At 45.1% G+C, this 70,782-nt stretch overlaps 5 protein-coding genes across 14 annotated transcripts in view; 2 read left to right on the top strand and 3 right to left on the bottom strand.

Annotated features, from left to right (window-relative positions):
- The window catches only part of heatr1 (HEAT repeat containing 1), a 37,526-nt gene extending 28,702 nt beyond the window's left edge, over positions 1-8,824 (top strand). Inside the window, exons 38-44 of the mRNA XM_075457664.1 lie at positions 1,849-1,983; positions 2,792-2,896; positions 2,983-3,139; positions 3,497-3,651; positions 4,030-4,188; positions 5,223-5,331; positions 8,613-8,824. Coding sequence (XP_075313779.1) covers positions 1,849-1,983; positions 2,792-2,896; positions 2,983-3,139; positions 3,497-3,651; positions 4,030-4,188; positions 5,223-5,331; positions 8,613-8,701 — 909 coding nt within the window. The 3' untranslated portion in view covers positions 8,702-8,824. The remainder of the gene's footprint in view (positions 1-1,848; positions 1,984-2,791; positions 2,897-2,982; positions 3,140-3,496; positions 3,652-4,029; positions 4,189-5,222; positions 5,332-8,612) is intronic.
- A 1,639-nt stretch (positions 8,825-10,463) lies between these two features.
- On the top strand, positions 10,464-24,238 carry arg1 (arginase 1). Its single transcript, XM_075457129.1, has 8 exons — positions 10,464-10,669; positions 10,768-10,840; positions 12,121-12,295; positions 15,115-15,274; positions 15,353-15,447; positions 17,829-17,933; positions 18,030-18,166; positions 23,760-24,238. The coding sequence occupies exons 1-8, from the start codon at positions 10,556-10,558 to the stop codon at positions 23,921-23,923; spliced, it is 1,023 nt and encodes a 340-aa protein (XP_075313244.1). The 5' UTR covers positions 10,464-10,555; the 3' UTR covers positions 23,924-24,238.
- A 6,737-nt stretch (positions 24,239-30,975) lies between these two features.
- On the bottom strand, positions 30,976-46,030 carry LOC142374200 (prolyl 4-hydroxylase subunit alpha-1-like). Of its 4 annotated transcripts, none has more exons than XM_075457742.1 (17): positions 45,947-46,030; positions 45,702-45,831; positions 45,019-45,093; positions 42,629-42,746; positions 42,397-42,493; positions 42,155-42,306; positions 40,898-41,035; positions 40,019-40,264; positions 38,858-39,036; positions 38,615-38,791; positions 36,374-36,444; positions 34,564-34,663; positions 34,062-34,115; positions 33,843-33,908; positions 33,689-33,757; positions 32,705-32,801; positions 30,976-32,620 (listed from the first exon to the last, which is right to left on the bottom strand). In XM_075457742.1, exons 3-17 carry the CDS (start codon positions 45,037-45,039, stop codon positions 32,550-32,552), a joined length of 1,656 nt encoding a protein of 551 aa, XP_075313857.1. In that variant the 5' UTR covers positions 45,040-45,093; positions 45,702-45,831; positions 45,947-46,030; the 3' UTR covers positions 30,976-32,549. The 4 variants fall into 4 exon arrangements, with proteins under 4 accessions (XP_075313857.1, XP_075313858.1, XP_075313859.1 ...); XM_075457743.1 differs by having other exon boundaries at positions 45,943-46,000; XM_075457744.1 differs by lacking the exon at positions 45,019-45,093 and having other exon boundaries at positions 42,629-42,744.
- Positions 46,031-48,623: 2,593 nt separating this feature from the next.
- LOC142374156 (microfibril-associated glycoprotein 4-like) lies at positions 48,624-53,961 on the bottom strand. Of its 4 annotated transcripts, none has more exons than XM_075457689.1 (7): positions 53,867-53,961; positions 53,708-53,771; positions 52,160-52,315; positions 51,375-51,413; positions 51,167-51,263; positions 50,524-50,694; positions 48,624-49,026 (listed from the first exon to the last, which is right to left on the bottom strand). In XM_075457689.1, the coding sequence occupies exons 2-7, from the start codon at positions 53,714-53,716 to the stop codon at positions 48,773-48,775; spliced, it is 726 nt and encodes a 241-aa protein (XP_075313804.1). In that variant the 5' UTR covers positions 53,717-53,771; positions 53,867-53,961; the 3' UTR covers positions 48,624-48,772. The 4 variants fall into 4 exon arrangements, with proteins under 4 accessions (XP_075313804.1, XP_075313805.1, XP_075313806.1 ...); XM_075457690.1 differs by having other exon boundaries at positions 53,708-53,768; positions 53,867-53,940; XM_075457691.1 differs by having other exon boundaries at positions 53,853-53,895.
- Positions 53,962-63,253: 9,292 nt separating this feature from the next.
- Positions 63,254-68,996, bottom strand: cox11 (cytochrome c oxidase assembly homolog 11 (yeast)). 4 transcript variants are annotated; one of them, XM_075457037.1, is made up of 5 exons: positions 68,903-68,996; positions 66,899-67,220; positions 66,066-66,221; positions 65,857-65,982; positions 63,254-63,969 (listed from the first exon to the last, which is right to left on the bottom strand). In XM_075457037.1, exons 2-5 carry the CDS (start codon positions 67,166-67,168, stop codon positions 63,781-63,783), a joined length of 741 nt encoding a protein of 246 aa, XP_075313152.1. In that variant the 5' UTR covers positions 67,169-67,220; positions 68,903-68,996; the 3' UTR covers positions 63,254-63,780. The 4 variants fall into 4 exon arrangements, with proteins under 4 accessions (XP_075313152.1, XP_075313153.1, XP_075313155.1 ...); XM_075457038.1 differs by having other exon boundaries at positions 66,899-67,254; positions 68,903-68,984; XM_075457040.1 differs by having other exon boundaries at positions 66,899-67,194; positions 68,903-68,978.
- Between the last annotated feature and the right edge of the window lie 1,786 nt (positions 68,997-70,782).

Genomic DNA, 70,782 nt, shown 5'->3' with positions numbered 1-70,782 from the left:
AAAACATGTTTACATTAAGGACTCCGTTACCCATAATGCAGTTCAACAGCTTCCTTCAGCGATCTTATGTATGAATCCAGTAACCAGGATTCAGTTTCTACCTCTTCAAAGAATTCAATTACAGACAAAAATACTTTGTAGAGCATTTAAAGCTGCAGTCTGCAAGATTTGTTGTTGTCATACGTAAAGTCCTAATTTTTGGCATTTTAAGAGTTTACATGATCTATCAGAACGCTTGAAGTTGAAAACGGTGACCTCCGTAGTCGCAAAATGCAAGAAATGCTTATTTTTTAACCGAAAAATAAAAAGTTATTCAACTTCCTGTCCCGCCCCTTCAAAACACATGAGAACTCGTGCACGCCAGATGCGCCTACACGACTCCTCATTCATCAACTCACCTGTCATTTGCGATCATGGAAGACACAGTAAGTAGACCAGCCCGTAATGAATTTCAATAGTCCAGATAAATAAGCGTGGGGACGAGCCTACCTTGTATCGCGCGTGCACAATCGGTGATTGACAGGCAGCAGAGCCCAGCTCGTAAACCTGATTGGTTACCTTTTACCGGTCCGGTCTGCAATTTTGTAAACAAACCTGCTGGCTTTGGAGGGACCTAGCGGGATATATAGGGGACCTAGAGAACTCTTTTTTTTTTTTGTATTGGGGTATTTAATGTACTACTTTCAGAATCCCCGGACAGTTCCAGGCATTATGCTTGAAAAAGAGTTGCAGACTGCAGCTTTAAAGCTTCCATATTCAGTAAAACTCCTTCTTCCTGTTCCTGGGAGCATATATCAGGGTGTCTGAGGTGTAAAACTCCTTCTTCCTGTTCTTGGGAGCATATATCAGGGCGTCTGAGGTGTAAAACTCCTTCTTCCTGTTCCTGGGAGCATATATCAGGGCGTCTGAGGTGTAAAACTCCTTCTTCCTGTTCCTGGGAGCATATATCAGGGCGTCTGAAGTGTAAAACTCCTTCTTCCTGTTCCTGGGAGCATATATCAGGGCGTCTGAAGTGTAAAACTCCTTCTTCCTGTTCCTAGGAGCATATATCAGGGCGTCTGAGGTGTAAAACTCCTTCTTCCTGTTCCTAGGAGCATATATCAGGGCGTCTGAGGTGTAAAACTCCTTCTTCCTGTTCCTAGGAGCATATATCAGGGCGTCTGAGGTGTAAAACTCCTTCTTCCTGTTCCTGGGAGCATATATCAGGGCGTCTGAAGTGTAAAACTCCTTCTTCCTGTTCCTAGGAGCATATATCAGGGCGTCTGAGGTGTAAAACTCCTTCTTCCTGTTCCTAGGAGCATATATCAGGGCGTCTGAAGTGTAAAACTCCTTCTTCCTGTTCCTGGGAGCATATATCAGGGCGTCTGAGGTGTAAAACTCCTTCTTCCTGTTCCTGGGAGCATATATCAGGGCGTCTGAAGTGTAAAACTCCTTCTTCCTGTTCCTAGGAGCATATATCAGGGCGTCTGAAGTGTAAAACTCCTTCTTCCTGTTCCTGGGAGCATATATCAGGGCGTCTGAAGTCTGGTATTTATTTAGTTCCCCTTTGTCTGAAAGTTCCTCATCTAACGAGCCGTTCTGATTTTCATTTCTAAAGTACGTCACTCCTTAAGTTGACTCCGCCTCCTCTGGTAAGCCCCGCCCACTCACAGCCTACCAACAGGTATTTGGACCAAAGCCCGTCTCATGCATCTCAACAGGACCTCAGAAAATTGTGTTTTTAGTGTTTCCAGCCTTAAAACATGAAATAAACCCAGAAACAATCTGAATTGTTCTGTTTAACCTTTAACCTTTTTGTAACTCGGTTCTGATCCGCAGTTTGCTCAGATTCTGCTTGTTCCCTTGCAGGACCAGCTGGGGGCGCTGATGAGCATCCTGAAGGAGCACATCAGCCACATGGACCGAGACCAGCTCAGCTTCCACCAATCAGAGCTCACCTCCTTCTTCCTCTCTGCTCTGGACTTCCGGGCCAAACACTGCCAGGTGTGTTGTTGTTTACAGACAAACAAACAAACAACAGTTATTTATGGTTGTTTTTGCCTCTCTGACTGGGTCCGGTTGGTCCCGGTCCAGTCGTTCCGGTTGGTCCCGATCCAGTTGGTTTGTCCCGGTCCGGTTTGGTCCCGTTGGTCCAGTTGGTCTGGTTGGTCCCGATCCGGTTTTGGTCCCGGTCCAGTTGGTCCCGGTCTGGTTTGTGTCCCGGTCCCGTTGGTCCCGGTCCGGTTGGTTGGTCCTGTTGGTCCAGTTGGTCCGGTTGGTCCCGATCCAATTGGTCCCGGTCCAATTGGTCCGGTTGGTCCCGATCCGGTTTGGTCCCGGTCCAGTTGGTTGGTCCCGGTCCGGTTGGTTTGTCCCGGTCCGGTTTGGTCCCGTTGGTCCAGTTGGTCTGGTTGGTCCCGATCCGGTTTTGGTCCCGGTCCAGTTGGTCCCGGTCCAGTTGGTCCCGGTCTGGTTTGTTTCCCGGTCCCGTTGGTCCCGGTCCGGTTGGTTGGTCCTGTTGGTCCAGTTGGTTCCGGTCCAATTGGTCCGGTTGGTCCCGATCCGGTTTGGTCCTGGTCCAGTTGGTTCCGGTCCAATTGGTCCAGTTTTGGTCCCGTTGGTCCAATTGGTCCGGTTGGTCCCGGCCCGGTTTGGTCCCGGCCCGGTTTGGTCCGGTTGGTTCCGGTCCAGTTGGTCCGGTTTTGGTCCGGTTGGTCCGGTTGGTCCCGTTGGTCCCGGCCCGGTTTGGTCTGGTTGGTTCCGTTGGGCTGCCGCTGACTCTCTCTATCTCTTTCTCTCTCTCTCGTCTCAGGGCGACCTGCAGAGGACGTCGCAGGTGGAGGGCGCCGTGATCGACTGTCTGATCGCCATGGTGATGCAGCTGTCCGAGGTCACCTTCAGGCCGCTCTTCTTCAAGGTGACATCACTGCAGTGACATCACTGCCCCCGGCGTGCGTTCCCTCCCTCGGACGGTACCTGAACCTCTTTGTTTGTGTGCGGCAGCTCTTGGACTGGAGTAAGTCCGGCGGCGACGGCGAGCGGCTGCTGACCTTCTACCGGCTGTGCGACCGCGTGGCCGAGCGGCTCAAAGGGCTCTTCGTGCTGTTCACCGCCAACCTGGTGAAGCCGGTGGCCGACCTGCTGAGACGGACCGGCACAGGTCTGTCTTCTTCTTCATCGTCCTCATCGTCGGGGATGATGTCATGTGACTAAATCAACTCTTCTTCACTTAATGAAACCTTTTCTTCTTCTTAAATTCAACATGTTTTACTTTCATTATTTATCAGATTTCACACGTTATCGGTTTAACTTGATAAAATTTTGTTTATATCTGAAATGTTTTTGTGAATTTGACTTTTTAAAAGAATTTAAAGATATTTTCTGAGTTTATTTAAAGGGAATTATGAAGATTTTTTTATATAGATTTAATATTAAACACATTTATTTATTATATTTGACTTGATTCTGAGAGTAAATGGAGTTTGACATTAACCGCGTGATGTCATCACCACCACAGACGAGCCGCTCTTTGCCTCGGGCCGGGCCGTGGAGAAGAACTGCCTGCTGCTCCAGTACGTCCTGGACTGCCTCAGCAAGATCTTCCTCTACGACACGCAGCGCTTCCTGAGCCGGGAGCGGGCCGACGCCCTGCTGCGCCCGCTGGTGGACCAGGTGGGCAGAGCGCCGTCAGAGCGCCGCCGGGCAGAGTTCTGCTGCTGGCTCTGACCCAACACTTATTAAATTATTTTTAATGGGTTTTTAAATTTTTTTACATTTTTATTATTATTATTTTATTTTATTTTTATTTTATTTCTTTTTAATGTAAATTAATAAATTTATTATTATTTTTAATGGGTTTTTTAATTTTTTTATTATTTTTTTTGTGGGTTTTTTTTATGTAAATTAATTAATTAATGATTATTTTTAATGTTTTTTTTATTATTTTTTTTTTTTTTTTAAATAACCACAGTTATTTAAATAAGCAGAGCGCCGCCCGCAGGGTTCTGCTGCTGGCTCTGACCCAACACTGACCCTGTATTGTTTCTGAAGGTGGAGAACCGTCTGGGCGGGGAGCAGCTCTACCAGCAGAGGGTGACCCAGCACCTGGTGCCCTGTGTGGGTCAGTTCTCGGTGGCGCTGGCCGACGACTCTCAGTGGAAGACCCTGAACTACCAGATCCTGCTGAAGACCAGACACAGCGAGGCCAAGGTGAGCTCACCTGTTTAACCCCGTCTGTCACACTGGTCCCTCCAGGCTCCGGTACCAGGGATGGACCAGCTGTTCCAGCTGTTCCAGCTGTTTTTAGGGAGGGAAGGATCATGTTGACTCTCTGTGAGGTAAAATGTTTGGACTGATCTCAAAGATCTGGACGACCTTTCCTCACGCAGTGCTGGTTCAGACTGGATCAGACTGGATCAGACTGGTTCAGGCTGGTTGAGACTGATTCGGACTGGTTCAGGCTGGATCAGGCTGATTCGGACTGGTTCAGACTGTATCGGACTGGTTCAGACCAGTTCAGAATGGTTCAGACTGATTCGGACCGGTTCAGACTGGATCAGACTGTGGTTCAGACCGGTTCAGACTGGATCAGACTGGATCAGACTGGTTCAGGCCGGTTGAGACTGATTCGGACTGGTTCAGGCTGGTTGAGACTGATTCGGACTGGTTCAGGCTGGATCAGGCGGATTCGGACTGGTTCAGACTGTATCGGACTGGTTCAGACCAGTTCAGAATGGTTCAGGCCGGTTCAGACTGATTCGGACTGGTTGAGACTGGCGCAGACTGTGGTTCAGACTGGATCGGACCGGCTCAGGCTGGTTCAGGCTGGTTCAGGCTGGTTCAGGCTGTGGTTCAGGCTGTGGTTCAGACTGGTTCAGACTGGTTCAGACTGGTTTGGTTCTCAGATCCAGTCTGACGGAGCCTTCACATGTTCTGTGTTCTGAATATGAAACTCGGTGTTTCCTCCACTGAGTCTCTGGGAGTCTCAGTCTCAGTCCTCTCCATCAGCGAGGCTCTCAGGTGTTCCAGCTACAGGAAAAGGTTCATCAGACTGTAACCATCAACAGGCTGAGAGCTCAGAACTCACTGACATCCAGGAAAGATTCAGAGTCCAGAGCAGCTGAACCTTTGATTTCATGTGTTCATTATTAAAGGCTCCAATCAACTGATCAGTGAATAAAGGAACTACTTCTGTTTGCTCTGCTCCTCCTCTTCCTCATCCTCTTCTTCCTCCTCCCCCCCAGGTGCGCTTCTCCGCCCTGCTGCTGCTGACGGAGCTGGCCTCCAAACTGAAGGAGAACTACATGGTTCTGCTGCCGGAGACCATCCCCTTCCTGGCTGAACTCATGGAGGGTGAGAGCACACACAGTCGGCCGTTGTTGCTGCACCAGGTGCATGATGGGAAATAATCTCAGAACTCGGGGATGTGGTCTTTAAATGCGAGGACGTTTCAGGGGTTAAAACCTGTTTAAGATGTTTTAAAGCTGAATTACTGCGGTCCATAGAATGAGCTCCTGCTGCCTTTTCTTTGACCTCGATGGAAAACATCATCTGAGGAAAGAAAGAAGGCCCGAGACTCAGCTGGGATGTGGCTCTGAAACTCCAGGGCTGTGTTCGAAACCGCATACTGCATACTACATACTACATACTGCATACTACATACTACATACTACATACTGCATACTACATACTGCATACTACATACTGCATACTACATACTGCATACTGCATACTACATACTGCATACTACATACTACATACTACATACTGCATACTGCATACTACATACTACATACTACATACTGCATACTACATACTGCATACTATATACTACATACTATATACTACATACTACATACTGCATATTACATACTGCATACTGCATACTGCATACTATATACTACATACTATATACTACATACTACATACTGCATACTGCATACTGCATACTATATACTACATACTATATACTACATACTACATACTGCATATTACATACTGCATACTGCATACTGCATACTACATACTATATACTACATACCGCATACTACTTACTGCATACTGCATACTACATACTATATACTACATACCGCATACTACTTACTGCATACTGCATACTATATACTACATACTATATACTACATATTACATACTGCATACTGCATACTGCATACTATATACTACATACTACATACTGCATATTACATACTGCATACTGCATACTATATACTACATACTGCATACTATATACTGCATACTACATACTGCATACTACATACTACATACTACATACCGCATGCTACTTACTGCATACTACATACTACTTACTGCATACTACATACTGCATACTACTTACTGCATACTACATACTGCATACTACTTACTGCATACTACATACTGCATACTACATACTACATACTGCATACTGCATACTGCATACTATATACTGCATACTATATACTACATACTGCATACTACATACTACATACTGCATACTGCATACTGTATACTATATACTACATACTACATACTGCATACTACATACTACATACTGAATACTGCATACTATATACTGCATACTATATACTACATACTACATACTGCATATTACATACTGCATACTGCATACTACATACTATATACTACATACCGCATACTACTTACTGCATACTGCATACTATATACTACATACTATATACTACATATTACATACTGCATACTGCATACTGCATACTATATACTACATACTACATACTGCATATTACATACTGCATACTGCATACTATATACTACATACTGCATACTACATACTACATACCGCATGCTACTTACTGCATACTACATACTACTTACTGCATACTACATACTGCATACTACATACCGCATGCTACTTACTGCATACTACATACTACTTACTGCATACTACATACTGCAAACTACATACTGCATACTACATACTGCATACTACTTACTGCATACTACATACTACATACTGCATACTGCATACTGCATACTATATACTGCATACTATATACTACATACTGCATACTGCATACTACATACTACATACTACATACTGCATACTGCATACTGTATACTATATACTACATACTACATACTGCATACTACATACTACATACTGCATACTGCATACTATATACTGCATACTATATACTACATACTACATACTACATACCGCATGCTACTTACTGCATACTACATACTGCATACTACATACTACATACTGCATACTGCATACTGCATACTATATACTGCATACTACATACTGCATACTACATACTGCATACTGCATACTGCATACTATATACTGCATACTATATACTACATACTGCATACTACATACTGCATACTGCATACTACATACTACATACTGCATACTGCATACTATATACTACATACTGCATACTACATACTGCATACTGCATACTACATACTGCATACTGCATACTGCATACTGTATACTATATACTACATACTACATACTACATACTATATACTGCATACTATATACTACATACTGCATACTACATACTGCATACTGCATACTACATACTACATACTACATACTGCATACTGCATACTGTATACTATATACTACATACTACATACTACATACTACACACTACATACTGCATACTATATACTACATACTGCATATTACATACTGCATACTGCATACTATATACTACATACTACATACTACATACTACATACCGCATACTACTTACTGCATACTACTTACTGCATACTACATACTGCATACTACTTACTACTTACTGCATACTACATACTACATACTGCATACTACTTACTACTTACTACTTACTGCATACTACATACTGCATACTACATACTACATACTGCACACTACATACTGCATACTACATACTGCATACTACTTAGCAGAGCGTTTACCCACAATGCATTTCGCTCCTGCCCGAGCCGAAATCAGCCGGCCTGAAGCTGATTTCCCTTAAGCTCTAAACTCTGTAAACTTTAGCAACATTTGAAACATTTTCAGGTGAGAAAGTAGTCGTTTAGATCCCCAACGTGTTGAAAACCTGACAAAATACCGGCTATTTACAATTTTGTTCCCACGAATTCGGCGCTACTAAAGCTAGCCGCAGTGAGCTAACGCACTTCCGGTTATTTTCACAAAATAAAATACCCGTTGCCTTTTATCATAGGGAAAGCCATTACCATACAATTGGTGCTTTTGTTTTGAAAACAGGAAGTGAACCTACCCTCGTTGTAGCTAGCTTGAAACTGCTGTTTTGACAGGAAATGACGATCGGCGACGTCACGTTACGTTGCATCTTGGGTAGTTTGAGTATGAGTAGTAACCTCATGATGCATACCCAACATTTCAGAGAATCTAGTATGCATCCGGGAACTTCTCGCTTACTCAAACTCGCATACTAACTCAAAAAGTTAGTAGGAGTAGAAGGAGAAGTATGCGGTTTGGAACACAGCCCAGATGTTCAGGAAACATTCTGCAGATGCTTCATCTGAAGGTTCTGGTCACCCTGCTGGAAGGTTCTGGTCACCCTGCTGGACCGGGCCTCCTGTGTGTGACCTTGTTGGTGCTGATGGAGGGTGGGTTTGTTTTGCAGATGAGTGTGAGGAGGTGGAGCAGCAGGTCCAGAAGGTCGTTCAGGAGATGGAGAACATCCTGGGAGAGCCGCTGCAGAGCTACTTCTGAGGATGAACCACAGCCAGAAACTGCAAATATTAATAATATTATATTAATATTAACACGCCATATTAACACATGTAAACATCTGTTGATGGAACACTTGTGTTTTGTCATAAATAAACGTTGGTTCTGTCAGCGTGGTTGTGTCGTTTAATCATCTGGAGCTCAGTTCAGGCTGTTTGAAGGAGACACATTCTGCCCTTTTTAACAGCTTAACACCGTTTTCTGAGTCAGACTTTGGTCTAAATACCTGCTGGTATAAGCACAGCGGCTGACAGCCTCTGTTTTCAGACTGAGCAGCAGCTCTACTCCGCCCTCTTTGTGAGGTAGCTGTAAGCTAGCAGCTGCTGTAGCATGTGGGGTGGTCCGTGGCGTAGTGTGTACAGCAGGCGCTCCATGTACATGAGGTCCTTGTCCTCGCTGCAGCTTCTTTTTTCATTGTTTTTTTTTTAAACATTTTTATTTAAATTTACTAGTTTACTTTGTCATTTTCCATATTCATGTGTTTGTATGTGTTTTGTACTGTTTTTATGTTGATATTGAATTCCCCCCCAGTTCCAAAAACCTATCTGCGCCCCTGCTTCAACATCGGTAAGTGTGAGCGTTGTCATTAAGCCAAGGCCGACTTGGCCCATATGTTCTGGTCCTGTAATAAACTATATAATTTTTGGATTACGATATTTCAAACGTTATCTGAAGCTTTTAACAGAGATATCCAACCCAGTGCTGAAATGGCTGTATTTGGAGTCCCAGGGGAGGGTAAACCAATGACAAATAAAATTAAAAATGTGCTTTTTCACATCTCCTTGCCCGGAGAAGAATCCTACTTGAGTGGAAATCAGCGCATCCACCCAAAGCCTCCTCCTGGTTGAAAGACCTGACTCTATTCCTTAAATTAGAAAAGATCAAATATTGCCTTAGAGGATCGAATAAAAAATTCCATGAAACTTTTATCTCATTTTGAGAAGCTTGAAGCCCCCCACATGACTGAAAAGTAAACGGGAATGAAGACTCAGAGACCCAGAAGACCTGTGTAGTGACAATTAAAGAAAGCAAATAGCCTGCTGGTACTGTCCTGAATATCCACTTTTTCTTTATTTTATTTATTTTTATTTTGCATCATTATTGTCTTTATTATTTTAATCTTGTATATTTTCATGTCTGTAACTTTTTTCTAGTGTAACACTTGGGGTGTACTTTTCAGTCACTATGTTTATTTTTATTATTCAGCTTCTTTTTCTTTGTATTGACAGCATGGTGGGGTGGGGGGAAGAAAATAAGAAAAATATGTATGTTGAATAACTTTGATCAATGCTCATTCTCTCAAATAAAAAAAGTTAAATAAAAAAACATCGGTAAGTGACCGAGCTAACGCACTCAGCACCGGGAGGGTTCTGCAGCAGTTGCCCAGCAACACCGTGTGAGTTTGTTTGTGAGATCCAGGGAGGTAGGTAGTCCGTAATAATCTCGTAATAGTTAGCTTTGATCAGCAGATTTTAAAAAGTAGGTAGCAACTGGAAGCAGTGACGAAAAAATATATTAAAAAAACAGCAGCAAAAGAGAGCTTTTAGAGGCCGTGTTTGTTACCATGGCAACTTTAACCACGTTTCGTCTCCAGTCAGTGAAAACAGAAAAATGTCCAAATGAAATGAACTTATTATTAAAATAAGTTATTATTAAAATCGTTAAATGCTGAATATTTACTTCCTCAGTCGTTTCAGAGACGCGTGACGTCTGCTAAACCTGACCGTGACGTCACGACCCGTCGCGGAGCCTCCTCCTGTCCCGCTGACGTCACGGGGAGTTTTAAGTGGACTCGCGGCGAGGGGTCCGGTCAGTGGCGGGTGCGCGTGTGTCAGCATGAGGGCCGCGAGCACGCTGCGGCAGCTCGCGCTGACCGGGACACGGAGCCTTCATCATCATCCTCCTCAGCGCTCCGCGGGGATCATCGGAGCTCCTTTCTCCAAGGGACAGGTGAGAGCGCGAGGACAGGCCAGGTGTGCGCGCAGGTGTGCGCGCAGGTGTGTGCGCGCTGTAAACCTCAGCGTGTGCGTGCGTGTGTGTGTTTGCAGCCCAGAGGCGGAGTGGAGGGAGGACCGGACCGGATCCGAGCTGCGGGGCTCCTGCAGCGGCTGCAGCAGCAAGGTGAGAGTCCCCTGGATGTCCGCCGCTGTGAGGACCCTCAGGCCTCCGAGCGGAGCCGGGATGTAACGGAGTACTTCCGCTTTTACTCGGATACTTCAGCGAGAGCTGCCTTAGTCTGACAGCTGCAGGTTGATTGATCAAAGCTTGAATCGATTGATCGGCAGGTTGATTTGGAGCTTTTTAACCGAACAGTTAAAGGAGAAACGAGCTGTTATATTTCGTTAACGTTCACCTTCACGGGAAGGAAAATGAACCGTTCCAGCAGACAGTTTTTTTTTTTTTTAATATTGTTTTGGGCTTTTTATGCCTTTAATGATAGGACAGCTGGAGAGAGACAGGAAGCAGGGGGCAGAGAGAGGGGGAAGACATGCAGCAAAGGGCCGGCTGCAGCCAGGACTATAGCCTCTGTACATGGGGCGGCTGCTCAGCGCACTACGCCACCGACCGCCCCAGCAGACAGTTCTTTTTATCAGATTTTTCCTTCAGTGTGACTGAAAGTTTAATCTGCTCAGCTGAGGAAAAGAGTTTCTGTGGCGATAATGTTCCTTGTTCGAGAACCGATCTTCTTGTTCGTTAAAAGATCTTCCTGATCGGCCGCGTTAACTCGTTATTATCATGTTAATTTGTTAATTATTTAACGCCTCCCTTCGTATCACTGCCTGCTGCTGCCTGCTGCCGACAGCCGTGCCTGTTACGGTGTTTGCTGCTCGGTCTGCACAGCAGGCAGTGATACGAAGGGAGAAAAAATAGGGCCAAGAGATTGTGAGGTCTGACTTTTTCCTGGAGAACCATTTTGTGATGCAAATGTATTACTCTGTTGAACGCATATTGTTTTGAGAAGCAAAACGCTTTATTTTTTAAACCCCAGCCAACTAGCCGGACTACCTTCATCAACACCAAAACGAGGCTGGAACTCTGCTCACAGGACGCAGCAGGGGGTAAGAAGATGTTCAGAAATGATGCTGCTGATATGGGATGTCATACAGCTTCATGTCAAAAGAGGCGAACTGTCCCTTTAAGGGTTAAGGTTAATGTTTATCCGGTTGGTGAGCGAGCTGGAACTTTAGTCTGTTCCGTTACTGACAAACCGATCGTCTCCCTGCGCGGCGCCGGCGGCTCATCAGCTGACCTCAGAGTGACCTTCACAGTTCTCAGTGGGTTCAGATCACGTTCCTGGTAACAGACGGGTCAAAGGTTGGTTCGGAACTCCAATCCGCTGTTAATGTTCACTCGCTGAGCATGCTGGGAAATGTATTCATGCTGTTAACCTGTGTGTTCAGGCTGCGCAGTGAAGGATTATGGGAACCTGGTGTTTGAGGAGGTGGCCGACGACAAGCCGGTGGGCGCGTTGAGAAGCGTTCGGGCGGTGGGCAGCGCCAACCAGAGGCTGTCGGAGGCGGTGCGGGCGGTGAAGAAGGACGGGCACACGGCCGTGATGCTGGGAGGAGACCACAGGTCAGAGAAACGGGAAGTCGCACACATAAAAACAGGGAATCTCAAAGCTCCAAGCTGAGTTTAAAACTACAGAACCGACGGCAGAGCAGCTCTGAGCAAGAAAAGTCTGCGATTTTTTTATCAGAGATGAAAGAAATTTACCCTCCCAGACAGATGCTCTGAGCTGCAGATGTGAGCACATCTGGAATAAAATCAGCCGTAAACTCTGTGTGTTTAAGACTAACTTTCATGAACCTGTTTTAATATGATCTTTTATAGATTTTTTATTTTTGGGGGGCTTTTTATGCCTTTATTAGACAGGACAGTGTCAGAGAGACAGGAAGCAGGGGGCAGAGAGAGGGGGAACAACATGCAGCACAGGGCCAGCTGCAGCGAGGACTATAGCCTCTGTACACAGGGCGCCTGCTCAACCCACTACGCCACCAACCACCCCTGTTTTATAGATCTTTAATCAAACTTCTTGCTGATTTTATGTGTCTTCATTCTACATCTTTTCTCAGAACTTTATGACAAATAGTGAGAACATTTTTATGAATACGACCCCAGATCCTTCCTCCTGACTCTTGAACCGAACATGTTGGAGTCAGATTACGCTGAAACAAACGTTCTCTGTCCAACACCGGCTCATTCAGGGAGTCATTTCCGAAGATGGAACCAAACTCCTTAAGGGAAAATAACTTTTGGGACGTTAAAGGGACAGTTCGCCTCTTCTGACATGAAGCTGTATGACATCCCATATCAGCAACATCATTTATGAACATCTTCTTACCCCCTGCTGCGTCCTGTGAGCAGAGTTCCAGCCTCGTTTTGGTGTTGATGAAGGTAGTCCGGCTAGTTGGCTGGGGTTTAAAAAATAAAGCGTTTTGCTTCTCAAAACAATATGCGTTCAACAGAGTAATACATTTGCATCACAAAATGGTTCTCCAGGAAAAAGTCAGACCTCACAATCGCTTGGCCCTATTTTCTCTCCCTTCATATCACTGCCTGCTGTGCAGACCGAGCAGCAAACACTGTAACAGGTGCGGCTGTCGGCAGGAGGCAGCAGGCAGGGATACGAAGGGAGAGAAAATAGGGCCAAGAGATTATGAGGTCTGACTTTTTCCTGGAGAACCATTTTGTGATGCAAATGTATTACTCTGTTGAACGCATATCGTTTTGTGAAGCAAGGCGCTTTATTTTATAAACCCCAGCCAACTAGCCGGACTACCTTCATCAACACCAAAACGAGGCTGGAACTCTGCTCACAGGACGCAGCAGGGGGTAAGAAGATGTTCAGAAATGATGTTGCTGATATGGGATGTCATACAGCTTCATGTCAAAAGAGGCGAACTATCCCTTAATACTAGTGAATACTTCACTAGAAGGAAAACTCAGTCATATTCAAATGCAGACATCCCAAGTTCCAAAAACTCATTTCAGGGAGATCGCTCAGTCTCCTCCACTAGTCTAAAATCCGGGATATTTTATCCGACTCGCGGGCATCCGTGATTAACTATCAATATCAGGGAGACTCCCGGACCTTCCGGGAGACTTGGGATGTCTGCAAATGGTCTATTAAGACCTATTACCACCGTATCAACCTTAATATTTCCTCTCAGATGAAAGTCTTTTAAATATTTGTTATCATTCATTATATCAACCGTTCTGTTATTAGCTATATTTTTAAATGCCTCCTCTTAGAGAAACGTTTATCCATGTTTGTTAGCTTTTGTTAGTTTACTCAAATAACCGGTTATAGTTATACCAATCTTACTGTTAGCTAAATTTACTTTTGCTCTGTTATAGTTATACCAATTCTACTGTTAGCTAAATTTACTTTTGCTCTGTTATAGTTATACCAATCCTACTATTAGCTAAATTTACTTTTGCTCTGTTATAGTTATACCAATCTTACTGTTAGCTAAATTTACTTTTGCTCTGTTATAGTTATACCAATCTTACTGTTAGCTAAATTTACTTTTGCTCTGTTATAGTTATACCAATCTTACTGTTAGCTAAATTTACTTTTGCTCTGTTATAGTTATACCAATCCTACTATTAGCTAAATTTACTTTTGCTCTGTTATAGTTATACCAATCCTACTATTAGCTAAGTTTACTTTTGCTCTGTTATAGTTATACCAATCTTACTGTTAGCTAAATTTACTTTTGCTCTGTTATAGTTATACCAATCCTACTATTAGCTAAATTTACTTTTGCTCTGTTATAGTTATACCAATCTTACTGTTAGCTAAATTTACTTTTGCTCTGTTATAGTTATACCAATCCTACTATTAGCTAAAATTACTTTTGCTTTGTTATAGTTATTCCAATCCTACTATTAGCTAAATTTACTTTTGCTCTGTTATAGTTATACCAATCCTACTGTTAGCTAAATTTACTTTTGCTTTGTTTTAGTTATACCAATTCTACTGTTAGCTAAATTTACTTTTGCTCTGCTATAGTTATACCAATGCTACTATTAGCTAAATTTACTTTTGCTCTGCTATAGTTATACCAATGCTACTATTAGCTAAATTTACTTTTGCTCTGTTATAGTTATACCAATCCTACTGTTAGCTAAATTTACTTTTGCTCTGTTATAGTTATACCAATGCTACTATTAGCTAAATTTACCTTTGCTCTGTTATAGTTATACCAATCCTACTGTTAGATAAAATGACCTGATTGATGTTCTGTATCTGTATTTCTGTGTTTGATTTTTTGATGTTTTTATTTCTGTGTTTCTGTGTTGTAAAGCACTTTGGATCGCCTTGTTGCTGAAAAGTGCTATTTAGATAAATTTCCCTTGACTTTGACACATCTGTTTTGTGTTCTCAGCCTGGCCATCGGATCGATCCACGGCCACTCGGAGGCCGTGGGGCAGCTGAGCGTGGTGTGGGTAGACGCCCACGCAGACATCAACACGGCGCTGACCTCGGACACGGGAAACCTCCACGGGCAGCCCGTGTCCTACCTGCTCCACGAGCTGCGGTCCAAGGTGCGCCGCTCCTCTGAGCCGCCGCCAGCCTCGCCGAACCGGACCGCAGAATCATTAACGCCTTCATCTCCATCACAGGTGCCTGAGCTCCCGAACTTCTCCTGGGTGAAGCCGTGCCTGTCGGCCGCAGACCTGGTCTACATCGGTCTGAGAGACGTGGATCCAGGAGAGCAGTGAGTCATCGAGCATGAAGCACGAAAACTGCCGGATGGAGTTATGCAAACATTGTTTTAGTAGTTAACCAGTAACGTTCCTTGTCCAAGTGTCTCTAATCTGTGTCCCATCCACCTCCACAATGCTCTGTTCAGTCAGTAAACTCAGTTTATTCAGTGGTGTGATGGACCATGTCACCAGTTAACGTTAAAAAGAGATCAGATACTCAGTGGCCAAAGCTGCTGATGATTTGTTGAACGATTTGTTTAACCTTTGCTTTTATGTATGAAGGAGTTTTACACCTGCTGGTGACTTCAGACGCCCTGAAATATGCTCCCAGGAACAGGAAGAAGGAGTTTTACACCTCAGACGCCCTGATATAAGCTCCCAGGAACAGGAAGAAGGAGTTTTACATCTCAGACGCCCTGATATATGCTCCCAGGAACAGGAAGAAGGAGTTTTACACCTCAGACGCCCTGATATATGCTCCCAGGAACAGGAAGAAGCAGTTTTACACCTCAGACGCCCTGATATATGCTCCCAGGAACAGGAAGAAGGAGTTTTACACCTCAGACGCCCTGATATATGCTCCCAGGAACAGGAAGAAGGAGTTTTACACCTCAGACGCCCTGATATATGCTCCCAGGAACAGGAAGAAGGAGTTTTACACTTTAGACGCCCTGATATATGCTCCTAGGAACAGGAAGAAGGAGTTTTACACTTTAGACGCCCTGATATATGCTCCTAGGAACAGGAAGAAGGAGTTTTACACCTCAGACGCCCTGATATATGCTCCCAGGAACAGGAAGAAGGAGTTTTACACTTCAGACGCCCTGATATATGCTCCCAGGAACAGGAAGAAGGAGTTTTACACCTAAGACGCCCTGATATATGCTCCCAGGAACAGGAAGAAGGAGTTTTACACCTCAGACGCCCTGATATATGCTCCCAGGAACAGGAAGAAGGAGTTTTACACCTCAGACGCCCTGATATATGCTCCTAGGAACAGGAAGAAGGAGTTTTACACCTCAGACGCCCTGATATATGCTCCCAGGAACAGGAAGAAGGAGTTTTACACCTCAGACGCCCTGATATATGCTCCTAGGAACAGGAAGAAGGAGTTTTACACCTCAGACGCCCTGATATATGCTCCTAGGAACAGGAAGAAGGAGTTTTACACCTCAGATGCCCTGATATATGCTCCCAGGAACAGGAAGAAGGAGTTTTACACCTCAGACGCCCTGATATATGCTCCCAGGAACAGGAAGAAGGAGTTTTACACCTCAGACGCCCTGATATGTGCTCCCAGGAACAGGAAGAAGGAGTTTTACATTTCAGACGCCCTGATATATGCTCCCAGGAACAGGAAGAAGGAGTTTTACACCTCAGACGCCCTGATATATGCTCCCAGGAACAGGAAGAAGGAGTTTTACACTTCAAACGCCCTGATATATGCTCCTAGGAACAGGAAGGAGTTTTACACCTCAGACGCCCTGATATATGCTCCTAGGAACAGGAAGAAGGAGTTTTACACCTCAGACGCCCTGATATATGCTCCTAGGAACAGGAAGAAGGAGTTTTACACCTCAGACGCCCTGATATATGCTCCCAGGAACAGGAAGAAGGAGTTTTACACCTCAGACGCCCTGATATATGCTCCCAGGAACAGGAAGAAGGAGTTTTACACCTCAGACGCCCTGATATATGCTCCCAGGAACAGGAAGAAGGAGTTTTACACCTCAGACGCCCTGATATATGCTCCCAGGAACAGGAAGAAGGAGTTTTACACCTCAGACGCCCTGATATATGCTCTTAGGAACAGGAAGAAGGAGTTTTACACCTCAGACGCCCTGATATATGCTCTTAGGAACAGGAAGAAGGAGTTTTACACCTCAGACGCCCTGATATATGCTCCCAGGAACAGGAAGAAGGAGTTTTACACTTCAGACGCCCTGATATATGCTCCTAGGAACAGGAAGAAGGAGTTTTACACAATATGGAGGCTTTAAAAGCAGTTTGCATGTCGACTACAATCTGGATTTTTCACTAAGAGCCACAACAAACAGAATAGAGACGAACTTCTTCATCCAAATTAAATTTTGAAGATGGGACCAAACTCCTTTCAAGACCACTTTGAACAGTTCACATTTTGATGCTGAATGAACCGTTATGAGGCTGAAACACTGATAAGGTTCTGGGCAGGTCACCGACTGTCAGGAGCAAACTTTAAACAAGAATTTATCTCAACCTTTTTAACCCAGAGGTCAGTGAACCGGTAGCTCAGTCACAGGTCATTTAAACACCGGCTTTCCCTCCCAAAACTTACCCAATTCAATCTTTAGAAATCAGAACCTTCAACTTCATTCTTCTGATGTGGAGATTTTACGTTTCCCTCCGTCAGCTTCATCCTGAAGCAGCTGGGTGTGAAGGTGTTCTCCATGTCGGAGGTGGATCAGCTCGGCGTGGCCAGAGTCATGGAGGAGACGTGTGACTACCTGCGTGCCAGGTAACCCGCTCCTGAGTTCACCATGAACATGTTTCAGCTGAAAAACTCTGATGATCTGATTTCATCTTCTCTTTAACTTTCTTCTCATCTGAACAGAGGGAACAAACCCGTCCACCTGAGCTACGACATAGACGCCATCGATCCCTCCGTCACACCAGCCACGGGAACACCTGTCGTCGGAGGCCTCTCCTACAGAGAGGGCCTCTACATCACCGAGCACCTCTGTCGGACAGGTACGTCTCACAGGCCGACCCTCAGAGGGATCCTCCTGGCTGCTACACTGCCCCCTACAGGCAGAGATGGGAACTACTAGCTGTGAGACCAGCTGACCACAGGTGGTGTAGAGGTGGAGGGAGGAGGAAGACCTGAGGGAGCGAGATGGGATGACAATGGAGAGGAGATCAGAGAGATATGGGGGGGCGAGGTTGTGGATGGCCTTGAATGTGTAAAGTAGGGTTTTAAAAGTAATTCTGAATTTGAGCCAGTGAAGCTGCTGGAGGACGGGGGTGATATGGTGAAAGGAGAAGGGGGGATACCGGTGATGATAGGTTACTGATGGTAACCGATGGTCACCGATGGTTACCGATGCTTACCGATGCTTACCGATGCTTACTGATGGTTACTGATGCTTACTGATGGTCACTGATGGTCACCGATGCTTACTGATGGTTACTGATGCTTACTGATGGTCACTGATGGTTACTGATGGTCACTGATGGTTACCGATGCTTACTGATGGTTACCGATGCTTACTGATGGTTACTGATGGTTACCGATGCTTACTGATGGTTACCGATGCTTACTGATGGTAACTGATGCTTACTGATGGTTACTTATGCTTACTGATGGTTACTGATGGTCACTGATGGTCACCGATGCTTACTGATGGTTACCGATGGTTACTGATGCTTACTGATGGTTATCGATGGTTACTGATGGTTACCGATGCTTACTGATGGTTACCGATGCTTACTGATGGTAACTGATGCTTACTGATGGTTACTTATGCTTACTGATGGTTACTGATGGTCACTGATGGTCACCGATGCTTACTGATGGTTACCGATGGTTACCGATGGTTACTGATGCTTACTGATGGTTATCGATGGTTACTGATGGTAACCGATGGTTACTGATGGTTACTGATGCTTACTGATGGTCACTGATGGTCACTGATGGTCACCGATGCTTACTGATGGTTACTGATGGTCACCAATGCTTACTGATAGTTACCGATGGTCACTGATAGTTACTGATGGTTACTGATGCTTACTGATGCTTACTGATGGTTACTGATGCTTACTGATGGTTACTGATGGTTACCGATGGTTACCGATGGTTACCGATGCTTACCGATGCTTGCCGATGCTTACCGATGGTTACTGATGGTTACTGATGCTTACTGATGGTCACTGATGGTTACCGATGGTTACCGATGGTTACCGATGGTTACTGATGCTTACTGATGGTCACTGATGGTCACCGATGCTTACTGATGGTCACTGATGGTCACCGATGCTTACTGATGGTTACCGATGGTTACCGATGGTTACTGATGCTTACTGATGGTTATCGATGGTTACTGATGGTAACCGATGGTTACTGATGGTTACTGATGCTTACTGATGGTCACTGATGGTCACTGATGGTCACCGATGCTTACTGATGGTTACTGATGCTTACTGATGGTCACTGATGGTCACCAATGCTTACTGATAGTTACCGATGGTCACTGATAGTTACTGATGGTTACTGATGCTTACTGATGGTTACTGATGCTTACTGATGGTTACTGATGGTTACCGATGGTTACCGATGGTTACCGATGGTTACCGATGCTTACCGATGCTTACCGATGGTTACTGATGCTTAGTGATGGTTACCGATGGTTACCGATGGTTACTGATGCTTACTGATGGTCACTGATGGTCACCGATGCTTACTGATGGTTACTGATGGTTACCGATGCTTACTGATGCTTACTGATGCTTACTGATGGTTACTGATGGTTACCGATGCTTACTGATGGTTACCGATGCTTACTGATGGTTACTGATGCTTACTGATGGTCACTGATGGTCACCGATGCTTACTGATGGTTACTGATGGTTACCGATGCTTACTGATGGTTACTGATGCTTACTGATGGTCACTGATGGTCACCGATGCTTACTGATGGTTACTGATGGTCACCGATGCTTACTGATGGTTACTGATGGTTACCGATGCTTACTGATGGTTACTGATGGTCACCGATGCTTACTGATGGTTACTGATGGTTACCGATGCTTACTGATGGTTACTGATGGTCACTGATGGTCACCGATGCTTACTGATGGTTACCGATGGTCACTGATAGTTACTGATGGTTACTGATGCTTCCTGATGGTTACTGATGGTCACTGATGCTTACTGATGGTTACCGATGCTTACCGATGCTTACCGATGCTTGCCGATGCTTACCGATGCTTACCGATGGTTACTGATGGTTACCGATGGTTACTGATGCTTACTGATGGTCACTGATGGTCACCGATGCTTACTGATGGTTACTGAATGTTACCGATGCTTACTGATGGTTACCGATGCTTACTGATGGTTACTGATGGTCACTGATGGTCACCGATGGTTACCGATGGTTACTGATGCTTACTAATGGTTACTGATGGTCACTGATGGTCACCGATGCTTACTGATGGTTACTGATGGTTACCGATGCTTACTGATGGTTACCGATGCTTACTGATGGTCACCGATGGTTACTGATGGTCACCGATGGTCACCGATGGTCACCGATGCTTACTGATGGTTACTGATGGTCACCGATGCTTACTGATGGTTACTGATGGTTACCGATGCTTACCGATGCTTACCGATGCTTACCGATGCTTACCGATGGTTACCGATGCTTACTGATGGTTACTGACGGTTACTGGTGCTTACTGATGGTTACTGACGGTTACCGATGCTTACCGATGGTTACCGATGCTTACTGATGGTTACTGACGGTTACTGGTGCTTACTGATGGTTACTGACGGTTACCGATGCTTACCGATGGTTACCGATGCTTACTCATGGTTATCGATGCTTACTGATGGTTACTGATGGTCACCGATGCTTACTGATGGTTACTGATGGTTACCGATGGTTACCGATGGTCACCGATGGTTACTGATGGTCACCAATGGTTACTGATGGTCACCGATGGTCACCAATGCTTACTGATAGTTACCGATGGTCACTGATAGTTACTGATGGTTACTGATGCTTACTGATGGTTACTGATGCTTACTGATGGTTACTGATGGTTACCGATGGTTACCGATGCTTACCGATGCTTACCGATGGTTACTGATGCTTAGTGATGGTTACCGATGGTTACCGATGGTTACTGATGCTTACTGATGGTCACTGATGGTCACCGATGCTTACTGATGGTTACTGATGGTTACCGATGCTTACTGATGCTTACTGATGCTTACTGATGGTTACTGATGGTTACCGATGCTTACTGATGGTTACCGATGCTTACTGATGGTTACTGATGCTTACTGATGGTCACTGATGGTCACCGATGCTTACTGATGGTTACTGATGGTTACCGATGCTTACTGATGGTTACTGATGCTTACTGATGGTCACTGATGGTCACCGATGCTTACTGATGGTTACTGATGGTCACCGATGCTTACTGATGGTTACTGATGGTTACCGATGCTTACTGATGGTTACTGATGGTCACTGATGGTCACCGATGCTTACTGATGGTTACTGATGGTCACCGATGCTTACTGATGGTTACTGATGGTTACCGATGCTTACTGATGGTTACTGATGGTCACTGATGGTCACCGATGCTTACTGATGGTTACCGATGGTCACTGATAGTTACTGATGGTTACTGATGCTTCCTGATGGTCACTGATGGTCACCGATGCTTACTGATGGTTACTGAATGTTACCGATGCTTACTGATGGTTACCGATGCTTACTGATGGTTACTGATGGTCACTGATGGTCACCGATGGTTACCGATGGTTACTGATGCTTACTAATGGTTACTGATGGTCACTGATGGTCACCGATGCTTACTGATGGTTACTGATGGTTACCGATGCTTACTGATGGTTACCGATGCTTACTGATGGTCACCGATGGTTACTGATGGTCACCGATGGTCACCGATGGTCACCGATGCTTACTGATGGTTACTGATGGTCACCGATGCTTACTGATGGTTACTGATGGTTACCGATGCTTACCGATGCTTACCGATGCTTACCGATGCTTACCGATGCTTACTGATGGTTACTGACGGTTACTGGTGCTTACTGATGGTTACTGACGGTTACCGATGCTTACCGATGGTTACCGATGCTTACTGATGGTTACTGATGGTTACCGATGGTTACTGATGCTTACTGATGGTCACTGATGGTCACCGATGCTTACTGATGGTTACTGAATGTTACCGATGCTTACTGATGGTTACCGATGCTTACTGATGGTTACTGATGGTCACTGATGGTCACCGATGGTTACCGATGGTTACTGATGCTTACTAATGGTTACTGATGGTCACTGATGGTCACCGATGCTTACTGATGGTTACTGATGGTTACCGATGCTTACTGATGGTTACCGATGCTTACTGATGGTCACCGATGGTTACTGATGGTCACCGATGGTCACCGATGGTCACCGATGCTTACTGATGGTTACTGATGGTCACCGATGCTTACTGATGGTTACTGATGGTTACCGATGCTTACCGATGCTTACCGATGCTTACCGATGCTTACCGATGCTTACTGATGGTTACTGACGGTTACTGGTGCTTACTGATGGTTACTGACGGTTACCGATGCTTACCGATGGTTACCGATGCTTACTGATGGTTACTGACGGTTACTGGTGCTTACTGATGGTTACTGACGGTTACCGATGCTTACCGATGGTTACCGATGCTTACTCATGGTTATCGATGCTTACTGATGGTCACCGATGCTTACTGATGGTTACTGATGGTCACCGATGCTTACTGATGGTTACTGATGGTCACCAATGGTTACTGATGGTCACCGATGGTCACCGATGGTTACCGATGGTCACTGATGGTCACTGATGGTTACTGATGCTTACTGATGGTTACTGATGGTCACTGATGGTTACCGATGGTCACCGATGGTTACCGATGGTTACCGATGGTCACCGATGCTTACTGATGGTTACTGATGGTCACCGATGGTCACTGATGGTTACTGATGGTTACTGATGGTCACCGATGGTTACTGATGGTCACTGATGGTTACTGATGGTTACCGATGGTTACTGATGGTCACTGATGGTTACTGATGGTTACCGATGGTCACCGATGGTTACCGATGCTTACCGATGCTTACTGATGCTAACTGATGCTAACTGATGCTTACTGATGGTTACCAATGGTTACTGATGGTCACTGATGGTTACTGGTGCTCGGATTGGGACACGGTTGGATGCCATTCGTTTTACTCGTTCTTGTTTTTCACCATCGGGCCGTTTCTGTGGACAATAATGTGTTAACGTTTGTAACTTCTGTTGAAAAGTCGTCGGTTTGCTTTCAGGCGTGCGTCAGCCCACCCACTCAGCATCAGCACCAGCCATCGGTGCTCAGGAGACTCACGCTGATCAGTTTTCCTGCGACACTGATCAGTGCAGCTGAACCTCACAGAAAAACCAGTTCTCTAAACTTTAGTTTAGTTTAGTTTTCTTGGTTCAAACGGTTTTGGTGAAACAGATTCTCTGTGGAGCATCACTGACCTCTGAGCTCACCTGTTCCTCAGGTCTGCTGTCGGCCATCGACCTGGTGGAAGTGAATCCTCTGAGGGGCCAGACGGAGGAGGCGGTCCGGTCCACGGTCGGCACGGCCGTCGACCTGCTGCTCGGATGTTTCGGACGTCTCCGTGAAGGAAACCACCCGCCGGGTTACCGCCTGCCCGAGCCGTAACACCGACTGCAACGACTGACCCTGAACGCCAAACACGGCCGACGTCGTCTTCCTGTGAACTCTGATGTTCAACTTTAAACGCACAAATGAGGAAAATCTCTCACAGAAATGATGATTTCATAGATAAAATGTTGATTTCATAAATAAAATGTTGATTTTAAAACTCAAAGATGAGTGTTTGGTGCTGGTAAATCTGACGTATGGACACTGTGGACCCGTCATTTTATACGCTTTCATAAAGAAAACACGAATCAAACGCAGATCTGTGGGTGAATCCGGCCGAGATTTAACAAATCAGTCTGATTATTCAGGTATTTCAGCTGGACTTTGAATAAAATATGAAAACATGAAATGATTCTTTTCTTCATTTTTCTTTAAGTTTCAGAATCAGAAGTTAAACTACAAAACCACACATTTTAATCACTGACTTCATGTGAAAGAGATTCATCCTTTAAATTTACACTAAAATACCTGAAGAACAATCATGAAAATCACTAAAATACCTCAAAAACCTAAAAAAAAAGACTCACAAAGGCCTAAAAATACAAAATTCCTTGAAGGACTTTCGTCCTCCAAAGTTACATGAGGTGAGATTAAAAGGAATTTATATTTCTTTCCACCAAATTACCATGAAAATCCAGTCGAATCCTGCAGTGTTTAAACAGCCTCTCAGACTGCGCAGATATATACGAAATATTATTAATATATCAATTATTTATATTAATTTAAATAAATATTATTACAGCTTGAAATATTTGAACGCATATTACGGGCTCAGCTGACTCACTGCTGTCAGCTTCCATAGCAACAGAAACATTATGGATCATTTTTCTGTTCAATTCAGTTTTATTTATATAGCGCCAAATACAACAAATGTCATCAAGGCACTTATATAGTATAGTCCAATTCAAGCCCATTGGAGTTGGCTTGAATGTTTCATACTGATGAGAAAAAGAGGCATTTTTCTGTCGCAGCGTTTTTTTTGCTTTATTCTGATCAGTAACAGGTTTCACATCATGTTTACATTCTTTAAACACAAACAGGAGTTGAAGTCAGAAATCAAAGAAGGCGGCGACACACTGACGGAGGACGGAGTCCGACCACAGCTCAACTACCCCGGCAGACGGCTGAAGCCTCGTGTTATTCTGGTCTTTGAATAAAGCTTTATGTGTTGCTACAGATGTACACAGCTGGAAAAGCTCGTCTGCTCCGACCGGTCAGCAGCAAGAGGATGAAGCTCCGCCCATCAGCCTGCCCTCGCTCGGATGAAACCCAAAAGTCAAGAAAGTTTTATCAGAGGTGAAAGTAGTTCACGCCCCCGGGTGCAGGATGAGTCATCGTGATGTCACCACAGGGAAACCGAAACCATTCAGAGAAACTTTTACAGGTTTCTGAACGGTCCGACAGCCTGTTTCTGTGAGCTGGACCTCCACAGAGGGCGATTCAACCAAATCCTGAAGAAGATCTCTCTCCATTCTCCTCCTGTGGATGTCCACCACAGCTGTGGTTTTTTCCTCCTCCAAGGCTGTGCTCGAAACCGCATACTTCTCCTACTAACTTTAACTTTTTTTAAGTTCCCGGATGCATACTAGATTCTCCTAAATGTTGGGTATGCATCATGAGGTTACTACTCATACTCAAACTACCCAAGATGCAACGTAACGTGACGTCGCCGATCGTCATTTCCTGTCAAAACGGCCGTTTCAAGCTAGCTACAACCACAGATTCTATAATAGGACAGATACGCCACTCACGGTGCATTTCCGGTTTCCAACGAGGCGATTTTGGTTGCAGTTCCACCCTTTTTCCACGTGGGGCGCTCAATTTTGGAGACCAGAATGAATGGAGTCCTATGGAGCTATACGCCCTTTCGTGCCCTTATCTCAAGATGTAATTTTTTCTCTAGTAATTCGAATGTTGTTTTCGAAAGAGGATGTTTAGAAAATACCCATGGCTGAGTTTTAGATTTTTAGAGCCACTCATTTGCTTAAAAAAAGGATTTGAAGTGTATATGACGTCATACATAGCTTACGACCGGAGATGCAGCTTTACGGCAACAATCCTGCTTGTTGTTGGTCTCAAAGGCAGCAGCGTTTTCAAGGAAGAGCTGTAGTAAGAGAGAATGTGTGGTAACATCACAGATTCTTAGGCTGTGGTAACATAAGCGGAAAAAGTCCATCTTAATTCTGTTGTCGCTTGGTATGGAGCCAGCCGTCAAGCGGTGCCTCTGGTCGTAATTCTGGTCGAGCGCTGTCATTAGCACAATGCTAGCGCGTGGTGGACAACAAGAAGCCAACCTGTAAGAAATCAAAGCGATATATGTACTCGTTCAGTAGATTTTTGACTTGAAACCCATGTTGAGCTCTCAGAAACTACATTCAAACCTGAGCGCTCTTGAGGAGACTTAGGTGAAACTGACCATTTGTAGCATCTAGCTCCATTGGGCCCCATTCATTCTGGTCTCCACCGACGCCCCCAGTGGAATTCTGGTGGAACTGCAGCCAAAAAGCCAGTACAATGGGGCTTAATAGAGAGTGGCAAGGCTGTTCGTTATAATGGCTGTGCTACAACGAGGGTAGGTTCACTTCCTGTTTTCAAAACAAAAGCACCAATTGTACCGTAATGGCTTTCCCTATGATAAAAGGCAACGGGTATTTTATTTTGTGAAAATAACCGGAAGTGCGTTAGCTCACTGCGGCTAGCTTTAGTAGCGCCGAATTCGTGGGAACAAAATTGTAAACAGCCGGTATTTTGTCAGGTTTCCAACACGTTGGGGATCTAAACGACTACTTTCTCACCTGAAAATGTTTCAAATGTTGCTAAAGTTTACAGAGTTTAGAGCTTAAGAGAAATCAGCTTCAGGCCGGCTGATTTCGGCTCGGGCAGGAGCGAAATGCATTGTGGGTAAACGCTCTGCATACTGTCTGATCGATTAGTATGTAGTATGTGGTTTCGAACACAGCCCAGGTTTGCTTCCTTTTAGAACAACTACTTCTTCTACAGAATAAAAGCCACTAACAGCGTAGCCTACAGCGCCCCCTCTGGTGACACCACCCAGCCGAGTTTATTCACTTCAGACCATCGATGGAAATGTATCCGATTCAGGTTTTTGTTGCTTCTAATCGTCTCAGATTTGCTTCACAAGTGACAAGCGAATGCACCTGGTCAGAGCTGGAAACTTATTGGCTGTGAAGGCGTTGTGTTCTGTGTTTAAATGTTCCAACCGAACGAAGAGGGAAATGAAGGCCTTATAGGAAGTTGTTTAGCTTTGACATTAAACTCACACGTAGTTTCTAACTGAAAACAACTCCACATCCATCCTGTTTGTTGTCTAACTAATAATAATTATATATTTTATTCATAAAGCACTTTACATCAACTTAATGACCTCAGAGTGCTACATTTTAAAACTAGCATTTAAAAAAACAAAACAATTAAACAAACAGAAAAATAATTTTAAGATTTTTCAGTTAAACTAAAGGCTTTTCTAAAAAGGTGAGTTTTCAGGCCTTTTTTAAAAGAATCAACAGTCTGTGGGGACTGAACCGAGCAGCACCGCTAACTATGAATCAGAAGGTGAAGAGTTGACTTTTAGTTACCTCCCGGAGCTGGAAACAAGGAGGCGTGTGTGTCTGGTTCAAATGTCAGAGTTTATCTGTAGTTTGTTCCAGCAGCGAGTCGATGACCTCAGGGCTGAAGCAGCCTGAACACACACCCACGCTCGCTCTGCATTGGTGGAAAAACGGGTGTAGATGGTCGTGATGCTGGTGTTTTATATTTCTAAAAGTGGAAGCTAATAGTAAAGTTATAAGATAGCATGAGAGCTAAAACGATTATATTATTGAGTGATTTGTTACTAAAATAAATAATTTTCTATTTGTTTTTTTTACGTTAAAATAACTAAAATAAGTTTTTGGGTTCAGTCTAAAGATTCAAACGAACAAACCACCAAAAGTTCATTTTTTTTTTTAGGTGTTTTTTTAAGAATTGGTCCTTTAATGAAAAACATTTAAAAAAATGTTGATGACTCATCCTGCACTCGGGGGCGGGCACTAACTTTGTATCCAATGAAATGCAGTCTGGTGGGCGGGGCCTAATGGGTCCAGTGAAACTGGCCAATGAGCAGAAGGCTCCGCCTCCACACTGAGAAGAAAAAGCAAAGCGCTTCGTTCTGCTGTGGTTGTCACGGTAACGGCGGTTGGTTTCAGAAAGTGTAAAACGGTAACAGAAGGCACCGACCTCGAAATACTGAATGTTTTTTCCATGTTCTCAGAAGACTCTTCTTCTGGGAATCCGGCTGCAGCCCACAGCGAGGAGCAGGAGCTCTATCGTCTTTAAAGGCGAGTAAACGGGCTGAACCGTCACAGTGTGAAACAGAAACAAAGACCAATCAGGAGAAATCCTGATTCAGATCATTCTAATTCGTCTTTTTATGACTTCAGAACGAAGCATTTCCATCTATGAGTGCAGCAGCTCCATGTGACCACCGTAAAAGACATGAAGAAGAAGAAGAAGAAGGAGGAGGGGCCAGGCTTGAGAAACAGGAGAATTCTCATCATGTAATAAAACAGACAGACTGCAGCGTGTGAACTGACCTCATCAAAGAAAAAATGAAGAAAAGAAGAAGAAGAAGGCCCTCAGCATGATTACAGCATGTAATTATTGTGTTAATCCGATCAAATCTGGACTCTTAGAACACATTTAAAGACATTAAAGACACATTTAAAGAAACATTTAGATTGAAACCGGAGCAGCAGCTGCAGAGGATCCAGCTGGGTTTGGTTTGAAACTTCCATCTTTCTACATCTTTCAGTAAAAACACTAAAGTGTTCATTAATCCAGCTGAACTCCCCATAAAGCTGCTCTCATTCACATGTTTTTCTGCTTCTTCTGTCAGAAACTGGGACTGAAAATCAGCCCATTGAGACTCTGAGTCGGCTCACTGAAAGCATCTCCAGGCTCTCGCTCTGCTCTAATAAAATCCTGATTTCAGAACCACAGAATTAGTGTTAAAGCTGCTCAAAGACGGCGTCTGAGCAGAGAATCTCTTCCTTCTCCACAGCTCATTTAGCCAACAGATGCCTGTGCAGTTTGTTGTCAGATGGTGGATGAAACTCCATGGCAGTAATTGTTACTTTAAGCATGACCATAAAACACTAAATGAACACCAAGCAGCCTCAAATAAGAAGTGAAACTAGTTTTAAAACCATAAAATGTTGAGAAGTTGTTTTCATATTAAATGAACACTGTCGCCCCCTGCTGGTCAGTGCTCAGAATGGTTTGTTTCTTAGGTTAACTTAGTAAGCCACTCTCGATCAGTTTTCTGCCTTAGATTCCCCGTGTTGGGCAGAAAGAGTTTATGTTCGACTCAAAGTCAAAGCTGGGATTTAACGTGAAGTTTGTTCAGCTCACCCTAACCCTGCAGGTTATTGCTTATTATACGGCGCCTTTCTGTGGCCGCGGTGGATGAGGATCCCGCCATCAGAGGCTCCTGTGAAACGCCACCGATGAGGAGGAGGAGGAGGAGGAGGAGAGCAGCTGAGCCGACGGAGACCTTAAAACAGAACGTTTGATGCGTTTCCTGCCGGTCGATGCAACGGTTTGAGCCTGTTTGATGCTGACAGGCTGAGACCCGAAGCCCAAGGCTCTGAGGGCCGAAATCTGCCGACAGAAACTGGATTCTGACCTTTACACATGATGTCACACACACGTCTCACACACGTCTCCCACGTCACACACATGTCACACACACGTCACACGTCACACACACGTCACACACACGTCTCACACACATCACACACGTCTCACACGTCACACACACACACACGTCACACACACGTCACACACACGTCTCACACACATCACACACGTCACACACACGTCACACACACGTCACACGCGTCACACACACACACGTCACACACGTCTCACACACGTCACACACGTCTCACACACATCACACACATCACACACGTCACACACATCACACACGTCACACACATCACACACGTCACACACATCACATGATGTCACACACACGTCACATACGTCACACACATCACACACACACGTCACACACACACGTCACACACGTCACACACACGTCACACACACGTCACACACACGTCACACACGTCACACACACACGTCACACACGTCACATACACATCACATGTCACACACACGTCACACACACGTCACACACGTCACACACACGTCACACACACATCACACATGTCTCACACACGTCACACACGTAACACACACATCACACACACATCACACATGTCTCACACACGTCACACACACGTAACACACACGTCACACACACGTCACACACGCGTCACACACGTAACACACACATCACACACACATCACACATGTCTCACACACGTCACACACGCGTCACACACGCGTCACACACGCGTCACACACGTAACACACACATCACACACACATCACACATGTCTCACACACGTCACACACACGTAACACACACGTCACACACACGTCACATACACGTCACACACGTCACACGTCTCACACACGTAACACACACGTAACACACACGTAACACACACGTCACACACGCGTCACACACGCGTCACACACGCGTCACACACGCATCACACACACATCACACATGTCTCACACACGTCACACACGTAACACACACGTAACACACACGTCACACACACGTCACACGCGTCACACGCGTCACACACGTCACACACGTCACACACATGTCACACACGTCACACACGCGTCACACACGCGTCACACACGCGTCACACACGCGTCACACACATGTCACACACGTCACACACGCGTCACACACGCGTCACACACGCGTCACACACATGTCACACACGTCACACACACGTCACACACACGTCACACACGCGTCACACACACGTAACACACGTCACACACGTCACACACATGTCACACACGTCACACACGCGTCACACACGCGTCACACACACGTCACACACACGTCACACACGCGTCACACACGCGTCACACACGCGTCACACACGCGTCACACACGCGTCACACATGTCACACACATGTCACACACACGTCACACACACGTCACACACGTCACACACGCGTCACACACAGGTCACACACGTCACACACACGTCACACACACGTCACACACACACGTAACACACGTCACACACACGTCACACACATGTCACACACGTCACACACGCGTCACACACGCGTCACACACGCGTCACACACGCGTCACACACACGTCACACACGTCACACACGTCACACACGCGTCACACACGCGTCACACACGCGTCACACACGTCACACACATGTCACACACATGTCACACACACGTCACACACGTCACACACGTCACACACGCGTCACACACGCGTCACACACGCGTCACACACAGGTCACACACGTCACACACACGTCACACACACGTCACACACACGTAACACACGTCACACACGTCACACACATGTCACACACGCGTCACACACACGTCACACACACGTCACACACACGTCACACACGCGTCACACACGCGTCACACACGCGTCACACACGCGTCACACACGTCACACACGCGTCACACATGTCACACACATGTCACACACATGTCACACACACGTCACACACGTCACACACGTCACACACGCGTCACACACGCGTCACACACGTCACACACGCGTCACACATGTCACACACATGTCACACACATGTCACACACACGTCACACACGTCACACACGTCACACACGCGTCACACACGCGTCACACACGCGTCACACACGCGTCACACACACGTCACACACACGTCACACACACGTAACACACGTCACACACGTCACACACGTCACACACATGTCACACACATGTCACACACGTCACACACACGTCACACACACGTCACACACACGTCACACACACGTAACACACATGTCACACACATGTCACACACATGTCACACACACGTAACACACATGTCACACACATGTCACACACATGTCACACACATGTCACACACGTCACACACACGTCACACACACGTCACACACACGTCACACGTAACACACGTCACACACACACGTCACACACATGAGAGATGGAAATAAATGGCTTTCACACTCAGCAGAGGAGGAGATGGAGGAGTGTTGGTGGTCAGAGGAGGCGGCCGTGGCTCAGTGGTTAGAGTCAGTCGTTGAATAACTGGAAGGTTGGCAGGTTCGATTCCCACTCTCACCACTCAAAAAAAAAAAAAACATTGGTGGAACTAACAGCTGGAGGGGTGTCAGTTCCATCTCCTAGTCACGGCCGAGGTGCCCTTGAGCAAGGCACCGTACCCCCATGCTCCCCGGGCGCTGTGAATGGCTGCCCACCGCTCCAGGTTGGCATCTGTCCCAGAAGTGTGACCCTGTCAGCAGGTGCCAACCTGGATGGGTTAAAGGCGGAGGAGAAATTTCATGTGTATGACCAATAAATCTGATCTTAATGAAGGAGATGGAGGAGATGGAGGAGTGTCGGTGGTCAGAGGAGGAGATGGAGGAGTGTCGGTGGTCAGAGGAGGAGATGGAGGAGTGTCGGTGGTCAGAGGAGGAGATGGAGGAGTGTCGGTGGTCAGTCGCTCTGCTGCAGGCCGCAGCGCCTCCTGAACTCCTGCCCTCGCTCATGGATCCATTTGTTGGAAACTGCAGAGTGAAAGTAAAGGTTATTCGGACTGAATGTGTGTACTTTGGGTGTAGTTTTGCTGTTGTTGTGCAGCTTGAACCCACCCCACTTGTTTCCCACCAGCACCGGACAGGCGGCATGTCGGGTCCGGTAGTCTCCTTCTCCACTGGGAAACAGATTGTACCAGAACACCGCCGTCCCCTGAGGGTCACATGACACATGAGCCCCCACTTCCTGTGAACTTTGCTTCATATTTCTGTTTTATTTAGTTTGTTTTCATGCGGCGAATCCAAAAGCATTCAGTCTGTCAGTAAAGATTCAGAAAGTTTACCGGATTAATCTGTAAAAAGGAAGCAGAGCGAGCAATCATCATCATTAAAGGAACAATTCAAAGAGCAAACACGTGAAGCCGACCTGGGCTGTGTTCGAAACCACATACTACATACTATTTCTCTTAAGCTATAAACTCTGTAAACTTTAGCAACATTTGAAACATTTTCAGGTGAGAAAGTAGTCGTTTAGATCCCCAACGTGTTGAAAACCTGACAAAATACCGGCTATTTACAATTTTGTTCCCACGAATTCGGCGCTACTAAAGCTAGCCGCAGTGAGCAACGCACTTCAGGTTATTTTCACAAAATAAAATACCCGTTGCCTTTTATCATAGGGAAAGCCATTACCATACAATTGGTGCTTTTGTTTTGAAAACAGGAAGTGAACCTACCCTCGTTGTAGCTAGCTTGAAACTGCCGTTTTGACAGGAAATGACGATCGGTGACGTCACGTTACGTTGCATCTTGGGTAGTTTGAGTATGAGTAGTAACCTCATGATGCATACCCAACATTTAGGAGAATCTAGTATGCATCCAGGAACTTCTCGCTTACTTAAACTCGCATACTAACTCAAGAAGTTAGTAGTTGAGTAGTAGGAGTAGTATGCGGTTTGGAACACAGCCTTATTCTAAATATGAAGCTTTGAAATGAAACAAAAGAACTGAAACTTTCACCAGTTTCAATCATTTCACATAATTTCACCCTTTCAAACTGAACTGAAGCTCGTTAACTTTAACCCGGTTAGCACGACGCACCTTTTTGGGCTGAACGGCAGCTCCGACGTCCGTGAAGACGGTGGCGCCCCCTGCAGGCACGTCGCTCATCTGCAGCAGGAAGGAGGAGGCGGTCAGACGCGAGGCATCAGGACACAAAAAGCAACAGAAGCAACAAACGGAGACGGTCACTGACGTAGAGCAGCCAGGTGGCGATCCGGTTCCCTGTGCCCAGCTCTTCAAACGCATCCGGCTCGTCTTTCTGCGGCACAAACGCAAAACCAGGAGACGGGTTTTCAACCGGAGGTCCGGGAGATAAATGATCCGCTTCACATCTAACAGCTTCTTTTCCTGCTTCCTCAGAGTTCAGAGATCTCTCTGGAGTAATAACAATGACTCAGATGGTCTTATTTACCCGTCCGAAGTCGAAGTGTGGTTCATACTGGCCTCCGACGCCGTAGTTCGCCACCTGCATCAAACACACGAAACATCAGAAAGAGAAGAGGCTCGTTGGTGCTTATTTTCAATATTCCAACACCGGAAGCTTTCCCAAAACATCGATGTGAACGCGCACGGATTCTGAAAATAGGATCTTTAACACAGAAAAGATGTAAAAATACGGGTTAAATGTTAAAAACAGAGACAGAAATCACAGGAAACACCAGCAGAAGTTGGATTTCTGTCTGATAACGTGTTAAATGTTACACCTGCTGCTCATCCTGTCTGTTACCATCTAAATAATCGTATTGTTTTAGCTTTTCCAACTTTATTCTCAGCTTCTTCTTCTGGAAATAAAAAACATCCGAGGTTGAACCTTCTCCCTGAGCTGTTTTACAGAGTCTGAGTCACAGAGATGCAGGAAGCTCTCCAGGTGAAGCGGGACCGAAGCCTCGCTGATGTGCAGGTGAGTCGGTTACCTGCAGGTCCTCAGCGGTGCTGACGTCCAGCCCGGTAATGTCCTGGATCCTCTGGTTGATCCTGTCCACCACCGGGTGGTCATGCGCTCCGAGCCAGGCGCTGAGGACAGAGGAGGCAGAGGTGGGTAGTAACCAGTTACATTTACTTGAGTAAGTTTTTGAAAACATGATACTTCTAGGAGTAGTTTTAAATCTCTATGCTTTTTACTTTTCCTTGAGTAGATGTGTGCAGCAGAAACTGTCCTCTTACTCCGCTACATTAGGCTACAATGAGCTGGTTACTTTTCTTCTTACCTCTTTGGTATTCTACGCCTCATTATTTTTATCCCCCCGCGTACGCCTCATTTTAATGTTTTATTCTGACAGAGAGAGAGATTTCCGCCAAAGGCTCTACCACCTGACTGTGTTCCACCAATCAGACGCAGCCGTGCAGTCTGGTCACGTGACCGTACTCAACCTCAGCTGCGGGACGGGTTAGCTTTAGCATTAGCAGTCGTAGCAAACAAACAAAGAAACAGATGAAAAATGTCAGAACCAACGGTGGGAAATGAAGACGCAGACGAGGCCTCATACTGAAAGCATGTTTACCTTACAAAGAGTGAGAAACAGCAGCTACATTATGTGTCTTCTGTGGCAACCAAAACAAATGCACATTTCAGCAGAAACTCAACATCTAACTTGAGGAAACATGTAGCGCTAAGTTTCCTAAACTCGTTTTTTTCCCCCATGGATAGGTGAATGTTTGTTTTTTAGGTTACATATGGGTTACATATGTTTTAAACATTTCCTAAGTCTCTTTTATTTTTTATTGAAGTTCTTGAATTTACCTGGATTACTTTAATTTAAGCTATTTTGTAATTAATTAATTCATTTTAAGTTATTTTATCGATTGGATGAACTCTAATTTGCCTAAAGATGATTATTTAGTATTTTTGTCTGTCTGATTGAATGCTTGTGTTAACAAATAAATCAGACGTTACTCAACAGTTACTCAGTACTTGAGGAGTTTTTTCACCTTTTTTACTTTTACTCAAGTCATTATTTGGATGACTACTTTTTACTTTTACTTGAGTAAAATTTTTGGCTGCTCCACCCACCTGCACGCTGCCTGCCGACAGCTGCGCCTGTTACGGTGTTTGCTGCTCGGTCTGCACAGCAGGCAGTGATACGAAGGGAGAGAAAATAGGGCCAAGAGATTGTGAGGTCTGACTTTTTCCTAGAGAACGATTTTGTGATACAAATGTTTTACTCTGTTGAACGCATATTGTTATGAGAAGCAAAACGCTTTATTTTTTAAACCCCAGCCAACTAGCCGGACTACCTTCATCAACACCAAAACGAGGCTGGAACTCTGCTCACAGGACGCAGCAGGGGGTAAGAAGATGTTCAGAAATGATGTTGCTGATATGGGATGTCACACAGCTTCATGTCAAAAGAGGCGAACTGTCCCTTTAATGCCAGCTGTGAACGGCAGCAGACGGCTTTCTTCAAGAAAGATTTATCCAAAAAGCAGCTACATTTCCTCTGTTTGAATCAGATAAATCAGAAAGTCCTCCCATCTGAGAGGAAACTGCCACCTGGAAACACTTTGTTCTACTCTGTGACAGAAATAATCTAAAAATTAAAGACAAATGTTCATGTGTTCATGATGGATTTACTGAGTTTTAACTGATAATTTTGTTCTTTTTTACAGGACTGTTTGCAGTAAAACTGGAATTAAATTGAGTATTTCTGATACTATCTATCTCGGATATCAGCAGGTGGAGCGGAGGGGAAGGGTGGAGCTCCACCTCCTCCGCTGCAGGCTTACCTCTTACTGATGCGGTAGTGGGCCGTCTCCAGCACGCCGGTGACGGGGTTGGAGATGGTGGCTCGACGCAGCTGTGGAGCCAATCGGCCGACAGTTACAGGGAGACACAACCTGATGACTAACAGCTGAACACTTCCTGTTCTAACAGATCTGCCTCCAGCACCGAGTCCTTCAGACCTGCGAGTCCTCAGGAAACAGCTGGGGGCAGCGCCCCGTGTTTAAACCCGTTAAATTTACATCAGGGCTGAAATAAACCAGTTAGCTTTACATCAGGGCTGAAATAAACCCGTTGGCTTTACATCAGGGCTGAAATAAACCCGTTAGCTTTACATCAGGGCTGAAATAAACCCGTTAGCTTTACATCAGGGCTGAAATAAACCAGTGAGCTTTACATCAGGGCTGAAATAAACCCGTTAAATTTACATCAGGGCTGAAATAAACCAGTTAGCTTTACATCAGGGCTGAAATAAACCAGTTAGCTTTACATCAGGGCTGAAATAAACCCGTTAGCTTTACATCAGGGCTGAAATAAACCCGTTAGCTTTACATCAGGGCTGAAATAAACCTGTTAGCTTTACATCAGGGCTGAAATAAACCCGTTAGCTTTACATCAGGGCTGAAATAAACCCGTTAGCTTTACATCAGGGCTGAAATAAACCCGTTAGCTTTACATCAGGGCTGAAATAAACCCGTTAGCTTTACATCAGGGCTGAAATAAACCCGTTAGCTTTACATCAGGGCTGAAATAACCCAGTTAGCTTTACATCAGGGCTGAAATAACCCAGTTAGCTTTACATCAGGGCTGAAATAACCCAGTTAGCTTTACATCAGGGCTGAAATAAACCAGTTAGCTTTACATCAGGGCTGAAATAACCCAGTTAGCTTTACATCAGGGCTGAAATAAACCCGTTAGCTTTACATCAGGGCTGAAATAAACCCGTTAGCTTTACATCAGGGCTAAAATAAACCCGTTAGCTTTACATCAGCACTGAAATAAACAAGTTTGCTTTACATCAGGGCTGAAATAACCCAGTTAGCTTTACATCAGGGCTGAAATAAGCCAGTTAGTTTTACATCAGGGCTGAAATAAACCAGTGAGCTTTACATCAGGGCTGAAATAACCCAGTTAGCTTTACATCAGGGCTGAAATAAACCAGTTAGCTTTACATCAGGGCTGAAATAAACCCGTTAGCTTTACATCAGGGCTGAAATAAACTCGTTAGCTTTACATCAAGGCTGAAATAAACCAGTTAGCTTTACATCAGGGCTGAAATAAACCCGTTAGCTTTATATCAGGGCTGAAATAAACCAGTTAGCTTTACATCAGGGCTGAAATAACCCAGTTAGCTTTACATCAGGGCTGAAATAAACCCGTTAGCTTTACATCAGGGCTGAAATAAACCCGTTAGCTTTACATCAGGGCTGAAATAACCCAGTTAGCTTTACATCAGGGCTGAAATAAACCCGTTAGCTTTACATCAGGGCTGAAATAACCCAGTTAGCTTTACATCAGGGCTGAAATAACCCAGTTAGCTTTACATCAGGGCTGAAATAAACCCGTTAGCTTTACATCAGGGCTGAAATAACCCAGTTTGCTTTACATCAGGGCTGAAATAAACCCGTTAGCTTTACATCAGGGCTGAAATAAACCCGTTAGCTTTACATCAGGGCTAAAATAAACCAGTTAGCTTTACATCAGCACTGAAATAAACAAGTTTGCTTTACATCAGGGCTGAAATAACCCAGTTAGCTTTACATCAGGGCTGAAATAAGCCAGTTAGTTTTACATCAGGGCTGAAATAAACCAGTTAGCTTTACATCAGGGCTGAAATAACCCAGTTAGCTTTACATCAGGGCTGAAATAAGCCAGTTAGTTTTACATCAGGGCTGAAATAAACCAGTTAGCTTTACATCAGGGCTGAAATAACCCAGTTAGCTTTACATCAGGGCTGAAATAAACCAGTTAGCTTTACATCAGGGCTGAAATAAACCCGTTAGCTTTACATCAGGGCTGAAATAAACTCGTTAGCTTTACATCAAGGCTGAAATAAACCAGTTAGCTTTACATCAGGGCTGAAATAAACCCGTTAGCTTTACATCAGGGCTGAAATAAACCCGTTAGCTTTACATCAGGGCTGAAAGAAGCCGTCCCTGTGGCCCTGCAGCCTGGCCGCCACCAGCAGATGGCGCTCAGACCAAAACAAACGGGTCAACAGAAGCAGAGCCGAGGCTGGGACTCACCCGGGGCTTGGCCAGCTCCTTCACCTTCGCCATCTCTCCGTCCGACACGATGTCGTGGTAGCGGACGATGCGGGGCCGGTCCCACTCGTCCTCCTGCCTCACCGGGCCGATCACGTACCTCGGGTGCCGGCTGTTGTCGTAGTAACGGCAGAAGAGGCGGCTCTGCCTGCGAGGAGTCTGATGGGAGGACAGAGCGTGAGGCCGCGTCATGTGACAGGCGTGTGCATGTTGGCGTGTCCTCACCATGCGGACGCCTTCACCGCGGCACAGCTGCTCGTACTTCTTCCTCTCCGGCAGGTAGTCGTCGGCTGGGGCCCGGCTCCGCCTCAGCTCCTCCTCGTCGCTCTGCTCCGCCTTGTTCTGCTTGGCCAGCTGGTACTCAAAGTACTTCAGGTTCCCGTTGGCTCGCTGGTGCGTCGGGTCTAACCGGGCAGAACCAGAACTTTGGGTCAGTGAGAAGGTTAATGGAAAGTTCAGAGAGACAGTAAGCAGGGGGTAGAGAGAGGGGGAACCACATGCAGCACAGGGCCGTCCGATGCGGGACTCGAACCGGGGCCAGCTGCAGCGAGGACTATAGCCTCTGTACATGTGGCGCCTGCTCAACCCACTACGCCACGGACCACCCCTGTTTGATTATTTATTTTATTTTGTAAAAGTCTGTCGCTCACAGGCTTTTATTCTGTAAAAGTCTGTTGCCCACAGGCTTTTATTCTGTAAAAGTCTGTTGCTCACAGGCTTTTATTTTGTAAAAGTCTGTTGCTGTCTGCTGTGGAACAGGAAAAGAAAGTAATCTTTGGATCCACCAAACATGGAGAAGGGTACGGAACTTTTACTCGGCCATTTTCATGTTAAAGTTCTTCCAGACGGCGGAGTCGACAGAACCAAAGTCATCTGTAAACACTGCCAAGTTGAATTGTCTTCTCAGCGTAGTAGTTCCAGTCTAAAATATCACTTAAAGGCAAAACACACAACTGATAGCAGCAAGTCATTCAAGGAAACAGACAGTGGAGCGAGGCTTCTACATAAAAACTACAGAAAGATGCTGATGTTAAAAGTGTGTTTGCACAACAAATGTTATGGCACTTTCATTCATATGGCAGCACATTTAAAATAAAGCTAAATGCTAAAAGCTATACACTACTTTTGGATTCATTTTTGGATTCTGCGTACAAATGTGATTAATCGTGATTAATCAGGGAAATCATGCGATTAATTAGATTAAACATTTTAATCGTTGCCCAGCCCTAGTTTCTTATATTTATAAATAAAAAGGTGATCAGGATCTAGCTTAGATTGTCTGCTGAACACACCATTAACCCGGTTCTGAACGTTCTCCTGCTTCTCCTTCACAATAACAGACATTATTCTGCTTTCTGACATCAGACTGAAGTGTGAGGCACCGACCGAGCTGCAGCAGCCTCCTGGTGAAGTCCAGCGCCCTCTCCAGCTCGCCCTGCTGGTAGACGGAGTAGCTCAGGTAGTCCAGGACGGCGACGGCGTCCGCGGTGCTGGACTCCTCCCTGCGGTCCAGCTGCTTTAGGGCCTGGACCATCCACAGCTCCGTGTGGTAGTAGTCCGCCTCGGAGTACGCCACCTTCCCGAGGTCGTAGCAGTCGTCCACCGTCAGAACGGGGCCGGCCGAGGACGAACCTGAAGAGACGCAGAACGGGTTAAAGATGTGAGATCACCCGGCTGTTCAAGCATCGACACAGAGGAGGTCACAGGCTGATGTTCCTGGAAGCTTCAGAAAACACACCGAGCATGAAAAACTGCTGGTTTTACTTCAGTAACTTTTATAAAACAGTAAAAAACAGCAGATTTCCTCCTCAGGAAACATTAAAGAAAGTAGCTGTAGAGCATCGTCAGCTTCTTTGTTTCTAAGTGAAGTGACCTGAACAACTGAAGATGAGATCTGCTGCTCAGCTGAAGCTGAAGTGAGGTGGAGATACGGGTGGAGATACAGGTGGAGGAGGCTTTGTTTCCCTGAAAATCTGTCACATTCTCAGCTTCATCAGCTAAAAAACTAAACGTTTCTGAGCTGAAGCCGAACATCTGCAGAAGGCCGAAGGAATCGTTTTAAAAGTGAGTTCAGGGTCCAAATCGTGTTGTGGTGCAGAAAGAGAGAAGCTTTTTGGCTCCAAACAAAGACAAAAGCCTCCTTTCCACTGTGCAGTCCGGAACGGGTCGGTTCAGAACGGGTCGGTCCAGTACAGGTCGGTTCTGAACGGGTCGGTTCAGAACGGTACGGGTTCTGGACTGAGACCAGCCGGCGGTTCTGCTGACCTGGCAGCCGGCCCGTGGAGATGGTGTCGGTGTCCAGCTGGTAGGTGTCCTGCAGCCTCATCAGAGCTTTGGCGGCGCCCGTCTGGTCGTCGTCGTTTGGGAAGCGCTGCCTCTGGATGGTGAGGTTGGAGATGAAGGCTGAAACACCACAGAAGAAGAGCAGCAGGGGATGAACGCTGAAACACCACAGAAGAAGAGCAGCAGGACATGAACGCTGAAACACCACAGAAGAAGAGCAGCAGGGGATGAACGCTGAAACACCACAGAAGAAGAGCAGCAGGACATGAACGCTGAAACACCACAGAAGAAGAGCAGCAGGGGATGAACACTGAAACACCACAGAAGAAGAGCAGCAGGGGATGAACGCTGAAACACCACAGAAGAAGAAGAGCAGCAGGGGATGAACGCTGAAACACCACAGAAGAAGAGCAGCAGGATATGAACGCTGAAACACCACAGAAGAAGAGCAGCAGGGGATGAACACTGAAACACCACAGAAGAAGAGCAGCAGGGGATGAACACTGAAACACCACAGAAGAAGAGCAGCAGGGGATGAACGCTGAAACACCACAGAAGAAGAGCAGCAGGGGATGAACACTGAAACACTACAGAAGAAGAACGCTGAAACACCACAGAAGAAGAATGCTGAAACACTACAGAAGAAGAACGCTGAAACACTACAGAAGAAGAGCAGCAGGAGATGAACGCTGAAACACCACAGAAGAAGAGCAGCAGGAGATGAACGCTGAAACACCACAGAAGAAGAGCAGCAGGGGATGAACGCTGAAACACCACAGAAGAAGAGCAGCAGGGGATGAACGCTGAAACACCACAGAAGAAGAGCAGCAGGGGATGAACGCTGAAACACCACAGAAGAAGAGCAGCAGGGGATGAACGCTGAAACACCACAGAAGAAGAAGAAGAGCAGCAGGAGATGAAGGCTGAAACACCACAGAAGAAGAGCAGCAGGGGATGAACGCTGAAACACCACAGAAGAAGAAGAAGAGCAGCAGGAGATGAAGGCTGAAACACCACAGAAGAAGAGCAGCAGGGGATGAACGCTGAAACACCACAGAAGAAGAAGAAGAGCAGCAGGAGATGAAGGCTGAAACACCACAGAAGAAGAGCAGCGGGAGTCACGAAGGACTCGACCTGACACCGAACTCAGTAATAAAACATAAAACCTGAAACCCTGTCGCTCAGAAACTGTGCATGAATGTTTTCACCGTGTGAGCTCGCCGTCACGCTGGAGCGTACCGTCAGCCGTGTCCGTCAGCACCAGGCTTTCAAGCTCCGCCCACTCCGTGTTCAGCCTCTTCATCAGCTTGAAGGCGTTCACCGGGTGACCCAGGAACCCTTCGGGGTCCTGGGAGGCTGCGGCCGAGAGGACGTCCAGCTTCTCCGCCCACCTGATGTCACACAGAGGTTTCCATGACATTCGGGCTCGTTCGTCCGCCATGATGATGTCACATGTCCGACTTCCTGCGCTTCAGCCTCACCTCTTGATGCGCTGCAGTTTGTCCTCCTCGGCCGCGATGTAGTCCTTCAGCGAGGCGACCAGGTCCTTCTCCACGAACAGCAGGTCCGTCATCTGACCTGCGAAAACACGGAGAAAAACACGCTCACAGGGAGGAGCTCACAGCTGGCGAGTCGGGTCGCTCTGATGAGGCGCTCCCCATCAGAGCGACCCGACTCGTCTGAGAGCGAGAGGAGGCGGCGGGATGGACTCACCGATGGAGGTGTAGAAGTCGTTGTGAGCTGAGGACGAGCTGACGAGGAGCAGATGGACCAACCACCAGAAACTGAGCGCCATCCTTCCAGCTGCTGCAGCTTCTGACCGTCTGCAGCTGGGAAACAGGCCGGATTCACCATCAGAAAGAGACAAAACACACAGCGGCTGTGTTCCAAAACGCTTACTACTCCTAATAACCTTAAGTTCCCGGATGCATACTAGATTCTCTGAAATGTTGGGTATGCATCATGAGGTTACTACTCATACTCAAACTACCCAAGATGCAACGTAACGTGACGTCGCCGATCGTCATTTCCTGTCAAAACGGCAGTTTCAAGCTAGCTACAACGAGGGTAGGTTCACTTCCTGTTTTCAAAACAAAAGCACCAATTGTATCCTAATGGCTTTCCCTATGATAAAAGGCAACGGGTATTTTATTTTGTGAAAATAACCGGAAGTGCGTTGCTCACTGCGGCTAGCTTTAGTAGCGCCGAATTCGTGGGAACAAAATTGTAAATAGCCGGTATTTTGTCAGGTTTTCAACACGTTGGGGATCTAAACGACTACTTTCTCTCCTGAAAATGTTTCAAATGTTGCTAAAGTTTACAGAGTTTAGAGCTTAAGAGAAATCAGCTTCAGGCCGGCTGATTTCGGCTCGGGCAGGAGCGAGATGCATTGTGGGTAAACGCTCTGCATACTGTCTGATTGATGAGTATGCAGTATGCAGTATGGAAGTATGTAGTATGCAGCATGTAGCATTTAGTATGCAGTATGTAGTATGGAAGTATGTAGTATGGAAGTATGTAGTATGTAGCATGTAGTATGTAGTATGCAGCATGTAGCATTTAGAATGCAGTATGTAGTATGGAAGTATGTAGTATGCAGTATGGAAGTATGTAGTATGGAGTATGCAGTATGGAAGTATGTAGTATGCAGCATGTAGCATTTAGTATGCAGTATGTAGTATGGAAGTATGTAGTATGTAGCATGTAGTATGTAGTATGCAGCATGTAGCATTTAGTATGCAGTATGTAGTATGGAAGTATGTAGTATGCAGTATGGAAGTATGTAGTATGGAGTATGCAGTATGGAAGTATGTAGCATGTAGTATGGAAGTATGTAGTATGCAGCATGTAGTATGGAAGTATGTAGTATGCAGTATGTAGTATGCAGTATGGAAGTATGTAGTATGGAGTATGCAGTATGGAAGTATGTAGTGTGGAGTATGCAGTATGGAAGTATGTAGTATGCAGTATGGAAGTATGTAGTATGCAGTATGGAAGTATGTAGTATGCAGCATGTAGCATGTAGTATGGAAGTATGTAGTATGCAGTATGTAGTATGCAGTATGTCGTATGTAGTATGGAAGTATGTAGTATGGAAGTATGTAGTATGTAGCATGTAGTATGGAAGTATGTAGTATGTAGTATGGAAGTATGTAGTTTGCAGTATGTAGCATGTAGTATGCAGTATGTAGCATGTAGCATGTAGTATGGAAGTATGTAGTATGGAAGTATGTAGTGTGGAGTATGCAGTATGGAAGTATGTAGTATGTAGGATGGAAGTATGTAGCATGTAGTATGGAAGTATGTAGTATGGAAGTATGTAGTATGTAGTATGTAGTATGCAGTATGCAGTATGTAGCATGTAGCATGTAGCATGTAGTATGCGGTTTCGAACACAGCCAGAGACTCAGTGGAAGCTGTGATTCAACACACACATCCCCACCTTAAAGGATAAGACCGGTTTTTTGACATTGGGCCCTTGATTTCACATTATAACATGATGTTCTACTCACCCCTGCTTGTTGTTTGTCATTTGGAGCTGTTCCGAAGATATTCGCGAGGCGTGTGGCTGCTCTCTTGAGATATTCGGCCATGAAACGGTTTCCTATGGGCAAGTTCATACAGGCACAAACTATGCTGTTTATAATTTATTAATTACTCTACACCAGCACTGATAACGTGGAGGTGCGTCGCTTACTTAAAAAAATCCGGGTTACTAATTTTGAATTTTAGCCGAATGAATAAATAGGCAGCAGGTCTGTGGGCTGTCTGTGGCAGTAGCACGACGATGACGTCAGTAACACCCACTTTACGACAAAAAAATCAAAATTACAATAACCCGGATTTTTTTAAGTAAGCGACGCACCTCCACGTTATCAGTTCTAGTGTAGAGTAATTAATAAATTATAAACAGCATAGTTTGTGCCTGTATGAGCTTGCCCATAGGAAACCGTTTCATGGCCGAATATCTCAAGAGAGCAGCCAGACGCCTCGCGAATATCTTCGGAACAGCTCCAAATGACAAACAACAAGCAGGGGTGAGTAGAACATCATGTTATAATGTGAAATCAAGGGCCCAATGTCAAAAAACCGGTCTTATCCTTTAAAGGGATCAGAAACCACATTTCCACATCCGTCCAGGTCCGAATAAACAGGAGCAGCAACGTTTCACAGCGTCTCTGCACCCCGACAGAAAGAAGGAGAAGAAGAAGACGCAGCAATAAAACGGTCGGGTTAGAACTCACAGCAGCGCTGACAACCAGAGGAAATGTTCGAAGAAACACACACAGATCTCATCATGAAAAATGCAAAAGAGATAACATCTAATGTCATTATTCCACTGAACCCGAGGTTTCTACCACACCTTCCTCTCCGCGACACTTCAACTTTCTACATGTCTGCCAGCTGATTTGTGTTTGATTTGATTCTCTTAACTCTCTGTGACATTAAAATAAAAAAGTTGCCCATCAGCTGGAGCTTCAAGCTGTCTGTCCCTGCCGGGTGTTCAGTTTCACTTCGTTCCTGTGAACTTTTGATGCCGTTTCAAACCTCATCAGGTCAGATTATGTTCGGCACTTCAGATTCCAACAGCAGAAAGAAGATAATCTGCACGTTAGTTGATGGGAAAACTTAGAAAAGAAAAGTGGAATCATAGTTTTTGACTGATAAAAATTAAAAACAGATTTAAAAAACAGACGCGTTCACGGCTTTTAAAGACTTAAAAAACACTGACAACCGGAATAAACCCAGAAACTGAGCAGAAACGGAGCAAGCAGGTAGAGCTCACCTGTCCCGGGACGTCTCAGCGTTTAGCTCCGCCCCTCACACTCACAACCAGTGACGTAACCTAACGTAACGCAGCCGCAGCTCGTGAGGAGAAGACGTCGAAACCAAAGACGGGACAGCCACAGAAAATTCTGGAAAAAAACAACCTTTGTCAGCTTTAAGTGACGTCACCTGGCGTTGTTCAGCACAAAGATGCGCGTGTTTGTGCGCGTGTTAGTTCCAGATTTAGCTGCTAAACATACAAACCGTAGCTCCATATATCAGCAGGGTCTTCTTCTTCTTCTGCTGCTGCTCCGTGAAGCCACAACAAACCTGCTGCTCTTCTTCTTCTGCTTCTTAATACAACATGGCGCCTCCCTCATTTTCCCGCCATCTGCTGGACTGGAGGTTTCTTCTTCTTCTTCTTCTTCTTCTCAATACAACATGGCGCCTCGCTCGTTTTATTTTAATTTTTTTTTTATATACTTTATTTTGCTTTACAAGATACAAAAACAGTGCAAAAACATGACAAGTATCATTAATAATAAATGAAGAACAAAAAAGCATACCAAAATAAATACATACATAAGTAGTTTAAAGAGAGAGAGAGAATATACCAGGGGACATGAACAATGAGGATTACACTGAGTTAAAGGAGAACTGCGGTATTTTCAACATTAAGCCTCTTTTCTGAGTCGTCTGTCGTTTTAGAACCCCTCTCACCGCTTTTTTGATGTTTACTGCTGTCTCCGGTTTTTGCCTAATTTTGATTCATCTCAACCTGCTTCAAAATGGCAAGTCATGCGCATGTCCAAAAAGGTCCGTAAAAGCACCATAAACGTCCGTTTTCAAAATCATCAACTCACCGGAGTGGTTACTGGTGTGCACTGGTAATCCATATCAAATTTCGTGGCGAAAAGTTGCTTCTGTCGTGTTTTATTTGGCAGCTCGTTCATGCTCGAACTATTTTCTTAGCGGTGGCGGAGTAATATCAACGAACATCCAGTACAAAATGTCAAATCAAACTCTGAACGGTGTGGGCGTGGCCAGGCGGTGAAAATCGTGTGATGGCGTTTGTGGTTAGAAAGCCTTTTCATCATCGCAAAGTCATGAAACTTGGCACACACGTCCACCCTGCCGACCTCGTACGTATGTAAAGGGTATCGTGTGTGGGCGGAGATAAATGGCTCAGTGGCGCACCCTAGAACTTTTCAAAAACCCCTCCGCATTGGGGTTATTATGTACTCGTACGTACGCAGAGGGTATCCCGCGTTATTCAACAGCTCAGTTCACTTACTTTTCTGAAACTTGTAGGTTTACAGTTGCCATCAGACCAAGAAAAGCTGCGTTTGGTTTGTGAGGCCGACACGGTTCAGAGAAACATCCAATCACAACAAAGGGGTTAATGGGGTAAAAGTTTATTGTAAAGGTGATGAAGAGCAGAGCTTCCTGCATCTTTGCTCTTGCAAAGATAATAAACTTATTTCTCAGTTTATTCTTAGTTTACTTGGTTTATTTCTTAGTTTTTTCTTAGTTTACTTGGTTTATTTCTCAGTTTAATTTTAGTTTACTTGGTTTATTTCTTAGTTTTTTCTTAGTTTACTTGGTTTATTTCTCAGTTTATTCTTAGTTTACTTGGTTTATTTCTCAGTTTAATTTTAGTTTACTTGGTTTATTTCTTAGTTTATTCTTAGTTTACTTGGTTTATTTCTCAGTTTATTCATAGTTTACTTGGTTTATTTCTCAGTTTATTCTTAGTTTACTTGGTTTATTTCTCAGTTTATTGTTACTTTATTATTTATCTACAAGTTTATTATTCATTTAATTTATTCTTTCGCAGACTGGGAACTCCCTGCACTCCCTGCAGCTGTAAAAAGTCTAATTTCTTGTCAAAGTAACTCAAAAGTTAAAGTACTTTTTTTTTTTTTTTTACTTCTAACAAATGAACTTGAAGGACTGAATGTTGACGATTGTTTTAAAGTTTTCCAAAATTTGATAAAAAGTCATATTTTGTAGTTTGTTTATTTGGTTGAATCTCCTATGGACACATTTGAGCATGTTAGTATGTTAAATGATGGGATTAAAGGAATTGCATTATTGGTTTAAGTCATATTTATCTGATAGATTCCAGTTTGTTCTTGTAAATGAAGAATCTTCCTCACACACCAGAGTGAGTCATGGAGTTCCCCAGGGTTCTGTGCTTGGACCCATTCTTTTCACTTTATACATGCTTCCATTAGGTAACATTATTAGACAACATGGCATAAAGTTCCATTGTTGTGCTGATGATACTCAGCTGTACTTATCTATAAAACCAGATGAACCCAATAGGTTGGTCAGACTACAAGCATGTCTTAAAGACATAAAGACCTGGATGACTCAGAACTGTCTGCTTCTAAATTCAGACAAAACTGAAGTCGTTATCTTTGGACCTGAGCGTTTCAGGGAGAAACTGTCTGGTTCTATAGTTACTCTAGATGGTATTTCCATGGCTTCTGGTTCTACAGTGAGGAACGTTGGAGTTATTTCTCACCAGGATCTGTCCTCTGACTCACATATAAAACAGGTTTCTAGGACTGCCTTCTTTCACCTTCGTAATATTGTTAAAATCAGGAACATCCTGTCTCAGAGTGATGCAGAAAAACTGCTCCATGCATGTGTTACTTCAGGATTGGGCTGCTGTAATTCTTTATTATTGGGCTGTCCCACATATTCTCTGAAAAGCCTTCAGCTGATCCAAAATGCTGCAGCCAGAGTTCTCATGAGAACTAACAGCAGAGATCATATTTCTCCAATTTTAGCTTCTCTTCATTGGCTCCCTGTTAAACTCAGAATAGAATTTAAGATTTTTCTCCTCACATATAAAGCTCTTAATGACCGAGCTCCATCACATCTTAAAGACCTCACAGTGCAGTATTTTCCAAACAGAAAACTTTGCTCACACTCAACATTTGACTTTTATTCAAGCTGGAAATGTTCATGTGAACTTTTGATTGATGCTTTAATTTCAAAGATTCTGTTGGGTTACATGATAGATGAGAGAACAGACACAGATCAACCTGTGACGATGTTCTGTTAGTTTGTCCTGCAGAGTTACTTCACAGGACGGATCTTCATGCTGATGGCCTTCAGGGAATAGTCATGCTCCTTCCAGAGTTTCCACTCCACTCCAACAGCATAGAGGGTCTTATCGGCCCCCCAGCGGTAAACTCCGTTGGGGTTTGCAGAGTGACACTGGTCATACCACCATCCCCCCAGGAATGACTTGGCACAGTTTCCAGACCAGATGTCCTGGTCTTTGTCGAAGGTGGAGAATTTCATTCCGTTGTGACGAAGCAGACCATCTCCTGCAGAAACAGGAAATATAAGAAGGGAATGATTCAGTTTCTCCTGCAGAAACACAGCAAATATAAGAAGGGAATGATTCAGTTTCTCCTGCAGAAACAGGAAATATAAGAAGGGAATGTTTCAGTTTCTCCTGCAGAAACACAGCAAATATAAGAAGGGAATGATTCAGTTTCTCCTGCAGAAACACAGCAAATATAAGAAGGGAATGTTTCAGTTTCTCCTGCAGAAACAGGAAATATAAGAAGGGAATGATTCAGTTTCTCCTGCAGAAACACAGCAAATATAAGAAGGGAATGTTTCAGTTTCTCCTGCAGAAACACAGCAAATATAAGAAGGGAATGTTTCAGTTTCTCCTGCAGAAACACAGCAAATATAAGAAGGGAATGATTCAGTTTCTCCTGCAGAAACAGGAAATATAAGAAGGGAATGATTCAGTTTCTCCTGCAGAAACACAGCAAATATAAGAAGGGAATGATTCAGTTTCTCCTGCAGAAACACAGCAAATATAAGAAGGGAATGTTTCAGTTTCTCCTGCAGAAACACAGCAAATATAAGAAGGGAATGATTCAGTTTCTCCTGCAGAAACAGGAAATATAAGAAGGGAATGATTCAGTTTCTCCTGCAGAAACAGGAAATATAAGAAGGGAATGTTTCAGTTTCTCCTGCAGAAACAGGAAATATAAGAAGGGAATGATTCAGTTTCTCCTGCAGAAACACAGCAAATATAAGAAGGGAATGTTTCAGTTTCTCCTGCAGAAACAGGAAATATAAGAAGGGAATGTTTCAGTTTCTCCTGCAGAAACACAGCAAATATAAGAAGGGAATGATTCAGTTTCTCCTGCAGAAACGCAGCAAATATAAGAAGGGAATGTTTCAGTTTCTCCTGCAGAAACACAGCAAATATAAGAAGGGAATGTTTCAGTTTCTCCTGCAGAAACAGGAAATATAAGAAGGGAATGTTTCAGTTTCTCCTGCAGAAACACAGCAAATATAAGAAGGGAATGTTTCAGTTTCTCCTGCAGAAACACAGCAAATATAAGAAGGGAATGATTCAGTTTCTCCTGCAGAAACACAGCAAATATAAGAAGGGAATGATTCAGTTTCTCCTGCAGAAACACAGCAAATATAAGAAGGGAATGATTCAGTTTCTCCTGCAGAAACACAGCAAATATAAGAAGGGAATGTTTCAGTTTCTCCTGCAGAAACACAGCAAATATAAGAAGGGAATGTTTCAGTTTCTCCTGCAGAAACACAGCAAATATAAGAAGGGAATGATTCAGTTTCTCCTGCAGAAACACAGCAAATATAAGAAGGGAATGATTCAGTTTCTCCTGCAGAAACACAAGTGAAGTGATACCAAAGTATTCTTATTGTTTTTATTTGATGGAAATTAAAGGAAAAACTGATCAGCTCCTCTCAGAGTGAAACCATGACAAAGTCTCCAGAAAAGACAGCTGATATTAAACTCCACAGCAGGAGTAACCATGGTAACTCACCAGCCCCTCCCTCTTTGGAGAATCCAGTCACTTGCAGAACGTAACCGTCACACTCAGCATCCACCTTAAAGGAGGAGTAACGAGCAAACACCTTTTTTCCTTCAAAGTCCTCCATGTCCACCAGCAGCTCGTAGTTTCGCTGGCGAGTCATCTGATGGATGTTCTCAAGACCTACAGACACACACACACACACACAGGTTTATATGTGTTATAAGGACGCTTGTCAGACCGGTTCTGTGGGTGTATTACAGGGACACCACTTTCTGAATGCTCTACAGAGCTGCTGAAGATATCAACAATTATATTTCAGGCCACAGAACAGAAAAGTCACTTCAAAATGTGTTTAAAATCAACTCAAAAAATTACAACCTGATTTATTACCGACTCATGAGGACATAGATAATTAGAAGAGTAAGCTCCGCCTAGGATTTAAACCTTCATTATAAGGACCAACAAGAGTACCTTAACTTTATATCCTCACTTTACTCAGACCTGCTCCAGCTGGACATTATCAACTCTTCTTGACATTAAAAGGCATCCTGTGGAGGTTTGTCATTCCTCCCCTGACCTGTAGGTGGAGCTAACGCCACACATGTTACGCTACAGTCAAAGAACACGGACAGCCAGCAAAGTCACGTCTCACCGAGCCAGTACTCCCCAGCAGCGTTCCCAAAGCCCGTCTTGTACTGATCCCAGGGCCTGTAGAAGTTCACCGAGCCGTCCATCCTCCTCTGGAACACCTGGAAGCAAAGAAGCGTTTGAGGGTCTGAGGGTCAAGGCAGAACCTCAGAGAACACTCAGAGAACTGAGGTTCTCCGTTAACCGGCCGCGACTTCAGGTGGAGAACTCACCGTCCAGCGTCCTCCCTGAGAGTCCATGTCGCAGTACACCTGCACACACACACACACACACACACACCATGTGTTCATGTGATCCAGACTTCATGGAGATTTTACACGTCTTTACGAGACAAAAAGCCCCAAAGGGCCCATTAAAGGACCCCAAAGGGTCCCAAAGAAACCCCAAAGGACCCCAAACGGTTCCAAAAAGATCCCAAAGGGTCCTAAAAGGATCCCAAAGAGACCCCAAAGGGTTCCAAAAAGACCCCAAAGGGTCCTAAAAGGATCCCAAAGAGCCCCCAAAGGACCCCAAAGGATCCCAAAGGGTTCCAAAAAGACCCCAAAGGGTCCTAAAAGGATCCCAAAGAGCCCCCAAAGGACCCCAAAGGACCCCAAAGGACCCATAAAGGACCCCAAAGTGTCCCAAAGAAACCCCAAAGGGTTCCAAAAAGACCCCAAAGAGCCCCAAAGGATCCCAAAGAGCCCCAAAGAGACCCCAAAGGGCCCATAAAGGACCCCAAAGGGTCCCAAAGAAACCCCAAAAGACCCCAAAGGACCCCAAACAGACCCCAAAGGATCCCAAAAGAGACCCCAAAAGAGACCCCAAAAGACCCCAAAGAGCCTCAAAGGACCCCAAAGAGCCCATACCGCCCCTACAGGAGTAAGAACCCACAGACTGAAAGCAGAAAGGAGGTTTGGGCTGCTGTGGCCCTTAGACGGGCCCCTCGGCCCACCTCCTTCCATGAGACTGTGAATAACAGCCCCTGCCTGGGCTTCACAGACAGGATGAGGGGTACCTGGACAGCAGATGTGGATCCGATGGGGTAGATGGTGTACACTCCGCTGGGTGTCTTGTTGTCGTGGTGGTGGATGTCGCTGCAGTCGACCGGCTGGAAGGTTTTACAGCTGATCATGGGCGGAGCCAGGAGGAGGAGGAGGAGGACTGATGGGAGCTGGAACAGAGGACATGAGGAGATTCTTACCGTCTGCCACCTGCTGCTGAGCAGCTTCAACGCACTTCAGACATTCTTTCATGTCTTTTCGGTTTCTTGCTGCTCCGAACGTGCTCAGCGGGTGGCGGTCCGACTGCAGGCAGGTTTCACTGCAGAGTCGCTGAGCTGGAAAACTGCACAACGTGATTTTTGACGTAGAAATAAATAAGAAGTTTCCTCTTTTTAGCTCCTCACTTTGCTGCAGCACCTTCACGTTTCGCCACACGTTCTGTATCCATGACGTTCTGCTCTGTTCTGGAGGATCTGAGTGATTGGCAGAAGCAGGAAAAGGGGCGGGGCCAAACTCACCTGGACTAAAGTTAACTGGCTGTGAGTTAGTGATGCGTGAGACGACAGCCATTGGTCAGTAAGGTGGGGGTGCAAGGCGTAGACGACAGGATGCGGACTTCAAAAAGCAAACTTGATTTATTATTTCAAAACAAAGCGCGGCTGAGCCGGGTGACAAAAACTAAACTGTGAGAAAACAAAACATCACTGTGACCGAGAAAAAACAAAGAACTTGACTTGACATGATAATATTTAACTTGGCGTGAAGGATAATGACGGGTAGGATCTGGCAAAGTGAATGAGGAAACCTGGAAACTAAATACTGACGGAGTGATAGGTGAGTGAGTGCCGCTGAGGGGAAAAACACGGGTGGCGTGAATGAGAGTGATGGCAGAGCAGCAGAAACTGTGGGGAAAACATGGCTAAACTAAATACTGGATCTGGACCAGAAAACTAAGGCGATTGTGAGGTCTGACTTTTTCCTGTAGAACCATTTTGTGATGCAAATGTATTACTCTGGTGAACGCATATTGTTCTGAGAAGCAAAACGCTTTATTTTTTAAACCCCAGCCAACTAGCCGGACTACCTTCATCAACACCAAAACGAGGCTGGAACTCTGCTCACAGGACGCAGCAGGGGGTAAGAAGATGTTCAGAAATGATGCTGCTGATATGGGATGTTACACAGCTTCATGTCAGAAGAGGCGAACTGTCCCTTTAAGATCTGGACAGAGCAAATCCATCCACGACCCAAACATCTGAGTCTGTTTAACACGACTCGACCCAGATCTGCTAACAGCACCGATCCCAAGGCGACGGATAAGTCACCTTCCGATGATCCGAGTTCTGACACGGCTCAGTTTCCCTGTAGCGGACAGAAGCGCCCTGACCTCTGACCTCCAGAGCAGAGAGCTCCTACCTGACAGCTGCTCCTCAGCGCTCTGACAGTGATGGAGACTCCCGTCTCCTGTGGGACACACGGACAGGTGAAAGCAGCCACGCAGCCTGGAAGCTTCTGAAATATTGTCCCGAGGCTTTAAAGAGCTCAACAAGGTCCAAACTCACCTTCATCATCTCAGCTGTGTTGAAGTGACGGAGGCGGATGTCAGTCTGGATCTCTGCTGAGCTGCTGAATCCACAACATAAAGCAATGATCAGGGTTCAGAGACAGACTGCCACTCTGTGTAAAGTCATCCCGCTCGGGGCTCACCTGTGTGAACTCACCTGCAGCTGGAACTGAACTCTCCACACGAACGCCTGTCAGCTCTCAGACTTCCCTGCTTATACCTGCAGAAGGTGGCCAGGTGGCACAGCGGCCGACCAATCAGAAGCCAGGGGGCACCGCGGCCGACCAATCAGAAGCCAGGGGGCACCGGGGCCGACCAATCAGAAGCCAGGGGGCACCGCGGCCGACCAATCAGAAGCCAGGGGGCACCGCGGCCGACCAATCAGAAGCCAGGGGGCACCGGGGCCGACCAATCAGAAGCCAGGGGGCACCGCGGCCGACCAATCAGAAGCCAGGGGGCACCGCGGCCGACCAATCAGAAGCCAGGGGGCACCGGGGCCGACCAATCAGAAGCCAGGGGGCACCGCGGCCGACCAATCAGAAGCCAGGGGGCACCGCGGCCGACCAATCAGAAGCCAGGTGGCACCGCGGCCGACCAATCAGAAGCCATCTCCTCACCGCTGTGACTGTAAAGGTGGGACTTTAGTTCACCACAAAGTTTCTGCATCAGTGGAAACTAAAGTTGTGACAGTCAGTCACAAACGGGTCAAACTGGATTGAATTAGAATGCCATGAAGGAAATAAACTGATGTTCAGAGTAAGGTATGTGGGCTGCAGGCACTTTCCCGTAAGAGGGTGGATTCAGTAAAATGTTTCCTGGTCAGATTCTTTTTCAGATTTGATTTAAGACCAGTCCAGAGAGCTGGTTGTGCTGACAGAGGTGCATCATGGGAGCTCCCCCAGCAGGCTGGGCCTATAGCAGCAGAGCTATGGGATGCTTCAGGGTCACTTTATTCAGGGTCAGAACGATCTCTGCCAAGCTGATAACGGAAGATGCTCAGACACGGTGCTGAGCAGAGATTGGGTTTTGGCCACGTACGCACAGAATGTTTTCAGGAAGTATAAAGGAGCCTCATGATCTGTTACCGTCAGGAACTCTGAGTATGCTGCCATGTGACATGTTTCTGTGTTGTTCCTGTTGATAAATTCCCAGAAGAGGCTGCAAAGGTGACAGCGGCGCGATCCATCCCTTGACTCTCTTCGGTCCCTTTTTACTGCTTTTTAGATGATTAAAGCACACCAATTTATTTAGAACCTACAGCCTAAATACACACAGCATTGAACAAAATGACGACAGAGCTACTGTAATTAAAAAAGGTTTATGTAAGTCTATGCAAATAAAAGCTATTGTCATTGTCATCCGGCTCAGCCCCGCCTTATGTTAACCTTGTTCTGTTTTTGTGATAAGAAATCAAGTCTTGTTTTTTGATAGTCCGCATTCGTATCCTTCCACGCCGTGCACCCACGCATCTTAACAGAGACAGAGTGCAGGAGTCTAAGGAACTCCTGGATTTTTTGTTAAGAAGCAAGTTCGCAAGACATGAGTTGTGAACACATCTGGGATGAGGCGAGGAGTGTACGGCGCGCTGCGGTGCTGGACATTTTCGGCATGGAGCCAGAAAAGGTAAGCGCGCTGTACACTTCCTCCCTCATCTCTCCAGCATCCCAGCTAAAAGAGCCAAAGCTAGCGCCAGAGCCCAGAGAGCTAGCGCCCAGTCCACAGAGCTAGCGCCAGAGCCCAGAGAGCTAGCGCCCAGTCCACAGAGCTAGCGCCAGAGTCCAGAGAGCTAGCGCCCACAGAACCACAGCTTCGAGCCCCTCCCTCCCTCCCTCCCACATTTTGGGATGTCTGGAATCCATCCCTTGAAGGGTGGGCACCCTGTCGCCGGATGTCTGGACGCCCGCTGGACGGTCTCCGGCTGCTCCTGCCACGTCGCCGGGAAGTCTGGTCGCCCGCCAAAACGCCCCCGGCTTCAAGCCCCTCCCTCCCACCCAGGTTTTGGGATGTCTGGGATCTAGCTAAAGTTTACTTTTACCTTGTGTCCTACCACGAAGTCCTGTTTCTGCATCAGGACTTTATGTAACAAATGTGTGACGGTAAGTCACAAAGGGTCAAATTGGATTGAATTAGAATGCCATGAATGAAGGAAGTAAATTGATGTTCAGAGTAAGGTATGTGGTCTGCAGGTGCTTTCCCGTAAGAGGGTTTATTTGTGAGTCTTTGAGAAGGGAGGTGTGTCATCTGTCCAACCTGAACATTATCTCTAAAGAACATCTCATAGAAGAATGTTAAAGAGCCAGCGGCGGTTCCTTCGCAGGGGCGATTTGTGCGACGCACAATAATCTAGTTGCTAAGGCGGAACTGATCTACTGTAGGCAAACTGGTTGTATATGTCATTGTCTCATGTTTAGTTTTAGTTTTGCCATTGTTTTCCCCTCAGTCCCCATGTTCAGGTCATCAGTTCATTCACTTCACCTGTAAGTTCTCATCAGCTGCACTCATTCACTCATCAGTCCCCACAGTATTTAGGCTCCCTGTTTTCTCTCAGTCAGGGTGAGATTCTTGCACATTCACCGTCTCCACCCTTCACGCCACATCAAGCCAAGCCAAGTCGAGTTAAGTCAAGTCTTTTGTTTATTCATGATCGTGTTTTGTTTTCATAGTTTCGTTCTTGTCATACGGCCTTATGTCAACCTTGTTCTGTTTTTGTGAAAATAAATCAAGTCTTGTTTTTTGAAAGTCCTCGTGTCCTTCCACGCCTCGTAACAGAGACAGAGTGCAGGAGTCTAAAAGAAGGATTTTGCAGGTGGAAAATGGTTTAACAGAGCTGTGTAGCTCAAATTTAAAATAGTCATAGTGATGGTCGATGTGCTTTTGGATTGGATTTGGCTGAACAGATTTCTGTGAAAATTGTAAAGCTTTGCTGTTTTTCCTCTGCGCTGCCTTCACACACACATAAAAACCACCGTTACTGCTCACTACTGATGCAAAGGTGGGACTTTAGTTTAGGAGCTAAAGTTTACTTTTACCTTGTGTCCTACCACGAAGTCCTGTTTCTGCATCAGAACTTTATGTAACAAATATATGACGGTAAGTCACAAAGGGTCAAACTGGATTGAATTAGAATGCCATGAATGAAGGAAGTAAATTGATGTTCAGAGTAAGGTATGTGGGCTGCAGGTGCTTTCCCGTAAGAGGGTTTATTTGTGAGTCTTTGAGAAGGGAGGTGTGTCATCTGTCCAACCTGAACATTATCTCTATAGAACATCTCATAGAAGAATGTTAAAGAGCCAGCGGCGGTTCCTTCGCAGGGGCGATTTGTGCGATGCACCTCCAAACACGGAGGTTTTTTTTTTTTTTTAATCTAGTTGCTAAGGCGGGACTGATCTGCTGTAGGCAAACTGGTTGTATATGTCATAGGGCCTCGTGCAAGAACATTTTCGTATTTTTATTCTAAATTTCTCTCACTTTTTTCGTACGAAGGTCTTGTACGAACACGCCACGTCAGATTCAACAAGCGCTCTTAACTTCGGAGAAAGTGTGTAAACGACCTGCGTAAATGATGAATCCCATCTGTGCGTATCTAAGTTCACGTGCACGAGGATAGTAGATTTGCATACTCCACGCCCTAAATTATACCATATAAGGCTGTGCTTCCTCTCTCCTGTGCCAGGAAGTGTTGACTGTTGAGTCATGAGAATGGCATCAAGGCGCAAAAAGACCAACTTTACGGGCTCTGAGACTGAAGTTCTGCTTTCAGAGATCCAAAGAGGATAATCTGTCATTTTTAGCAGTGTCAGCAGTGGAATTACGGGACCTGCTAAAGCGAAGAAATGGGAAGCAATTATGAGTGCTGTTAATTCAATGTCACCGAAATAAAAAATAAATGGTTTGATATGAAAATGGTCTTCTGGCACCACGCCTTCTGGTCTGCCTGGGCTGGTTCAGGTAGTAGGAGACCCTCGTTCATGGCAATATTGCCATCGAGACACACCCACCTGGCCTTCAGCTCAGTGCGCTCCACGACAGCACGGGTGCTTTGATGTGTCTCGTGCTCCAATTATGATTGGCAGTCCAGCCATGGGATGAAAGTCCCTCTTAATTTGCACTTGTTGGACAGCGGTGTATGGGAATTTGATGTACCATGGGGGATAAACTGATGAGAGCTTTGATGACCAAGGGGAGCGCACGACTCACAGAGGACTGGGACACCCCCGATCTATCTCCAATCTCCCTCTGAAAGGTTCCAGTGGCCAAAAATCCAAGTGTGGTGAGGACCTGGACATGTGGTGGAATTGGGTTTGATCAGCGTGTTTCTCTCTGGAGTTGTGGCTCTAACAACAAGCTGCATATTAGCAGCAGCACAGTCCTTGGGAATCTTAATCGCGATGTCAGCCATTCGTCTGTCTCCACACGCTCTCTTCCAAGAGCCTGACGCGCTAAGGTATCCAAAAGTAGCAAGACAGCCGCTGGTTACGCTTCCCATTGACCTCGTTATATACAGATTCAAATGAACCTTCAATTAGTGCACAATTTAAGTCAAACAGAATAATGTCAGCATAATTATGGGGTATAATGTGTATTTATTTATGTTTTCTTCAAAGTAATTAAATATACAATCCATTAGTCAAGCAAACTTGATTTGAATAACAGCGGACTATTTTACGAAACTCCTACGACAGGTCTGGATCACTCGTAAATTCTGTTCGTACCCGAAAGAAAACGTAAAATACGAAAAGATTGGTGAATGCGCAAATTCTCTTAAATCACTCGTACGGATTTAAGAACAAATCTGTGCGTACGAACGGTTCTTGCATGAGGCCCATTGTCCAATCAGATTAAGGTTGCGCCCATTTGGTTTCTGTCAGGGTCGAATTTGCACCAGAAATCTCCCATTAACATGAATGTCAGTTTTTTTTTCAGAAATCCTGCTCCCAGTACATTTTCTATGAGGGTTTATGTGCTCGCACAAACGACGTGCTTTCGTCATATGTCTGCTGCGCGGGAACATGAACATTCTACGAAGAAGATGGCGATTGTGGAGTGCAACAATACGGTAGTGTTTCTGACAGAAGTTCCCTTTAGTCATCGTACTAATGCGGAGAAGGAAGTTTGGAAGAATTTTGTGGGATTTTCGGGCTCGCCTTGCGAGGCAAAGATGAAACCCAGGGCTCCACCAACCCTGGTATTTTTCCAGGTAGTATTTGATGTAGCTAAATAACTTAGCCTTTTGTGCTCAGTCATTGACTTGTAATGATTTAAATCTTTTATATAATGTTGACAATGATAGCCACACAATAATGACACATTCATTGTTAATGGTGCAGTATTATATTTAAAAAAGAGAGAAATCTCACATAAGTAAGCTGCACTTAACCATGTTTGACAACTGGTTATGCTTTTCTAAGTCATATTTTCCAAAACTTCAATAAACACTTGACTTGGATTTATATGCTGTCATTTTAATTACATTCCTTAGAATGAAAATTGAATGAATCTTATTATTAAGAGCTTATGTATTTACTTATGTCATAGAATCCTGGAACAATATGAGGAAAATAAATAAATAAATAATGGTTAAGGTGTAATATTAACTGATTGGCAAAAAAATAACACAAAATTATAACAATAAATTATGCTACCTAGACAAATATACCTCAGTCCTATGGACTTTTATGGTAGTTATGGACATAACGGGGGGAAATTGCAGTCACTTTGGTTATTTGGCAGACCAAATAACCCCTCGACTCAGCGTTGTGTTTATTTAAGGAAGACAAGGAGTTTCTGGACGATTGGACATTTTATTTCCTGCGTGGGAACAGAACAGGTTTGCATCACTGCAATCGGTTCAGCTTCGCACAGCACACTCTGATGCAGCTTTCACAGACTGGAAATTGCACTACCTAAAAAAAAAAAATGTCCTTTTTTAAGAGGGTAGCAGTCCTCACAGACCTCACTAAGGCTGCGGCTACACAAAAACGTTTTTCACTGTAAACGATACTTTTTCTTATCGTTTCGCTGTCGCGGCCACACGGAGCCGGCGTTCCCACTACCCCAAAACGATAGTTTTTGAGAACGGGTTCCAGAGTGGGAAAGTTTGAAAACGGCCTCGTTTCGTTTCCATTGTTACAGCTAAAACGTTTTTGCGTCAGTCAAACGTTGACGCTGTGAGCCAATTTTAACACTTCTCTATTGTCTCACAGCGTGGCGTGACACAGTGGCGTGTGTACTGCATCGTTTCATCGTTTTCATCCGTTTTCGTCTGGACCTGAGTCTTTACAGCAACGTTGCCGTGTGGTCGCAAGAATTTTCGTACCCGTTTTCAAAAAAAACCTTGTTTCGTTTTCGTGTAGCCGTAGCCTAAGGCCGGCGCACCAAATAAGGTCAGATGGACTGAGGATTGTGACAGATCATTCACGGAGCTGAAGAGGGCTATCACAAAGGACTCCATGCTCCACAGCCCAGACTTCACGGAGCCATTTATCCTGCAGACGGAGGCCTCTGGGGTTGGCCTCGGGGCAGGGTTACTGCAGGAGACAGGAGGAGAGAGACGGCCACAGCTCTTTCTCAGCCGCGAGCTCCTGGACCGGGAGACGAGGTACTCCAAGGTGGAAAAGGAGTGCCTGGCCATCAAGTGGGCTATCGACTCGCTCCGCTACTACTTGCTGGGGTGCCAGTTCTGCCTGGAAACGGATCATCGGGCCTTGCAATGGCTGAATAGGATGAAGGACACAAATACACGCCTCACCGGGTGGTACCTCTCCCTGCAGCCCTACAACTTTACAGCGCAGTACCGGGCAGGGAAGGGCAACCTGGTAGCGGACTGTCTCTCAGCAGCCGGTCTGTAGTGTCGGCAAAATGAGGCTTTTTGAAGCATTGTGTCATAAAGTGGTTCACTACCCGAAGCTTCATTCAATTCCCTTGGGTGACATCTACTGGCAGTAGCGATTGTTGCACCATATGAAGCATCTCTTGTGTATATAATAACACTTATGTATGTATGTATGTGTGTTGTACATGTGTGTTTTTAGTACCTCATTAAAGATTGAGTAATTTACCTATGAAACAATAATAATTTAAAAACAATGTGAACATTTTTGGTTTGTCATTCATATTTTCTTTGGGAGGGTGCTTGTGTTAGTTCAGGTGTTTTTATTCAAGAAAAGTAGTTTTTGCTCAGTAGAAGGGCTCAAACGTTTTTTATTTTTTTTATTTTTATTTCTCCAGCTTTGGAAAATACTCTTTCACAGGGAACAGAGGAGGCTGGTGGGACAGTAGGGTAATGGTTAAGTAATGGTTTAGGGGTTTATAGAGGGATGGCTCAGGTGATCCTGAAACATCCCATGGTTAAGCTGCTATAGGCCCAGCCTGCTGGGGGGCCTCATCTGTCACACCTTTCCTCACTTTACTCTCTTTTTCCCCGTTTAATTTCTCAAATGATATTATGTACATGTGACATTATTGTGGTCTTTAACTCGTGTTTCCCTGTTCCAACAGGTATCCTTTGAATGGTGTTACAGTGTTTTTTTCCCTCTTTTCTGTCTTCTCAAACCCCAGCTGGTGGAGGCGGATGGCCCCCCTTCCTGGTTCTGGTTCTGATGGCCTCCCTTCCTGGTTCTGGTTCTGCCAGAGGTTTCTTCCTGTTCAAAGGGAGTCGTTCCTCTCCACAGTCGCCTCAGGCACGCTCAGGACGGGAGATTGGACTGAAGACAAGTTTCAGTGCAATCTGTTGGTTTTCTTAGCTGGGAAACTGTTTTTGAATTGGCTCTATATCGTGGGTCTCTAACGCGCTACCAGTAGCTCGCCGCCCCTTTCCAAGTAGCTCGCCAAAGGGCCAATGAATCATACATTAATTTGAAAACTTAATTGGTCCCTCGGCAAATCTACTTAAATTTATGTCCAATCAAAATTCACAGTGTCCCGCCCCATTCAACACTCCCAATACTTATTTGCCAATTAGCTGTCAATCAAAAATGTGCGCTGCTGTCAATCTTGATGAGTCAGTGGTGATGTGAGAAGGTAGCTTAGAAATCTAGACGCCCCTAGCAACCGCAAATTGAATTTGCTCCCGGGCTAGTCTAGTCACTTGTGGTCGTTTTGCGAGGCTGAAAATCGAAACTTAATCGGGCCAATCAAATCGTGAGGAGCGGGGTCGGAGGCCGGGCTACCTCGTGACGACAGAGTTGCGACGTTTCAGTGTGTAGTTCCAGAGAGAGCTAAACAACGGCTGCGTCCAGCGAACAGTCTTTCGATTTGGCTTTGGCAGCGACTCTAGAAGATTTAAATATACAGTTTTCTTTGCGAGACAAAGAGATAACTGGACTTAAGTTTTCCTTGAAAAAAAAGGACGTTTTCGGAGTTTTGCTCACCGGGTACGGTAAAAGTTTAATTTACCAGCTGGCTCCGTTGGTGGGACGACGCTCTGATTGGTTGTTGCGCCATCCTATTGCGTGGCGTTGAGTGCAGAGGCAACAGTGATTCTTGGTTTGTAGAAATTGTAAGTGATCCATAATAACATTTCATTTTCAGATGTCTTGGTGCATGTAAATAGTTTTGTGAAGTGTGATACAGTGACATGGACATATATAACAAGGATAAGTGAATAAGTAACAATATCTGTATTTGTAGTAATGATAATAATATTTTTGTGATGTTTTAATACAGAATCTGAGATGTAGACAGTAACATATTGTAAATGTTCAGGAAAAGAAGGCTTATTGAGTTTGTTTGTTCAAAATGAGCGATGATAATAAACGTTACAAAACACGAGTCGCTCTCGGCCATTTTTATTTTGTTAAAGTAGCTCTCAAAGGGGAAAAGGTTGGAGACCCCTGCTCTATATGAATTAATTGGATTATGTTATAAATAATTATGATTACAATTAATTGAATTCCAATTGGCTTAAATTGGACTTTATTATTTAAGTGCCTTGAGATGACATTTGTTGTATTTGGCGCTATATAAATAAAAATGAATTAAATTGAATTAAATAGGTGATTATATTGCAATTATGGATGTATGTACATATTTATGTAAATATTTGAACCTACCTGTTAATGGTTTGGTCTAATTGGTCATGTGACTAAGGGTAGGGTTTTAAAAGGCAAAATGGTTTGTTGGGGGAGAGTGTTGGAGATTTGGATTGAGACTGGAGAGTATTGTTATTGTAAAGAGTTTGGATTGTGCATGCGTTTCATTAAACACGTCTTCAGCGCCACTTAAAGGATCATTCCTTGGTTTTACCCTCCGGACCGCTCGACGAGTTGACACCCCTGCTGAGGATCATCTTTCACTGTAACTTTACTTCTTTTAGGAGTTATATTAACGCTGCAGATCTCACATGTCGGTGTGTGTTCGGCTCTTAGTTTTAGTCATTTTACACAAAAACCATCAGGCTGAAGAAACAAATCATTCAACCATCGTGCTTAAATATAAACGACGGTAACTGTGAATTGGCTCCATATGAATGAATTGGATTATTTTGTAAATAATTATGATTACAATGAATTGAATTCCAATTGGCTTGAATTGGACTTTATTATTTAAGTGCCTTGAGATGACATTTGTTGTATTTGGCGCTTTATACATAAAAATGAATTGAATTGAATGTGAACATTAGACTAACTGTGTTTCACAAAGATTTTACTCGATCTTTGTTATTCTTATGCAGTTTTTGGATCAATCGTGTCGACTTTAAATCCCTTTTGAATCAGAATCTGTGGAAAGTTTTTACACATGATTTATTTATTGATTTATTTATATAACAGTTAAATATGGATAAATGTTCATCTTTATCGTCTGAACAGCTCAAAGCTTCGAGTCTTTTGGGAACCGTTCGGTCCGGCACTCGTCTCAGGTTGGACCGCTTTCACTCCGTCCGGCACCGCGAGGGACAGCCGACCCGAGACTCTTCTCCAAAGGTCAGAACCAAAGCCTGCTCCTCCAGCTCTGCTTCAAACACAGTTAGAGTTTTGAGCTTTAATCTTTTGTCACTGGGCTCAGTATTCGGTTCTGTCGGAGAGTCTGGGACGGCTCTCGGGGCGGCTGCATCACGACCCCGGCGTGTTTGGGTCAGTTGTAGCTGTATCCAGGCACAGGCAGCCTCTGGCCCTCCTTGGCCTCAAAGAAGGTGTAGGACAGCGTGATGGTGTCCACCCGCGCCATCCTGGGGTCGTCGTCGAACTCCGGGTCGATGTAGAAGAAGACGGGCATGTCGACCTCCTCGTGAGGGTTCAGGCGCTGCTCCTCGAAGCAGAAACACTGCAGAGAGGAGCCAGATGTTACACAGCTGCACCACACAAACCCTCACAGTGACGCGGTGAGATGCATGATGGGAAACGTCACCTGATTGGCTCAGAGGTCGCTGAGTTTGATGTTTAGCAGAAACTTTTCACTGTTTTTTGGACTCTTTTAATTATTCCAGATCAGAAACAACTGGTTTACAGTAAATATGAGGCTGAATGTCTGCTCTGAAGCAGGTTACACAGTAACATCTGCTCAGTGCACATCTGGACAGATGTCAATTTCATTTCCAAAGCACGACTAAAAAAAAAAAGACCTCAGACCAAAGCCTGATGCCCTCCGCTTTAATCCAGAGCTCAGCGGCATCTTCTTAGGTTGTTTAAGTCGAGCGGGGAGGCCCAACAGCTGGGAGGCCCAACAGCTGGGAGCCCCAACAGCTGGGAGGCCCAACAGCTGGGAGCCCCAACAGCTGGGAGCGCCAACAGCTGGGAGGCCCAACAGCTGGGAGGCCCAACAGCTGGGAGCACCAACAGCTGGGAGGCCCAACAGCTGGGAGGCCCAACAGCTGGGAGCGCCAACAGCTGGGAGGCCCAACAGCTGGGAGGCCCAACAGCTGGGAGGCCCAACAGCTGGGAGGCCCAACAGCTGGGAGCGCCAACAGCTGGGAGCCCCAACAGCTGGGAGGCCCAACAGCTGGGAGGCCCAACAGCTGGGAGCCCCAACAGCTGGGAGGCCCAACAGCTGGGAGCCCCAACAGCTGGGAGGCCCAACAGCTGGGAGGCCCAACAGCTGGGAGCACCAACAGCTGGGAGGCCCAACAGCTGGGAGCCCCAACAGCTGGGAGCCCCAACAGCTGGGAGCCCCAACAGCTGGGAGGCCCAACAGCTGGGAGCACCAACAGCTGGGAGGCCCAACAGCCGGGAGCACCAACAGCTGGGAGCCCCAACAGCTGGGAGCACCAACAGCTGGGAGGCCCAACAGCTGGGAGCCCCAACAGCTGGGAGCCCCAACAGCTGGGAGGCCCAACAGCTGGGAGCACCAACAGCTGGGAGCGCCAACAGCTGGGAGCCCCAACAGCTGGGAGCCCCAACAGCTGGGAGCCCCAACAGCTGGGAGCGCCAACAGCTGGGAGCACCAACAGCTGGGAGCCAACAGCTGGGAGCACCAACAGCTGGGAGACGAGCGTTCACCAGCAGAACACATCTGAAGCTGATGGAGGCGGGAAGGCTTCTAAGCTCTTTTGGAGAAAGAGAAGATTTTATTTGGCCAATGTTTTGATGTAGCTGATAAAAAATAGAGCTGCTTTTCTGATTTAAAAGAACTTTCTAAAAACAGTCTTCTGAGGGGGAACCGTGAGTCTCTGACGTGTTGGAGACGGTTAAACAGGCTGCAGAGCGACCACAGCCAAACCCGGAGAGATCTGAACACATCACAGCAGCTTTAAAATCTTTACTCTGGCTTCCAGTCAGTCACAGAATAGATTTTAAAAGCCTGCTGATGGTTTACATCTGTGATCTGTTCAGAGAATATAAAGCCAGCAGAGCTCTTAGATCCAAGGACTCAGGTCAGCTGGTCCAGTCCAGAGTCCAGACTAAACATGGAGAAGCAGCATTTAGCTGTTATGCTGCAAACAAGTGGAACAAACTGCCAGTGGAGATTAAACTTTCACCAAATGGAGACATTTTTAAATCCAGGTTAAAGACATTTCTGTTCTCATGTGTCTATGCATGAAATCTGCACGATATCTTTGAACTTATCTGGACTGTTGCTTGTTTTTAAATTCATTTAAATGATTTTATTTGTTTCTCTTTATATTCTTTAATGTATTTTTAATGCTTCTTCCACTCCCTGCTGCAATGCTTTTATTTTATGGGAGCAGTCAGCTGACATCAGCCTGAAACTCACCTGGATCTTGTTGAAGTACTGTCCCGCGTCGAATGGCACCACGTTGTAGGTGGAGATGCCGATGATGGGCTTATCTGTGGGGTTCTTGGCTTTGTAGAAGGCCAGAGCCGTCTCACCCGGAACCACCTGCGGACAGGAGAGCGTGAGCGCGGCGGGCGGCGGCGGCGGCGGCGGCTGGGAGGCGCCGCAGAGTGAACAGAAACGCTTACAAAGATCTCGGTCTGCTGAGGCCTGAAGTTCCACTGGATGCTGGCGTGCGTGTCGGCGTTGAAGGTGACCTTGATGACGCGCTCCTTCACCGGCTCCATCGTCGCTACCTGATCCGTGTTGTGGCCGGCGACCGCCGTGCCGCCGAGTCCGGACGCCTGACAGACGAGCAGAGCGGTCACATGAGCTCGCAGGAGCGAGGGAAGCACGTGTGCGTCCGTGGCTGTGTTCCAAACCGCATACTTCTCCTACTGACTTTTTTTCCCGGATGCATACTAGATTCTCCGAAATGTTGGGTATGCATCATGAGGTTACTACTCATACTCAAACTACCCAAGATGCAACGTAACGTGACGTCGCCGATCGTCATTTCCTGTCAAAACGGCAGTTTCAAGCTAGCTACAACGAGGGTAGGTTCACTTCCTGTTTTCAAGACAAAAGCACCAATTGTATGGTAATGGCTTTCCCTATGATAAAAGGCAACGGGTATTTTATTTTGTGAAAATAACAGGAAGTGCGTTGCTCACTGCGGCTAGCTTTAGTAGCGCCGAATTCGTGGGAACAAAATTGTAAACAGCCGGTATTTTGTCAGGTTTTCAACACGTTGGGGATCTAAACGACTACTTTCTCACCTGAAAATGTTTCAAATGTTGCTAAAGTTTACAGAGTTTAGAGCTTAAGAGAAATCGGCTTCAGACCGGCTGATTTCGGCTCGGGCAGGAGCAAAATGCATTGTGGGTAAACGCTCTGCATACTGTCTGATCGATCAGTATGGAAGTATGTAGTATGCGGTTTCGAACACAGTCCGTGTGTGCGTCCGTGTGTGCGTCCTCACCTGGCAGTAGAGGCGGTACAGCGGCACGGCGGCGTACGACAGGCCGATCATCCCCACGCCGGCGGCAGCGATGTACGTCAGCACCGTCTTGTTCCGGCTCTTCCACTCCTCCTCCTGACTGCGCGACTTCCTGCTGCGGTTCCGTGTGACGAGGCGCGACGGAGGCTGCCGCCGCAGGAAGTGCTCGGCCTGAGAGCGCAGCGCCCGCGAAGTGCATCCTGTCAGCAGCGCCGCGGCCCGAGGGCAGCGCAGCAGCAGAGGCAGCAGCATGGCTGCAGACGCACCTGGAGACTCACCTGCAGGACGACCAACAGCAGCAGCTCTGAAAGGCAGGTCGGTTCTGTTCAGTCAAAGTGCTCCAGAAAGGTGGAATAAAAACAATAAAAAGACAAAAGCAGAGAAAGATAACGTCTTCCAGAGCTTCTCAATGTGTGGGGAGGAAAATTTCAATGTTATGCCCATTTTAAATGCTTTTCTTTATAGAATAGAATAGAAAAATACTTTATTTATCCCCCAATGGGGGAAATTCAAATTAGTAAAGTAGCTCAAAAAATTATTAATATTTACAATGATTATATAACAACAACAATAATAATACCAATTCTAATAAAAATACTACTACTAACTAATAATAATAATAAATTACTCAATTAATTAATTAAAAATAATAATAAAAAATTGACAATAAATATAATTCACTAAACAAAACACCCAACAAACAAACAAAGTAATAATGAACAGCTAAAATTATGAGAGAGCGATGGGAGAAAAACGTAACCTGGAACTAAAGTGCTAAAACTTCTCACTTTAAAGGTTTTATGTTTTTATTTTATTCTTTTTCCCAATGTTGTATTTGTGTTTTTAATGTTGTAAAGTGTCCTTGGGTGTTTTGAAAGGCGCTGTCAAATAAAATGCATTATTATTATTATTAAAACAATGATTGACGTTGCTGATGTATGCTATTGTATTATACGTATTATTATACGTATTGCTGATGCAGGCTCAGATCACCAAGATTACATGAAGTGGGTCTGACTGAAGAAGACAGAACACCCAGAACCTGTTTTATCTGAGGCCCAGAACAGAACCCTGGGGAACACCTGAAGGTTCAGACGATGACGAAAAATTACAAACATTTACTGAGGAAAACTCTCAAGAAAGATATATATATAAATATATGAAGAGCAGTTCCTCCTGATGCTAACCTGAGCAGCACTGAAAGGTTTCACTTTAATGCTCATTTTAACCTGTTTTTCTTTAGGTTTTATGGGCATTGTTGGCCTTTCTTCTACAGCAGGTAGGAACTAAAGCCTCCGACGTGACACCCATTACCAGCAGAAACAGATCTTCTGCCAAGAGCCGGAAGTCCGTCCTCCTGTAGCCCACTTTTCTTTTTAATTCACTGTTTTTCTGCTGTACCTTCTCCTGCAGGATGAAAACCGCATCAGTCTATCTGGGTGTGAGGTACTCTTTCCTTCGGCTCTCAGTAACTCTCTCAAAGCAGCTTCTAATTCAAGATGGAAGGATTAGTTACTTTAAATCAGCTGAGATGGACCGGAATCGCGTTTATACCCGACTTTTTCAAAAATTGTTTTCAACATTTTTCATCACTACATATAAGACGAATTTGTCAGTGGACAATGACAATTCTTTAATTGTATTTGGTCATGTTCTAACGTGAGTGTTCGCGCGTCAAAACAAAACAAAAAAAACTAATTTAACGAGCTTTTGTAAAGGATTCCACGCGTGCATCTCCTTCAAATTAATCCTGCCTGTTCTCATGGTAATTTCACTTATATAAATAACCGAAAGAAAACATTTACGTTAAATAATCTGTTCAATGCAACTAAACAGAGTCGCCACCCACATAATCTGACCCGAGAAGCCTCTTCGGTCTAATAACGTTAGCTTAGCTGCTAACAGAAAACAAAACAACGATAAAAACTGATTATCTGCTCCGAAAATGTTAAAATCGTGTTTAAATCATGTTTAAAATGCTGATACCTTCAAACAGGAGCTCCGCTGAGTTTCACCGAAGGACTGTTATGTAGACAGTTACCAAACATGTTGACCGGAAACGCCTGGTGCGTCAGACAAACGGCTCCCTCTTCCGGAGAAAAGATTCCACAGAGAAAGGTTCCGCACAATGAAGTCAAATTTAAAATGTTTCACGCACGAAAAGTTCGATACATGTAAGTTACGGTGACACTTTATCTGCCATGTACAGTGTAATTTAATTAAATAAACCTGTGAGAGTCACAGTGTGAAGAGTTACTGAAAACAGAGTGGATTTTCTTTTCTTAATAAAGTGACACTAAGACAATTTAAGCCCAGGTCAGTACAAAAACAACACTTAAATGTCAAATATATATATATATATATCTTAGGGCTGGGCAACGATTTAAATGTTTAATCTAATTAAACACATGATTTCCCTGATTAATCACGATTAATCTCATTTGTACGCAGAATCCAAAAATGAATCCAAAAGTAGTGTATAGCTTTTAGCATTTAGTTTTATTTTAAATGTGCTGCCATATGAATGAAAGTGCCATAACATTTGTTGTGCAAACACACTTTTAACATCAGCATCTTTCTGTAGTTTTTATGTAGAAGCCTCGCTCCACTGTCTGTTTCCTTGAATGACTTGCTGCTATCAGTTGTGTGTTTTGCCTTTAAGTGATATTTTAGACTGGAACTACTACGCTGAGAAGACAATTCAACTTGGCAGTGTTTACAGATGACTTTGGTTCTGTCGACTCCGCCGTCTGGAAGAACTTTAACATGAAAATGGCCGAGTAAAAGTTCCGTACCCTTCTCCATGTTTGGTGGATCCGCCGATTACTTTCTTTTCCTGTTCCACAGCAGACAGCAACAGACTTTTACAAAATAAGAGCCTGTGAGCAACAGACTTTTACAAAATAAAAGCCTGAGCAACAGAATTTTACAATAATAAAATAAATAATAAGACCTGCGCTAATGCGCGATAAAATATTTGTTGGCGTTAAATAATCAATGAGTTAACGCGATAATAACGCGTTAACTCGCCCAGCCCTAATATATATCTATATCTTTTTTAAGACAGCAGCAACAAGACCGAAAAAAAACAACCTGGTGAAACACCTACACATGATCAGGTTTACCTTCAGCAGATTAGTGTCATGACTGTTTATAAGACAGATTCAAAGTCTGTCAAGTCAAAGAAAAAAGCCCAAATAAGTCGGAAACTTCCCACGATTATACTTCAATTCAGTTCTATTGACACGAATAAGTGTGAAAGAAAGCTAAAACACATTTCCCTCACATGATACTGCAGAACAAGACCTGGGACACTTTTAAACCGCCACCTTTGTTGGTTCTCAGTCTTTCCAAAGACCCAAAGGTCCAAAACCCGCTTACATTTGACTTTTGAGTGCTCTGAGAAAGCGTTTAATAGGCGTTCAGTTCTGTCAAATTACAGCAGCTGTAGGCTTTTATCGGCTCCAGCTCCAATCAGCATTGATGGAAACCCAACACACGGTGCACACTTTGTATTAGAGATGCTGTGGTTGGGGCTCAAAGAGTAAACCCAGCCCACGAATTCTTCACAGAAACGTGTTTACTGACCGCAATGTCTTGCATGGATGCTCTTAAATTAATGGCAATAATTCAGGGGCAAAAAGAGGCGAGATTGATGGATTCTGAGTCTGTAAGAGTTGGCAGCCAACTCTCAGTCTTGTAAAGGTAAATAATTGATGGTAAATAATTTGACCTGCTGGTATTAGCAGATGTAGTGAAATTATATCAACTACAATTTCCTTTTGTGCTTTTGTTTCAGTTGTATTGAGAAAAGCTATTATTTCACATTGAAAAAAAACATTTAGAGTATCTCATTTATCTTTTCT

The sequence above is a fragment of the Odontesthes bonariensis genome, chromosome 23, assembly GCF_027942865.1.
Source record: "Odontesthes bonariensis isolate fOdoBon6 chromosome 23, fOdoBon6.hap1, whole genome shotgun sequence".
NCBI lineage: Eukaryota > Metazoa > Chordata > Actinopteri > Atheriniformes > Atherinopsidae > Odontesthes > Odontesthes bonariensis.
This window is presented reverse-complemented; position numbering and strand designations above follow the sequence as displayed.

Coding starts and splice junctions, on each gene's coding strand:
- arg1 (XM_075457129.1), top strand. CDS start 10,556: ATGAGGGCCGCGAGCACGCTGCGGCAGCTCGCGCTGACCGGGACACGG. Junction 10,670..10,767: donor CTCCTTTCTCCAAGGGACAG/GTGAGAGCGCGA, acceptor GTGTGTTTGCAG/CCCAGAGGCGGAGTGGAGGG. Junction 18,167..23,759: donor CGAGCACCTCTGTCGGACAG/GTACGTCTCACA, acceptor CCTGTTCCTCAG/GTCTGCTGTCGGCCATCGAC.
- LOC142374200 (XM_075457742.1), bottom strand. CDS start 45,039: ATGTGGTTTCTGATCCCTTTA. Junction 41,036..42,154: donor GCTGACGGACACGGCTGACG/GTACGCTCCAGC, acceptor GTGGTGTTTCAG/CCTTCATCTCCAACCTCACC. Junction 38,792..38,857: donor GCGGTGAAGGCGTCCGCATG/GTGAGGACACGC, acceptor TCCTCCCATCAG/ACTCCTCGCAGGCAGAGCCG.
- LOC142374156 (XM_075457689.1), bottom strand. Junction 51,414..52,159: donor GATCCACATCTGCTGTCCAG/GTACCCCTCATC, acceptor GTGTGTGTGCAG/GTGTACTGCGACATGGACTC. Junction 50,695..51,166: donor TGCTGGGGAGTACTGGCTCG/GTGAGACGTGAC, acceptor GTGTGTCTGTAG/GTCTTGAGAACATCCATCAG.
- cox11 (XM_075457037.1), bottom strand. CDS start 67,168: ATGCTGCTGCCTCTGCTGCTGCGCTGCCCTCGGGCCGCGGCGCTGCTG. Junction 65,983..66,065: donor CTCAGCAGACCGAGATCTTT/GTAAGCGTTTCT, acceptor TCCTGTCCGCAG/GTGGTTCCGGGTGAGACGGC. Junction 63,970..65,856: donor AGTACTTCAACAAGATCCAG/GTGAGTTTCAGG, acceptor TCCTCTCTGCAG/TGTTTCTGCTTCGAGGAGCA.